The following is a 72,089-nucleotide window of genomic DNA, read 5'->3' as shown; positions in this document are numbered from 1 at the left end:
AGACCAGCTCGATGAAAAGTTTCTTGAAGAAAATTCTTGTATATCCCGGTTTCATACTATATATTGCAGCTTAAAATATAGTACAATAAAAAATAACTAATACATTTTGCTGTTTTTCATACCTATACCAAACTGGTACTCCATTTACCCAAGTAAAAGAATGCAGAACTAACAATTTCAAAGTGCAGCACGATCCTCAATGTATATGTAAGAGCTAGATCATTTAAATGTAAGAGACAAAGTTGTTCTCCATGTCAAAGAATGGAAAAAGTTTAGAAAATGTCGTAAGACACATCCCAGGAGTCATCGAGGAATAATATAGCAAAGCAGAAAAAATAAATAAATAAATAAAAACATGTATATGTAATCCACCACTCCGACTACCTTACAAACTCGAATTTACATGCAAACTTCCCACTGTGCGCCTAAATAGCTACAGTAAGATCCTGGTGCAAATTCAATGGCAGCTATTGTTAGACACCCAGCCTTCAACCCATCTATTAAATCATTAGGAGAGATTCACTACAGGGGAACATGGAAATTGTGGCATATAAACTTATTTAAATTGCAGATGCCACACTTAACATTCTCTCAACACTTGCAAAGGTGTCTCTGTAGGATAACTAATGTCAACTGGTCTCAAGAAAGCACTTGCACCATAGATTGAATCTCAGAAACAGAAATGGCTCGTTGCCGACCTTTATATGTAGAGGTTAGCTTCCCATGCTGCAAGGCTTCAACAAGCCATTTTTAATCTTTACTAAGCCATCTTAGACTCCTCTGTCTAGTAATGCTTCTAAGTAGCGCATTCTAGCACAATTTGAAAGGAATGAGCCACTTATAGTGTCAAGTTCACAGCCAAGTATGTGAACATGTGCTTTATTAGCGTAATCAGGTAACTAGCTAACTTCAGAGTCAACATCAACAGAGTTCCATCCAGACGCAAATGACATGAAACCTTTAGATAACATATTGCTCCTAATCTTTGGTTCTTCCTTGCTAAAGACTGTCTGAAAAGGAACTTTTATATCGAGTGGGGAACATTTTATAACCAAAAGGAATTCACCAAAAAATACTGACCGCTTCAAGAAGCAAGTAATATGAACTGATTTTTAGTTCTCCTCCAATCTCAAACATAAGTTTAACTGATTCTTACTTCTCCAATAGCAAACGTAAGTCTACTATCTATGTAAACTAACCATGGTCCATGATATCACAATTTTTCCATAGATTCAAAACAAAAATTTATATTTCGTGCAAAGTGCAAACTACTTTACAATCTATAATTTTTTTCATCCAACATTAAACCAGTTTGGCGCAAGGACCTTTATATGTAGTACCCGCTAATGAAAAAATTAAAACCCAAAAGCATAAATATTTATACCCAGGCTGAATAAAAAGGTATACAAACTGCTCATGATAAACTCACATGATACATGGTTTCCTGACACTCACTTGCATTACTGTAATAACCATAGGCAAGGGAATGGAGCTCATGTCTGAACAGGCTTGACCTTGAAGTGGAGACTGAATAGCGAAAACATAAAACACTTTAGATCCTGTGAAAAACACCAGAGGAAACATTAGCAATGTAGATCTAATATACAGTACGGTACAAAAATTAAGTCTCCAGTCTTTGCTCGTCTCATCGTCGACTCGGGATACAATCTTGGAGATGCTGAATGAGAAGTGCTTATTGCAGACAGACCAGATGGTCTGATCAAATGCAACCTTTGCAGGGACAACTCACCAATCCTTGAATGGGAAACGTGCCTGCTAATATAACAAAATTATGTACTCCATCAAGTCTCCCTTATATAGCATGTTAGCTCTACATAAAGATTGATGGCTGAAGGTGTCCAAATCTGTTTTTACAATTCAGCATAAAATAGTTGATGGTTGCTGTAATCAACAATTGGGCATAAAAATGAAACTAAACATCATAAATAGAAGAATAGTTGTTAGGAGTAAACAACCAACCAACTCTTAGGGAGACCAAGCATGGTGGAAACTGGAGTAGACAAGGAAAGCCGTGTAACCTAGGAGGGACCCTGCGATGACGCTCTACGCAAAATAGTAGGTGCTGTGAAACGAAATCACCAAATCTAGACACAAACCAGAGCCCTGAGCCCACGGAAGGCCTCTCCTCCCCTAACACCAGGCAGAAAGAATCGGGAATTCGAAGTGCACCCTCCAATGGCGGCTCTTCTGCGCTATCTAATCCTCCAGCGACCGGACCAACTCCTCTTGCTCGGCAAAACGCGTCATCTCAACAACAATTTATTCGATTTCATGGCATCAACAACGTCTAAAACCCCAAGGGCGGGAGAATAGGGAAGTGAGCGCATGAAATTGCATCGTACCTTGGGTGTCCATGGGGACGATGTCGTCGAGGTCATCATCGCCACCGTCGTCGCCATCCTTGCTTTCGAATTTGCCTCATGAGGCCTCGATCTCGAACGACACTGGGCTCTCCTCCTCCAATCTGTTGGATTAAGCCACTTCCCTGGCTTGACAGCCTCTTCAAAATATGTACCATTGCTTAGTAAATCTATCTCCTTGGACAATTCACCTAGAAGTTGCAAAGTTGGTGTCGACCAAGTTAGGGGAGGGCAGGAGCCGGCGACCGGCAGGCCGTGCGGTCGGCGGGGAAATGGGGCGATGGTTGGAGGGCATGGTCGAGGGCGAGGCGAGCCAGTGGAGCAGGCCCATGGGCGACGATGGGGACATGAACTTGAAGGCGAGGTCAGGAAGAGAAGGGGGTTGACAGGACTAGCGTAGAGGGCAGTGACCGGATAGAAGCCACCACGCGGGGGTCAGCAGCGAAGAGGGGCTGGTAGTCAGTGGCCGTGGCCCAGGGTGATGACTGTGTGCTGGTGGAACGGGCCACGAGCGACAGCGGGAACAGGGACCCGACAGCGAGGTCGAGGGGGACAGGGGTGGGAGTGGTGGGGTCGAGGGGCATCGTGAGCGGGTCGAGGATCGGGAGGACGGTGGCAACCGTGGAGGATCCTAGAAACGATGCCTTCCATCGATGGAGCGCGGGCGCAGGGGCGATGATAGCGGGGGTGAGGATGGAGGGGCCCTAGAATGGCGCAATGGACAGCGGTGCGCGGGAGGATGTCGGGGGCGGGGGCAGGCGGAGGCGTGGGGGTGTGGACGCCCTCCTTAGTGTCTTAATAGTAGTAGTACAGATTTACAAATTTTGGAGAGGCAATGAGGTTTAAGGCCACTAGTTTCTCTGTTTGGTGCTTAATGCCAAAGGGTAAGAAAGTAAGGCTAAAGCAACTCGATCAACCACCAATTGTGTTTTTCAAAAAGTATTATGTTTTGAACTTGTCTTTTTATCAAAACCCTCTTAACAACAAGTGGAGCCCTCTGATTGCAAAACTACTCTCTTGTGGGGGAGAAATCTTTATTATGGAAAAATGGGGACCTTTTGGCTTCTTGATCAAAATTGTCTTGAAAAATGGTTTAATTTGCAAAACTAAAGTGTTTTGACTTAGAAGTAAGAAAATGAATTTGTTTTACGAAAATAAACCAAGTGGTGGCAAAATGATACAAATATGCCAAATTCTATACTTATTCTAGCGGTGTTTGACTTGACTTCAATTTGCAAAGTTGGCTCATATGTGGTTATGTTAGTACTTTTTAAGTTGCTTTTCGTGTGTTGGCACGAATCACCAAAAAGGGGGAGATCGAAAGGGAAATATGCCCTTGGGCTATTTCTAGGTGTTTTGGTGATTAAATGCTCAACACATTATTAGGAACTAGCACTCCTCTTATGAGCATGAGCACGAGTGTTTAGAAAGCAAATTGAAGTAATCAAGTCCAAAAGATTGAGGAAAATAAGAAAAACACTTTTGGGCTTGAAATTGGGCATATTGCAAACCTCTATGAATCAAAAAGATAAAGGTATGTGTCACACCCGAGTTTAAGGGCACCAAGACCCGGGCGTGAATATAATCACAAGGTGTGCTGGGACAAAGTCTCACACATATGATGAATCATGGCATAGGATTGAATGTCACATCTTTACTATATAATAGGAGTTCTGTACAAAATAAATAAATTATTACATTATAAGGAGACAACAGTCCAGCAACCCAAAGTTGACTGGGAGACGACGGCCTAGACCTCTCACGAACTCGTCACAGCATCCTCCAAGCGCCTCATCATGCGGTACATGTTCTTGACCTGTGGGGGTGTGAGACAGCAAGAGTGAGCTCACATACGTTCATAGCTCAACAAGAATAATGTGCATGAACTGGCCAAAAGTGGGAGCTCATGTGAAGTGTAAGGCTTACCAAAGAGGATGGTTAGAGCTGAGCATTGCTTTTAAAGTTGGTCAAAATTTTATTAGCAGTTACTAAGTATAAGTAAATACCTACCCAATTAAGTAGTAGAACAAAAGTAACAACATCACCTGCGATGCAATGCATATGAAAAATTGAATTTAGTTCCATAAATTAATCATGTGAGTGTCCGAGCTGCTCATGACCGTGAGCACGGCTAGTATACCAGTTTTACACTCTGCAGAGGTTGCGCATCTTTACCCACAAGTCATGTTACCCATTTTCCAAGAGACGGCCAATCCCATACACCTCTACCGAGGAGGCGAGGCAGGGTAACACTACGAGGCCTTTACAAAGTTCCACAAGCTTCAGAAAACCCGCTACAGTTTATAGGAAGCTCCAATGCAGGAATCCCTCGCCTGACCGCCATCGCAGCAAAATCAACCTGAGCACCTCCCTACACTGACCACTCCCCTACTGCCCTTGCCCCTTTCGGGTAAGATAGTCCTCCACTAGCTTTCCTAGTTAGTCAGCCAAGGGCGTCCCATTCCACCCTTGTGGTAGCACTATTTTCCTGGGTGGTTCTCCATATTCCAATTAACATAATGATCTTATCATGAATAGTAAATAACAACTGGTAATAAAGATATAATCATGAATATTGTGTATCTCCATACCCAGAATCACATAGAGCAATAGCAGGTACTACCCAAAAATTCAGTGGTAAAACAAGGTATAAAGATAGTCAAACTAGGGTAACCTATTGGGTCCCATCAAAATTAACCTATGCAGATCATTATGATTAATCAGAACATGAATGGGTAAAAGAAGTGATCAAGGGCACAACTTGCCTGGGACTTGAGACTCCAGGTACCAGGATGATCTTCAGATGACTCGTAACCTCGCGCTAGTCGTAGCAATACAAACAAACATGGTATGGGCAAAATTAACATCACAACAAACATAAGAATAAACTGCGTAATAATATTCTACATTGCGTAACGAGATCGTAGGAACAAGAATCACTAAATTTGGTTTTACGGTTATTAAATTATGAATTTCCGAAGTTATTGAGTACCTACAATAGCATAACTCATGTGAATAATTTTAGTTCATGTTTCATGGCCAAACAAATTTACTAAGTGATAAACAATATTAAAACAAAATTAATGTCTCCGGAATGACTCAATTTGGAATTAACATGGATTTAATATGACTTATACAAGTTTCTGAAATTGTTTTGTATTAAAAATCGATTTCTATAATTATTTTTCTAATTCTTTCTTATCTCTAGATTGGGCGCTAAATTTTGAAAAACCCAGGGTCTGATCTACAAATATTCCCTAGACTCAGTGATCATCGCCCACGGACGGCGGGTTATTTGTAAACAAAGTTGGGGTCTCTTCTGCAATGTCTCACGGCTGAAGGGGGTACGAGACCATCTGAGCCGTTGCATCTCATTCCAACCGCCCAGATTAGAAGAAACATTATAACCTGATATGTGATACTGACCGTTGGATCATGGATCTATGGGGGAGATTCAAGGCGCAAGTGACAACCTGCTCATTAATCCAAGGGCACACATCAACCAATCAATGGCCCGGAGTCACTGGCCGAGCCGGTATGCACAGGGCGATCACAGTCGTTTACTGATCCAGCGACCGCAACCGATTCTTCCACCCGCGCCCAGACCAAATCAAGTGGCGGCGCGGCCGGAATTTGCCCCCCGCCGGAGTGCACTGGGGCGACACTGCCCTACATCCGGTGACCAGAGCTCATCGGAGAATGGACCAAAACGTTGCAGGGAGATTAATAAAGCTAACGATGGAGCCCATACCGGACAGGGCAGTAGCAGTGGTCCCGCCAACGAGTTCATGCAGCGCGGCGGTGGATCCCCGACACCAGCGGGGAGCTAGGGACATCGCGATTGATCTCCGACCCCTCAACACCGCGCCCTGGTGAAGCTCCCTTGGCGACCGAAGTGACCCGCGCACCTCAGCAGATGGAGAACCCCAGCAGCGGCACCGACGGCTACCAATCTGGTGAAGTGCGCGCGCAGAGACCGGAACTCCCAATGCCTATGGGTGCGGTTGGATGAGGGTATGGTTATATACAGCTTGGAGTCGGACTCCGAAGACTTGATCCCGCCACGAAGCTCGGAATCTGTTGCGTTGTCCACGCGAGAACGACGGAATCCAGTTGAGATGAGTCCAAGCAAGGAGATGGCTATGACAGGTAGGGCCCACCGTGAAGCGTCTGCGCACGCACCCGGCCAAATCGATGTGAGACGGATGGAGTACACGGAGGGTGCTGCGTGGGAGATGGGCTGGCACGGGTGGGCTAGCTGGTCGACCCATCACGTGAACTTCCCTCCCCTTTTCTTTTATTCCCCATTTCTTTCCTTTCTTATTATTTTTTTATTTGCTATCCAATTTCAAAATTGAGTTCAAATCTACAGTTGAGATTTTAAATTTATGTTTTTAATGCATAAACAAAAACACTAGTATAAAATTTGCCAATTTATTTATCTAAGTATTGGTTCACATATGCAATACACAAATAATTTTGAATGTGTGATCAAAGTTAAAAAGTTTAATTTAGAAGAACAAAAATATTCATTATATATATATATCTTTTGTGAAAAGTAAGGTCCAATATAAAGAATTACCTTAGTTGGATATTTTTCTTTACAAGTATTTTATATATAGTTTATTCAAAAAGTACCTCTAGTCTTACGATGATTCTTTTCTCCCATCTTTTCTTAGATAACATTTTATTTAGTTCCTGAGATGATTTTTTCTAGATCCCAAAAATAGGGTTAGGGTGTTACAGTATGTTTCTAGCACTTAGTAATTTGTTTTAGGTGCTAACATTGTTCATCTATGTGCTAGATAACTTCTCAAGTTGAGCCAAAATGGAGTGAAGAAGTTCGGCTAAGTATGGCCAAACTTGGGCTAGTCTCGACCTCATCGGGTAGTCATCCAATACGCGCTTAGGTGAGTTGTAACTACGCTCGAGTGAGTCATGACTGCGCTCGGGTGAGTTTAGACTACACTCAGGTGAATCAGAATAGCGTCTCCCGCAAAGGTTGGCCTCAGGCGAATCGGAACAGTGTCTCCCGCAGAAGTTAGCCTCGGGCGAATTGGTACTGTGTCTCTCGCCGAGGTTGGCCTCGGGAGAATCAGAGCTGTGTCTCCTGTGGCAGAACCTCCCAAGTTATTAGGCCCACATGCACCTACCCTTGTCTCAAAGACCTCAGACGACTATGCATGTGCACCAGATAACTTAACAGGATCTGTCCAAGTGTCCCAAGGACCCCGAATAAACCACTTACAACTAGGATCGCAAGATCAAGTAAACACAAATCAAACACCAACATTTTACAACAGAATTTCTTTATTACAAAGGTTACAAGTTACAACAAATTTACATTATGTTTATCGGAGTGGTTACAAAGTGATTCAAAGAAATAAACTTTGAAATGTTATAAATTATTTGTAAGTTTTAAATATATGCTAGCTTAAGTGACCATCCTCAATAAGAAGTATAGAAGAGTTACTTAGACTTATAAGAAGGTCGTGCCCACCGACGCTTAGCACCATCCACAGCAGCACAAATCTAGTACCTGCAACAACATGGGTTCGAAAACCCTGAGTACGAAGTGTAATTTCGCAAGTCTTACCCGTCTAAGGAAAATGACTCTCAAGGTTGTGCTGGCTTTTGGGAGGTAAAGCTTATCAAGATTCAAAGACTCTTTTTGCAGAAAAGCTTACTATGAGTGGATCCTTAAGAATTCATTTTACTTGTCAGGTGAAGTAAAGTTATCTACATCTAGAGTTCTTTCTATCCTAGTTCAAGCACTTGGCCTATACTAGCCGTATTTTTATCAACCCTTCAGTTCACTGGATTGCTACGTGTAAGTCAGTGACCAAGTCTTCATGTCTGAGAAGTAATAGCGATCCGAATCGATTAATACCTAGCTGGGGATCTCCAACCACACGACATATGTAGCACTTAACCCTTGCATATGACAACTCGCCACCGAGTGGGAACAAACGCCATGTCGAGGAGATAAGGCCAATGGCCCATGTGGCGGTGAAAATATCAGAAGGGAGAAAGAGCGGTGGGATAAGCCTTAAAGATTTTTTTCCAGATTTTCTCCATTTTCTTATTATTTTTTTCTTTCTCTTTGGCTTTTCTTTTTATGCAAAAATCTATATACATCCGTTTTCTAAGATTTAGAGCAAAACGATATGCAAACGAACCGAACAAAATCCCATCAGCCTTGATATTTGAGACTGATTTTGCCGGTAGTGAAAGGGATATACGACAGTGTTCTGGAATTCCAGTTTAGAACAAGATACAAACAAAATGAACCAAAACGATATCGGTTATACTAGTATGAACTGGGTCTAACACAATTTAAAATCAGATACTTTCATCTACCACTCGAACACCCGATCGCTCTGCCATAGATGATTTATTGGAGAGTCAAATCTCAATTATAAATCCTCAGACGTGATGTCTCGATTGATGAGAGGGGACTAAATTATTTTACACCTAAAATTTTAGTCGTCGACTTCTCATAAATTTTTGTTTGGGATGAAATCGAAGGGCTGAACAAAATTTCCAAATTCGTATGTGTGCGATCAATGAATTTTAAATAATCACCAGACTCTTCCATTTCCATAACAAATATGTTCTGACTTTGCGAAGCTGTTAGAACAGGCCAGATAGACAAAGATGAAAAAGATAAATAAATTTTGATAGGTAAATATTAGAACATAGAGACCGTTATTATTGCCGATATTCCGTGCTTGAGTCCATAAGCACAGTTTAACAGGAGGTAAACACTAGGGGTGTTACAACCCTCCCCCCCTTAAAAGAATCTCGTCCCGAGATTTGTAGCGAAAGACTTTTAAGAGTAGAGAAGCATGTAACTCCTGTCCATATCAGCGATAATATAAGGCAGTTCCAAGCAAAGGCGAGTGTCTCAGGATGTTGTTTCTCTAGTTGTAACGCCTCAAAATCATGATTTTGGAATTTAGGAAAATGGTCTCCTCAAAATTTAGATTTAATATGACTTTTAATAAGAGTTTTCTTAACCTAAAGTTTTTTTCTTAAAATTAACAAGTTTTCTAATAAAGGACTTAATAGAATAGCTCTTATATGAACTAAGTTATCCCTTGATAAATTATATAAGTATCCATAAAAACATATGATAGAGCATTTTTACATCAAATATGGGGAAATTACACTTGTAAAAGACAATGGATTAAATAGAATGATAAATAAATAAAATAATATCAACGTTGCATAACATGCTGAGTATTTGTTGGTTGCATTTATATTGCTAAACCTAGATTTGAAAGTAGAGGTTCAAAATAGAATTCAAAAGGAGAATAGGAAATAAAAAAACAGAAAAGAGGGGGGGAACCATGCCTGGACCGAATCCTCTAACCCTTGGCCCAGTAAAGCTTTTTCCGCTCCCTTCCTCGTGGGCCGCTCGGCCAACCGACCCAACCAGCGGCCCATCCCTTTTCCCTTTGTCCTTCAGGTGCCGGCCCAGCTCCCACTCTTCTCCGTGCGCCAGCCCGGTTGGCCAGTCTCCCTCGGGTGCGCGCGTACCCTTAGGCGCTGTCTTGTGGGGCCTGGGTGGCGGTCTCGTTGCATGCGGGTCGTTTGGCTGTCACGCGGGCCCTAGTGGTCAGCTAGTTCTCCCTCAGGCTACCGGCGCGCGCGAGATTGCCGTTGCGCGTATCTCGGGTTGGGGTGGTTTGGCGCTACAAATCCGCCGTTGCTGGCACAATAGGGTGGCGACGACGGCGGAGTATGCGGGTTGTTTCGGCTGAGGCGCCCCGCGCGGACCCCGCCTAGCCCTTATAAAGCCAGGGGTCGCCATGGCCGCCACACCAGAAGCTCAACCGCGTGTGCGTATCCAGCTTGGGATTTGGATCTGGAGCTTCGCCATATATCAAGGAGTACGAGTGTGGCAACATCGTCTGATAACTTGGCTTATACGGATCGGAATTTCTCAACGGAGCTGTTCGGCCGCCACAGATCCGCCCTGCCCGTGGGCCGGGACCTCCGTTGCTCCTCCATCGGTAAGAAGTCCTCTGCAAGGTTCGCCATGCGTTTAGTAACATGTAGCGCTGCTCGAAATATCGTTTGGGGCCCTCAGCGAGGTTTGGGCGCTCTCCGGTGTTGTCCGCCGCCGCGGCATGCGCTCTGGCGCCGCTGCTGGTGAAGACAGTGGTATGCGAAGCACTGGGACCGTTGGATTGTTGGCATGCGACGGAGATTAGTGGATCACCTACCCCTTCGTAGCTTACGATCTGGGCCATCTGATCTCGATCCAACGACCGTGAGTGCGTACCCCATTAGATTTATGATGATATAATCATGGCCGTCGGTTCGGATCTAGCGGCTGAGACTCCAAGATACCCCTTCAGCCTCAACAATTTGCTAAAGAGACCCTGTGTTTTACTAAAATAAACCCGCCGTCCACCGCGGGTTGAATCTGAGTCTAGGATATTTTTATACATTAGTCCATGTGTTTCTCTGTTATTGGCGCCCAGTCCTGAGATCAGTAAAACAGGAAAAATAGATTAGAAAATAGATTTTTAATATAAAAATAAATACAGAAACTTGTTTAATCCATAAGAAATTCATATTAAGTCCAAATTAGTTCATTCTGATTTCTATAATTCTATAATATTATTATTTATCACATAGTACATCTGTTTTGACATGAAAGTCACATTAAAATTTATATTCTATTTAATCTTGTACAAAACACATAAAATCATTAGAAATTCATAACTTTCTCATTTTAACTTCAAACTGAGTCATTCCAGTTGCAATAATTTTATTTTAATATTGTCTACCAACCAGTAACACTGTTTAGCCATGAAACTTGAATTAAAATTGTCCATTCGAATTAATCTATTCTAGGTACTCAATAACTCCATAAAATCATAACTTTCTAACTGTAACTCTGAATTTAGTAATTCTTGTTCCCACGATCTCGTAGCGACGCGTAGATTATTATTACACAATTTGTACTTATGTTTGGTGTAATGTTAATTTTGCCTATACAATGTTTATTTGTATTGCTACGACTAGCGTGAGGTCATGAGAATCTGAAGATCATCCCGGTACCTGGAATCTCATGTCCCAGGCAAGTTGTGCCCTTGATCACTTCTTTTTACCCAGCCATGTTCTGATTAATCATAATGATCTGCATAGGTTAATTTTGAAGGGACCCAATAGGTTACCCTAGTTTGATTATCTTTATACCTTGTTACCACTGAACTTTTTGGGTAGTACTTGCTAGTGCTTTATGTGGTTTTGGGTATGAAGATACATTACTCATGATTATACTTTTGTTATCCGTTGTTATTTATCGTTCATGATAAGATCATTATGTTAATTGGAACATGGAGCGACCACCCGGGAAAACAGTGCTACCACAAGGGTATAATGGGACACCCTTGGCTGATTAATTAGGAAAGCTAGTGGAGGACTACCTTACCCGAAAGGGGCAAGGGTAGTAGGGGAGTGGTCAGTGTAGGGAGGCCTCGGGAGGATTTTGCTGTGATGGCGGTCCTACAAGGGATTCCTGCATTGGAGCTTCCTATAAACTGTAGCGGGTTTTCTGAAGCTAGTGGAACTTTGTAAAGGCCTCGTAGTGTTACCCTGCCTTGCCTCCTCGGTAGAGGTGTATGGGAAGTCGCGATCCCTTGGCAGATGGGTAACATGACTTGTGGGTAAGATGCGCAACCTCTGCAGAGTGTAAAACTGGTATACTAGCCGTGCTCACGGTCATGAGCAGCTCGGACCCTCACATGATTAACTTATGGAACTTAAATTCAATTTGTCATATGCATTGCATCGCAGGTGATGTTGTTACTTCTGTTCTACTATTTAATTGGGTTGGTATTTACTTATACTTAGTAATTGCTAATAAAATTTTGACCAACTTTAAAAGCAATGCTCAGCTCTAACCATTCTCTTTTGGTAAGCCTTACACTTCACATGAACTCACACCTTTGGCGAGTTCATTCACATTATTCCCCACAACTTGTTGAGCGATGAACGTATGTGAGCTCACTCTTGCTGTCTCACCCCCCCCATAGGTCAAGAGCAGGTACCACAGGATGAGGCACGTGGAGGATGCTGTGATGAGTTCGTGAGTGGTCTAGGCCGTCGTCTCCCAGTCAACTTTGGGTTGCTGGATCGTTTCCTCATATGATGTAAATTATTTAATTATTTTGTATAGAACTCCTGTTATATAGTAAAGATGTGACATTCGATCCTGTGCCACTATGCATCATATGTGTGAGACTTGGTCCCAGCACACCTGGTGTTTATGTTCGCGCCCGGGCTTTGGACCCCTAAAACCCGGGTGTGACAGAAGTGGTATCAGAGGCATGTTGACTGTAGGACGAAACCTAGATAGAACTGGACAACCAATATTTACTTACCTTTGCTACTCTGATTCTTATCTAAACTTTTCTTAATCTTTTCTCATCTATTTCCGCTTTACTCTGATTATTCTTACCTTTTCTTTCTAAATACAAATGTGGATTTCACACTTTGAAATCCTGTACCTAAAGTGACCTTTAGGAATAGGAGACCTACTCTTAGAAAAAAATCAAAACTATTTTTATAAATATTTATATACTTGAGTGTTTGTTCTTATGATACTTGTATGATTTGGATCTTTGATTGAGTGTGATGGGTTATGGAGTAATGTCCATAATTACATCTGCATATACATATAAACATAAATAGAATTCATAAAATAACTAAACAACTTAGATTATCTATTTCATATAGATCCCTCTTATCTTAAAAGATTCTCTCTTATTTTAACAGATCCATCTTATTCTGAAAAGATCCTATCATATCCTAATAGATCTCACTAACCTCAAAAGATTCCATCTTATCTTTATGGATCCATCTTATCGTAATAAGCAAACTTATCCACCCTAGTTTAACAATCATGATCTAATGCAAATTAATTAGATCTTATCTAGTCAAACTAATCATACCAAACTAATCTAGATCATATCTAACCTAATATGATCTAATCTAAAGTGAGTTACTTAATGGACCAGTTAATACTTGTGAAATAGATTAGACCCTACTAGCCAGGTGTTAACTTAACTCAGTACCTTAGACCAACTCAGTCAAATGCATGAGATCTGACCCAACCCATAGAATCTTGATGGATTGCATGATCTGTCTATCCCCACCTAACAAACTTTGACCTACATCATGTAGCCTATCTCATCCATATCTATCTTCACCATGTTCCCCAACTCCGATAAAATACACTAACCTCGAATTAATGAGACCAAGACTGGAAAAGGAAAAGATCAACCTCGTCAAGGCAGGAGAGAAGTCAAACTCAATCTTTAGATGCATTACCACTCAACACGGAAGTCTTTCCCATCATAAACCTTCTTATCCTAGGCTATTCTTACCCTAACCTACCCATCTTTTATCCTACATAATATGTGGTTGTACCTACGTATACCCATGCTCTCCTAATCACCCACCAATGATTATGAAAGAAAAGACCCTTCATTCTTGAACTAAAAAAATTAAAAGCTAAAATCACAAACCAATTCTTTTGTATCCCTTCTTCTAACAAATCTCGAGGACGAGATTCTTTTTAAGGGGGGTAGGATTTGTAACGCCTCAAAATCATGATTTTGGAATTTAGGAAAATGGTCTCCTCAAAATTTAGATTTAATATGACTTTTAATAAGAGTTTTCTTAACCTAAAGTTTTTTTCTTAAAATTAACAAGTTTTCTAATAAAGGACTTAATAGAATAGCTCTTATATGAACTAAGTTATCCCTTGATAAATTATATAAGTATCCATAAAAACATATGATAGAGCATTTTTACATCAAATATGGGGAAATTACACCTGTAAAATACAATGGATTAAATAGAATGATAAATAAATAAAATAATATCAACGTTGCATAACATGCTGAGTATTTGTTGGTTGCATTTATATTGCTAAACCTAGATTTGAAAGTAGAGGTTCAAAATAGAATTCAAAAGGAGAATAGGAAATAAAAAAACAGAAAAGAGGGGGGGAACCATGCCTGGACCGAATCCTCTAACCCTTGGCCCAGTAAAGCTTTTTCCGCTCCCTTCCTCGTGGGCCGCTCGGCCAACCGACCCAACCAGCGGCCCATCCCTTTTCCCTTTGTCCTTCAGGTGCCGGCCCAGCTCCCACTTTTCTCCGTGCGCCAGCCCGGTTGGCCAGTCTCCCTCGGGTGCGCGCGTACCCTTAGGCGCTGTCTTGTGGGGCCTGGGTGGCGGTCTCGTTGCATGCGGGTCATCTGGCTGTCACGCGGGCCCTAGTGGTCAGCTAGTTCTCCCTCAGGCTACCGGCGCGCGCGAGATTGCCGTTGCGCGTATCTCGGGTTGGGGTGGTTTGGCGCTACAAATCCGCCGTTGCTGGCACAATAGGGTGGCGACGACGGCGGAGTATGCGGGTTGTTTCGGTTGAGGCGCCCCGCGCGGACCCCGCCTAGCCCTTATAAAGCCGGGGTCGCCATGGCCGCCACACCAGAAGCTCAACTGCGTGTGCGTATCCAGCTTGGGATTTGGATCTGGAGCTTCGCCATATATCAAGGAGTACGAGTGTGGCAACATCGTCCGATAACTTGGCTTATACGGATCGGAATTTCTCAACGGAGCTGTTCGGCCGCCACAGATCCGCCCCGCCCGTGGGCCGGGACCTCCGTTGCTCCTCCATCGGTAAGAAGTCCTCTGCAAGGTTCGGCATGCGTTTAGTAACATGTAGCGCTGCTCGAAATATCGTTTGGGGCCCTCAGCGAGGTTTGGGCGCTCTCCGGTGTTGTCCGCCGCCGCGGCATGCGCTCTGGCGCCGCTGCCGGTGAAGACAGTGGTATGCGAAGCACTGGGACCGTTGGATTGTTGGCATGCGGCGGAGATTAGTGGATCACCTACCCCTTCGTAGCTTACGATCTGGGCCATCCGATCTCGATCCAACGACCGTGAGTGCGTACCCCTTTAGATTTATGATGATATAATCATGGCCGTCGGTTCGGATCTAGCGGCTGAGACTCCAAGATACCCCTTCGGCCTCAACAATTTGCTAAAGAGACCCTGTGTTTTACTAAAATAAACCCGCCGTCCACCGCGGGTTGAATCTGAGTCTAGGATATTTTTATACATTAGTCCATGTGTTTCTCTGTTATTGGCGCCCAGTCCTGAGATCAGTAAAACAGGAAAAATAGATTAGAAAATAGATTTTTAATATAAAAATAAATACAGAAACTTGTTTAATCCATAAGAAATTCATATTAAGTCCAAATTAGTTCATTCTGATTTCTATAATTCTATAATATTATTATTTATCACATAGTACATCTGTTTTGACATGAAAGTCACATTAAAATTTATATTCTATTTAATCTTGTACAAAACACATAAAATCATTAGAAATTCATAACTTTCTCATTTTAACTTCAAATTGAGTCATTCCAGTTGCAATAATTTTATTTTAATATTGTCTACCAACCAGTAACACTGTTTAGCCATTAAACTTGAATTAAAATTGTCCATTCGAATTAATCTATTCTAGGTACTCAATAACTCCATAAAATCATAACTTTCTAACTGTAACTCCGAATTTAGTAATTCTTGTTCCCACGATCTCGTAGCGACGCGTAGATTATTATTACACAATTTGTACTTATGTTTGGTGTAATGTTAATTTTGCCTATACAATGTTTATTTGTATTGCTACGACTAGCGTGAGGTCATGAGAATCTAAAGATCATCCCGGTACCTGGAATCTCAAGTCCCAGGCAAGTTGTGCCTTTGATCACTTCTTTTTACCCAGCCATGTTCTGATTAATCATAATGATCTGCATAGGTTAATTTTGATGGGACCCAATAGGTTACCCTAGTTTGATTATCTTTATACCTTGTTACCACTGAACTTTTTGGGTAGTACTTGCTAGTGCTTTATGTGGTTTTGGGTATGAAGATACATTACTCATGATTATACTTTTGTTATCCGTTGTTATTTATCGTTCATGATAAGATCATTATGTTAATTGGAACATGGAGCGACCACCCGGGAAAACAGTGCTACCACAAGGGTATAATGGGACGCCCTTGGCTGATTAATTAGGAAAGCTAGTGGAGGACTACCTTACCCGAAAGGGGCAAGGGCAGTAGGGGAGTGGTCAGTGTAGGGAGGCCCTCGGGAGGATTTTGCTGTGATGGCGGTCCTGCAAGGGATTCCTGCATTGGAGCTTCCTATAAATTGTAGCGGGTTTTCTAAAGCTAGTGGAACTTTGTAAAGGCCTCGTAGTGTTACCCTGCCTCGCCTCCTCGGTAGAGGTGTATGGGAAGTCGCGATCCCTTGGCAGATGGGTAACATGACTTGTGGGTAAAGATGTGCAACCTCTGCAGAGTGTAAAACTGGTATACTAGCCGTGCTCACGGTCATGAGCAGCTCGGACCCTCACATGATTAACTTATGGAACTTAAATTCAATTTATCATATGCATTGCATCGCAGGTGATGTTGTTACTTCTGTTCTACTATTTAATTGGGTTGGTATTTGCTTATACTTAGTAATTGCTAATAAAATTTTGACCAACTTTAAAAGCAATGCTCAGCTCTAACCATTCTCTTTTGGTAAGCCTTACACTTCACATGAACTCACACCTTTGGCGAGTTCATTCACATTATTCCCCACAACTTGTTGAGCGATGAACGTATGTGAGCTCACTCTTGCTGTCTCACCCCCCCCCCCCACAGGTCAAGAGCAGGTACCACAGGATGAGGCGCGTGGAGGATGCTGTGATGAGTTCGTGAGTGGTCTAGGCCATCGTCTCCCAGTCAACTTTGGGTTGCTGGATCATTTCCTCATATGATGTAATTATTTAATTATTTTGTATAGAACTCCTGTTATATAGTAAAGATGTGACATTTGATCCTGTGCCACTATGCATCATTATGTGTGAGACTTGGTCCCAGCACACCTGGTGTTTATGTTCGCGCCCGGGCTTTGGACCCCTAAAACCCGGGTGTGACACTAGTGGACATAACATGTATCGCCTTAAGCTAACTTAGAGACGTCCATCGATAGAGACGATGTCTGCCAGAAGAACACATAAAGTTCTATGTGCGCAATTTGCTTTTTCTAATAACATTGTACTATCTGAGTCGGTTGAGCAGGTGGTAGATATGCGAATTTATCCAAACAGAACTAGATGCAACCTCTTGGGTAAAACACACAGAAAGAGGTTTACCAACAAGTGATCATTGGAAATTCATAGCACGTAAGACGAGTGGGGATGTCGAACAACATCACAGTTGACCGGTGGCTAGCCAGAAAATCCAAGTCCAATGAAAAATAATAGAGACTCGAAAAATCACCAGCGAAGGGATCTGTAGATGTTGACTTCGCGATCAATCCACTTTTTCAAGCACTAAATATGGATCGACTTAATCACACATGCTGAAAAAGCACATGTGAGGCGATCGAGGCATGACTAGAGCGATGATTAGGTGGTTACCAGTAGACTTAATTTGATTCTTACAAGTACTTCCTTAGGATGGGTTGAACCAAAGTGAGTTTAAACAACTCAATAAAACGATCTCTAAACTCAACCTTTGATCACAATGCAGTTACAAGTTAGTAAAACCAACTTGTTGAACTACTTTTGACATTGAGTAGGTCCTCTTAGTATCCATTGGCAATCCAATGGTCAAGAGTTCACATTTGTTAACAAGAGATTATGCATTTGGGTAGAAATCCATTTGGTCAGGTTGTTCATCCGTTTCTGCATGCGAGATGAACTGACTTGGTCCGGGAATACATGGATTAAATAAGGGAGCGAATGAACAAACTCCTGCATCTCAGCAGCAGGGGAATCAATTTTTATTCGAAGGACTAATCAGTTGTCTCTCAACACTAAAAAGCTTCAAGGCTTCACTTTTTGCAACAAATGATGCGAAGAGAACTTGTATGTGTGCAGTCACCACTAACATCAAGAGAAAAGAAACCGCACATGGGAAGATATATTTTTATCACATGATTTTCACATAGATGGGTTCTGATTTTTTTGAACTAGACTTTTGAATTGGTAGTGAATTTAGTAAAGAACACATCAAAATCGTATGCTCTTTTGATCCAACAGTCATGATAGATGTTGATTGGTCACTTCGACAAACAACACCGAAATCATTTCAAAGAAGAGATCTACGAAAGATAACATATTAGTGTAGTCTCGTAATGGATCATGACTAGAGACCTCGATACTAGCATGCGCCAAGCACCATAACCTTGCGTCTACATTCACAAGGGGCTCTCAATTTCGCGGCGGCACCATAAGTCATTAATTGTGACACCATTACCGAACTGGTACCAATAATGAATCTCACGGGGTAAGAACAATTTGTGCAGAGATAACATATTGATATAGTCTCATAATGGATTATGACTACTAACTGTGATACCAACGCGTGCCGAGCAGCGCATCCTGGTGTATGCATCCACAGGAGGCTCTCGGTTTCGTCGCGGCAACATCGGTTTTAGTCATAACACCATTGTCAGACGTAATCAATAAGACATCTCACATGGCACAAATAGACTGGGCAAGAATGACAATATACAAACAGATACTCCACCAATAAGAATGGTTACAAGTAGAGAGCCAAATAGATCATGGTCGGATGAAATGAACAAGGCATGGCCATAACCTAAATTGGTTGATGAGGGAGTATGATGGGAGACTGTTAATTCAGCCCCATGCATATTTCTATGCCCATCATAGATATTACAAAGTCAAGGATTAGTATCTGATTAGATACGGAGGGAAAATAATCATAAGATTAAGTTGGTATGACTTCGATAGATATGGGGAAACCAAAGGCATCAAACTCAAGAAAATGATCGGACATGTCTTTTCTAGGTTAGGTTGATAAAATAACAACATGATCCTCAAGAAGAGGCAAAATAGAATAAGGATATCAACTTGCACCAACCGAACAAGGGAATGGTTTTGGAAGGAGACATGACTCGAGATTCTCGTTTTAAGCCCGGGTACACTTTATGTCCAACAAAGAAATTATCTGAGCACTCATTCGCATGAGTTTGGTCATAGAGTGATAATGGAAAATTCAAATTTTGGGTCCTGGTTCACTAAATAAGAACATGGCCTAGTTTTGGGTTTAAGCAAACAAGTCACAAACATTCTATCGGCACATCAATACAAGAGCAAACACCAGTTGCACTAATGATCAAATTAACAAAAGCTGGAAGCCATCTAAATATGTATCTCAAAGACTCCACCTTATTTACAATCACCAAGTATTGGAATAAAGGTGAGAGAAGCATCTTTGTGCACAAGTGACAAACACGATGTAACAATCAGAATGCATGCTCGTCCTATTCGTCCTTACAATTTTTTGCCAATCTAATGTGGCAATAGCGTTCTATATCGGTGGCATACTTAAGTATCTCTCAGTATTTTGCTAGTCGTCAGCTACACATACGTTTTCGAGGTTAGTGTACCTGCACAAAAATCCATCACAGCCCAGTTTTTCCCATGATGCAATTCAAACATGACAGTTTATCACATTTTATACTCCATATATTGCTATATGGAGGCCAGCTCTTCATTAAGCGCCGAGCCACGCATAAACGCCGCTGCCACACTTTAACCATAGGGCAGCCCATTATGGTAACTCACCTTTTTACCTGAGCGTAGGTGCGTCATTACAAGTACATTACATTTCTCAGTATTCCCATGCATGTATACCCATACACACACATGGGGTACCGAATTCCCAGAAAAGTAAATACTCCATATCGCAGCCTTCATATATACATATATATAACATGTATATAATCAAGCGCTTTTTATGCTCTTGCCTAGACCGACATTTGTTCGGTCATGCTCTCACAACTCACCTTACCTGGGCGTCGATCCATTCAAAGCTGAATGGCCTCAAAAATAACATTACACATGTATGCAATATTCACCCGGTTGTGGGTTAGTGTTTTGATCTAAGCCACCTGATAGTCCTTAGTTTTAGGGCTTAACAGAGGATGTCGCTAGCATTATAGTTTTTCAAATCTATTTTCCAAAACCAAACAATGTGTTTAGTTGAAAATAGGTTTTCCAAAACCAAAACTTTGTTTTTAAAATACGTATGTGACCGTATATACTTAATCTTGCTCTGATACCAGCTGTGGAAGAACCTCCCAAGTTATTGGGCCCACATGCACCTGCCCTTGTCTCAAAGACCTCAAACGGCTATGCATGTGCACTAGATAACTTAATAGGATCCGTTAGAGTGTCCCAAGGACCCCAGATAAACCACTTACAACCAGGATCGCAAGATCAAGTAAACACAAATCACACACCAACATTTTGCAGCAGAATTTCTTTATTACAAAAGGTTACAAGTTACAACAAATTTACATTATGTTTATCGGAGTGGTAACAAAGTGATTCAAAGAAATAAACTTTGAAATGTTATAAATTATTTATAAGTTTGAAATATATGCTAGCTTAAGTGACCATCCTCAATAAGAAGTATAGAAGAGTTACTTAGACTTATAAGAAGGTCGTGCCCACCGGCGCTTAGCACCATCCACAGCAGCACAAATCTAGTACCTGCAACAACATGTGTTCGAAAACCCTGAGTACGAAGTGTACTTTCGCAAGTCTTACTCGTCTAAGGAAAAAGACTCTCAAGGATATGCTGGCATTTGGGAATCAAGGTAAAGCTTATCAAGATTCAAAGACTCTTTTTGCAGAAAAGCTTACTATGAGTGTATCCTTAAGAATTCATTTTACTTGTCAGGTGAAGTAAAGTTACCTACATCTAGAGTTCTTTCTATCCTAGTTCAAGCACTTGGCCTATACTAGTCGTCTTTTTATCAACCCTTCAGTTCACTGGATTGCTACGTGTAAGTCAGTGACCAAATCTTCATGTCCGAGAAGTAACGGCAATCCGAATCAATTAATACCCAGCTGGGGATCTCCAACCACACGACATATGTAGCACTTAACCCTTGCATATGTCAACTCGCCACCGGGTTTCTCAAGCCAACCGAGAGCACACATACACCACCATCCAGCCTCTTGCCACGGAGGGTACACGCTACTCTCGCCATCTCTCCACTCCCATTGCGTGGTGGCCTTTCTGGTATTGGTCCGACTGAGGCAAAGCTTACCCATGACGAGGCATGTGGCCAGTTAAAGGGTCCTCGGTCAGCAGGCCCACATCGACACGGTCCTTAATTGACTCAGACGGAGACACTACACCGAGACTTCCTTCTCATGCAAGTCACCCGCCCGGTCTCATCTTTATCATTTAAAACCCAAAGTTTGGTACCTAGCAGAGGTACATCTTTTCAGATGTTGAACCCATCACGGCCGTGATGGATTCACCATCATAAGTCTTTTGTTTGTAAAAATCCCTGTCCACTGTGAAGCATCACCTTTTGTTTTAAAACAAAACATTTTGTTTTTCTAAAGCAAGGCTAAGCATCATAAAAATCCTTTTTATAAAAGGGAGTCAAGGAATGGTGATCAATTTTCCAAGGAAGGAAATGCATCAATTGTTTAGCACACAACTCCTATCACCTAATGCATCATATAAGGTGATAAAGATTTTAAAACACAAGGAAAGGGATAATGCACCGGGGCTTGCATGGATAATACTAGGTTAGTGTTTGTTAGACGAGACTTGTTTGTCGATCATCTCTCAACCGAGCACTTGCTTGATTTATCCATCTTCAGGTTCATCATCCGCATCACCTTGAGATTAATCCAGCTCTTGTCCTTCACATCACGTGATCAACTAGCGTACCTCATGAGATGCACGATGCACATGTATGAACACGAATATAAATAACATAAAATAGATAATCTACATTGAAGAGGATGAAACACTTATGGTCAGGCATCACAAACTAGAATGCATAAACACTAGATACCTATAACTCATTAAGTGCAATGATCACACTCCACCTAGCTTAACCGGATCAACCCCAAACATCATGGAACATCAAACCATACACAAACTCTCTCTCTCTATATATATATATATATATATATATATATATATATATACCAAATTACAACTTTAGAACTAAAAGACCTAAAGTGTTTATACGCATCATTTATCAGGCAGATCCTAGATTCTAGTTGAAACAAACACATCGATGTTACTTTATCCCAAATATTCGAAGTAGCAATCAACATCCATTCAAATCATGAAAGCGACCAACACACATAGAATATCATGCCTTGTTTAGAGAGCACACTAAACGACTTACAACTTTAGCTTCACAATTCTTGGACACCTAACACTTATAAAACTTGATAGAAGAACTTTCATTAACTTTCTAAACTAATTTCCCGGGTAACCTCTGTATCACACATATTAATAAAACATCACATTTTTTACCTAGTCAGCATAGTATGACCACTATCATAGAATTTCCACAAGATCACAACTTTAACACCTACAGTCCCATAAACACTGAGACCTATTGAGACCTCTTTCACCACACGACATCGACCAAATCACCGTAAACAACTCAGGCATTCTAATAAATATTATACCTACCACCACGACACACATATACTCAAGGCAATAGGACCGATATAATTAGTATATCTAACAAATCCCTTCATCGAACTAATAACAAAAATAGCAATCCGACTCACCACAAAATCATCACAGTTAATATACCTAGTCAGACCATTCATCAATCCACTAACACGAATAACAAATTGGCTTACCTTGACCAATCCGATGCGATAGTCGGAAGAATGACGATGGTTTTCACTTGACGCCTTTGACCGCACACACCTGGTGAGCGATGCACACAATCTCATTTCTTGACCAGATACTCCGGGGATCCATTTTGGTCGAGCAGGTGGCACATGGCCAGCATAAGAGCATCTTCACAGCTTGCTATCGACACAAATGGAAGCAGGGTGATTTAGCATGACGAGAGAAATCACACGTGACTCACAGAAGTCCCCACAACAACGTCATGGAAGCGGCTATAGGGTGTGGTAACGAGCTACACAGAGTTGGCATAGATGAGGATGGCGATCGACAACATCGGCGTGTCAACACGACGATTTCCATTCAACAAAGACGATGGCATGACAATTCGTTTGGACTTTTTGTCGAGCACTAGTGCAGGGTGCCGGGATGGAGCAGACGCTCGACCATAGACGAAAGACGACGCGCTAGCTGTGAAGGCTGAGCAGGGAACCCAAGTTCGATGACGAGTAGGGAGATATGCCAAAATCCCGGACGCGATGGCGGCAACCAGAAGGGTGAAGACGAGGTCGAGCAGGGGAGGATGGGGTTTGACGGGCTCGACGCGACGGCGAGGACATAGGACATGGGGACACGACATGGACAAAGGACGAGTGTCGGGGCTGTCAAATCGTCGCGCGATCGGGTGACGACGACGAACAGCCGAGCATGGTAAGGAGCTAGAGAACGACGACGGTCCAAGCAGAGATGCTCGCGCTCGCGCACAGGGAAGAACTCACGGCCACCTGCAAGCAAATCAACGCCAGCGAGGGAGCTGGGAGCAGGGACAGGGGCGCGGCGAATAGAGCTAGGCGAGCGCGACCTGAGATGGAGCAGCGACGGCCAGACGCATGGCAGAGGGCAGGACCGAGCTCGGCGTTGGGGGCTAGGGCGCCATGGGAACAAGCTTGAGGAGGAGAGGGTGTGGGCAGCGGCCGACGGCGCAGCAGGGGCAAGGTCCAACGAGTGGCAGCGGAGGACCGCCAGAGCTCGACACCGGTCAAGCTCGCTAGAGAGAGGGGCTGGGCGAGCGTAGCAGCAAGGCGAGGTCGCGGCCGGGCGAGCTGGAGCGTCGCGATGGGGAGGAAGAGGAGCTCGACCGCTGCTTGAGGAAGAGAGGGAGCAGAGCTGATGCCATGGATGGGAGGAGCAGAGGCACGGTCCGGTGGAGGCCGAGTGCGGCCCGGCGAGGGAACTTCGATGGCGCGGTGGCCATGGCCGTCCAAGCAAAGGCGCGGCAGTGCAGAGGGCCGGACGGAGGTCAAATCAGAGGTCAGAGGGGAGGACGAGCATGAGGCAGAGAGAGCACGCCAAAAATAGAACCTTGGCAATCAAATGCTCGAAAGAAAACCCATCAATGGCATCTCAAATCCCGCGTCGCCCAACCATGCCCGCGACTAGAACCCATCGTGAACCCCATGCCCCCCAGTCCCCAACCCCAGCCCACACCGCCGCCACACCATCGCCCACAATCCGACATGGCGCGACGGGGAGAGGGGTGGCCCCGGCGAGGCGCGAATGCGAGGACGGCCGCCGCTCGGGATCCGTTCCGTCGCCCTGATGCCGTCTTTGCTCACGAGGGCGGTGGGTTTCAGTGGTCACTGGCCGCCGCGAGTGGGAATAAACGCCATGTCGAGGAGATAAGGCCAATGGCCCATGCGGCGGTGAAAATATCAGAAGGGAGAAAAAGCGGTTGGATAAGCGTTGAAGATTTTTTTCCACTTTCTTATTATTATTTTTATTTCTCTTTGGTTTTTCTTTTATGCAAAAATCTGCATACATCCGTGTTCTAAACGAGATGCAAACGAACCGAACAAAATCTCATCATCCTTGATATTTGAGACTGATTTTGCCGGTAGTCAAAGGGATATACGATAGTTTTCTGGAATTCGAGTTTAGAACAAGATACAAACAAGATGAACCAAAACGATATCGGTTATACTAGTATAAATCGAGTCTGACACAATTTAAAATCAGATACTTTCATCTACCACTCGAACACCTGATCGCTCTGCCATAGATGATTTATTGGAGAATCAAATCTCAATTAAAAATCCTTGGACGTGATGTCTCAATTGACGAGAGGGGACTAAATTATTTTACACCTAAAATTTTAGTCGTCGACTTCTCATAATTTTTTGTTTGGGATGAAATCGAAGGGCTGAACTAAATTTTCAAATTCGTATGTGCGCGATCAATGAATTTTAAATAATCACCAGACTCTTCCATTTCCATAACAAATACGTTCTGACTTTGCGAAGCAGTTAGAACAGGCCGGATAGATAGAGATGAAAAAGATAAATAAATTTTGATAGGTGAATATTAGAACATAGAGGCCGTTATTATTGCCGATATTCTGTGCTTGAGTCTATAAGCACAGTTTAACATAGAGACCGTTATTATTGGCCTGCATGGGCCTGCGTGGGCTCTCCATTAAGTTCAACGGTACCCACGAACTTAAACTTAAGTACGTGGGTACCCATGAACTTAATCGTTTTCCAGGAAAAAAATAAAATTTATAGAAATGAATAGCTAGGCAAACAGAATATCACATGCAACACAGAATATCACAAACAATACAGATTTCAAACACATGGATATAAGTTCATATCACAAATTCACATAAGTTCACATAAGTCCAAATACAAACTACTCCACATCCATAGTGCACATTATTAGTTCACAAGTTCAAACACACAAGTTGAAACATTAGCTTCATTGCTCTCGATCAAGACATCGGATTGTTGTTCCTAGCTCCACCACTAGAATTGAGACATCTGTCTGCAAAGTCATCATGAGGGGGAGGAGTCACTTGATGAGAGCTGGAACCTTACAAAATAAAATAAAATTCTCATAAATATACAACTGGCATTAAATCACATGTACACCAAGATATAGAAAAGCATGATAAACACAAAATGTGGCTTCCAAGAAGAACACAAAATGACGGCCTAACAACATTCCTAGCCTCAAGTCTACCATCACAAGAAACAAGCAGCAGTGGAGCAGTCGCAATAGTTGCACAAAAAAGAAACTCCAAAAAAAGAAGGATAATTTGTTGCAGCGTGAACAAGTAGCAAGGAGCATGAATCAGGAACGTATCGCTGGTGATGGAAGTGGCTATGTTGGCCATGGGGGCGTCCCCAAGGCCCCATTGGATGTGTAGGATATCCCCATGGTGGTGGTGGCCAATATCCCATACCTGGTTGTGGAGGAGGAAGATTCTTTCCTCTAGGGGGCATCGACAATGCATGTCCATCTGTGGGTTTCCTTGTTCGGTCTCAGAACCCTATAACCAAATAAACTGATGCATGGTTATAATTGTAAATTAAAGTAAATATACTACAAAACTAAACCTGTGTTTCGTTGGTGTATGGGGCCTGTCCAAATTGTGACGGACGGGTGAACTTGGGTTCCATTTGTTATCCCATCTGAGCACTATACATCTGCAAATACAATAAGTTTGAGTTTTTGCAATGCAACCATATATGAAAATCAAATGAATGATGGATTATTAGAATTATTACCTGCATCAGCATTCATGGGTGATAGTGAGAGACAGGTGAGAGTGAGACACGTGGGGCAGGTTAGGGGTTTAGGTTTTTTTGGGTAAGTTCGACGGTTTCTCGCTGGCCCACGAACTTAAGTTGAGAACGTGGGTACCCACGTTCCTAATACGTTAAGTTCAACGGTTTTAGCCAGGCACACAAACTTAAACTAAGAACGTGGGCACCTACATTCTTCGTCAAACCCATGAACCTAACTCAAATAAGAACGTCGGTACCCACGTTCTTAGTTTGCCCCACGAATATTTATCAGTTTCTTCTAGTGAAGGACACCTAGGCGCATGGAGCAAATACACTGAAAAACATTCACAAGAGCATACAACCAACTCCGAGACTCCAATCACGCTTTGGCTCATTCTAGAGAGATTTGAGCGTGTTTTGAGTTGATCCTCTTTCGATTTTCATTCGTGTGCTCTTTTCTTCACTTGTGTGCGTGGTATTGTTGCATTTGTACTCTTGTTCTTGATTGTGATCATATTGTGTAAGGTGTGAGAGACTCCAACTTGTGGAGATTCCTCACAAACAGGAATATACTATAAGGAAGACAACTGTGGTACTCAAGTTTGATCTCTGGATCACTTGAGAGGGGTTGAGTGCAACCCTCGTCCATTGGGATGCCACAACGTGGAGGTAGGCCCTCGGCTAAAGCATGGGATAAATCTCCATGTCTAATTCTACTTACTTTCATTGCGATTTTGTTTTTCCGAGCTCTCCACTTCACTTTCATTACTGCTCTAGTTTCAATACACCTCTTGTGAGAGCAATTAAGTGAAGAAATCCTCCTTCTATTCTCAATTGAACCTAGTTTTAGATTTCACTAACCCCATTTATAGACCAAGTTTGTTATTTTTAGTTAAGTTTTTGCAAGATCACATATTCACCCCCTCTTGGTGCTCTCAAGCCCTTTATGACACACGAGATCACCATAGCATCTCTATGTAGGTAATCTTTGAGACGAAGATCCTCTTGGGAGAATATGATGGAAATATGAGACCACTTTGTTTTGATATAGGGTCCTTGGATACCCACATGTTGTACCCTTATTTGGGCTTCTTTCCTTCACTTTTTTGCTGGGTTCGAAGCTCGAGCCCCAGTGATAGGGGCACAAGCCTCTTCGAGTTTGATGACAAAGCTTGTGTCACACCCCGGTTTTAGGGGTCCAAAACCCGGGCACAAAATATCCACCAAGTGTGCTAGGATCAAGTCTCACACATATGATGACACATGGTACAAAAACGAATGTCACATCATTAATATATAACGGAGTTCTGTACAAAATAATTAAATAATTACATCATACGAAGACAACGATCCAGCCACCCAAAGTTGACTGGGAGACGATGGCCTAGACCACTCATGAAACTCATCACATCATCCTTCATGTGCCTCGTCCTGCGGTACCTATTCTTGACCTAGGGGGATGTGAGTACAACAAGGGTGAGCTCACATACTGAAAGGGAAATGTGCCCTTGGGCCATTTCTAAGTATTTTGGTGATTGAGTGCCAACACAAGTGCTTAAATGTGAATTTATGCTCATGGATGAACAAAGTGCAAATCAAGAGTAAAGGTATGTTTCTAAGCCTTAGTATATTGGTTTTGTGTACTAATACACTTGTCTAAGTGTTAGAAACAGAAAGAAGAAGAAATGAAAATAGGTGAAAAAGGCTTGGCTGTGTACAGCCAAGACTCAGCTCAGTCTGGCACACCGGACTGTCCGGTGCGCCAGGCTGACTCGGCGTAAGATGGCCGCTCTCGGGAATTCGCCGACGGCGTACGGCTATAATTCACCGGACTGTCCGATGTGCACTGGACTGTCCAGTGAGCCAACGGTCGGCCGAGCCAACGGTCGGCCGCGAAATCTGCGCGCGACACGTGGCCGAGCCAACGGCTAGAAGGGGGCACCGGACTGTCCGGTGTGCACCGGACATGTCCGGTGCGCCAACGGCTCTCTGGCGACCAACGGTCGGCTGCGCTGTTTAAGGAAGGGAATCGGGCACCGGACAGTGTCCGGTGTGCACCGGACTGTCCGGTGCACCAGTCGACAGAAGGCAAGATCAGCCTTCCAGATTTACTCTCAACGGCTCCTAGCTGCCTTGGGGCTATAAAAGGGACCCCTAGGCGCATGGAGGAGTACACCAAGCAACCTTAGAGTATTCTTGATCATCCACACTCAGTCTCTGCGCATTCGTTTGTCATTCTCAGTGATTCGAGCTCCGTTCTAGTGAGAACTTTGAGATAGTCTTTTGAGCTCGATTCTTGGCCGTGTGTGCGCGCAGTTTGCTGTGGATTTGTGTGTGTTGCTTCCCTCCCTTACTCCGTACTTCTTTGTGAAATTCAATTGTAAGGGCGAGAGACTCCAAGTTGTGGAGATTCCTCGCAAACGGGAAAAGATCAAAGTAAAGAAGAACACCGTGGTATTCAAGTTGATCATTGGATCACTTGAGAGGAGTTGAGTGCAACTCTCGTCCATTGGGACGCCACAACGTGGAGTAGGCAAGTATTGTACTTGGCCGAACCACGGGATAAACACCGTGCCATCTCTGTGTTTGATTTCTTGTGGTTATTGTGTTTTGGACTCCTCTCTAGCCACTTGGCAATTATTGTGCTAACACTTAACAAGTTTTTGTGGCTATAAGTTTAAGTTTCCCAGGATCACCTATTCACCCCCCCTCTAGGTGCTCTCAATTGGTATCGGAGCAGGTTCTCTTCAAGAAGGGACTAATCGCCCGAAGAGATGGATCCTAAGGGGAAGGGAATCGTGATCAACGACAAGGAGAAGGAATCCTTCGTCAACGAGCCGAAGGATGACAAGCCTACTGACTCGGGCTCGGGCCACAAGCGCAAAGATGGGAAGAAGAAGAAGACAAGGCGCATCAAGGAGATCGTCTACTACGACAGCGACGAATCCTCTTCTTCCCAAAGGGACGACGACAACGACTACAGGAAGACGGTCAATTCGAACTTTTCATTTGATTATTCTTGTATTCCACATAGCTCGAATTCGCATTTGCTTTCCATTCCTCTTGGCAAACCTCCACACTTTGATGGGGAGGACTACAGATTTTGGAGTCACAAAATGCGTAGTCATTTATTCTCTCTCCATCCAAGCATATGGGAGATTGTAGAGAATGGAATGAAATTTGATAGCTCGGATAGCCCTATGTTTATTAATGAACAGATTCATAAAAATGCACAAGCTACTACTGTGTTGCTAGCCTCTTTGTGCAGGGACGAGTACAACAAGGTGAGCGGCTTGGACAACGCCAAGCAGATCTGGGACACCCTCAAGATTTCTCATGAGGGAAATGACGTTACCTTGCTTACCAAAACGGAGTTGGTGGAGGGCGAGCTTGGACGATTCGCGATGATAAGGGGCGAGGAGCCAACTCAAACATATAACCGGCTCAAGACCCTTATTAACAAAATAAGGAGCTACGGAAGCACGCGATGGACGGACCACGATGTCGTCCGACTAATGCTAAGGTCCTTTATCGTTCTTGATCCTCATTTGGTGAATAATATTCGTGAGAATCCCAGGTACACCAAAATGTCGCCCGAAGAAGTCCTAGGAAAATTCGTCAGCGGGCGAATGATGATCAAGGAGGCGAGGTACGTGGACGACGCCTTGAATGGACCAATCAACGAGCCGCAACCTCTTGCTCTCAAAGCCACAAGAAGCAAGGAGGCGCTACCTAGCAAGGTGGCACAAATTGAAGCGGCCGGACTTAATGATGAAGAGATGGCCCTCATCATCAAAAGATTCAAGACGGCGCTTAAGGGTCGCAAGGGACAGTCAAGCAAGACCAAAGCCAAGGGGAAGCGCTCATGCTTCAAATGCGGTAAGCTTGGTCATTTTATTGCTAACTGTCCCGACAATGATAGTGATCAGGACCAAGGGAATAAAAGGGAGAAGAAGAAGCATTACAAGAAGGGCAAGGGCGAGGCACATATCGGAAAGGAGTGGGATTCGGATTGCTCCTCCTCCGACTCCGACAATGAAGGACTCGCCGCCACCGCCTTCAACAAGTCATCTCTCTTCCCCAACGAGCGTCACACATGCCTGATGGCAAGGGAGAAGAAAGTGAGTACTCAAGACTCCACTTATGCTTCCTCTAGTGATAATGAGTCTAGTGATGATGATGACATAGACTATTCATGCTTATTCAAGGGCTTAGATAGATCTAAGATAAATAAGATAAATGAACTCATTGATGCCTTGAATGATAAGAATAGGCTATTAGAAAAACAAGAGGACCTGTTATATGAAGAACATGATAAGGTTGTAGAAGCACAAAAATCACTTGCTTTAGAGATTAAGAGAAATGAAATGCTTTCTTGTGAGCTGTCTACATGTCATGAAACCATTTCTACTTTAAAAAGTGTTAACAATGATTTAAATGCTAAATTAGAAGTAGCAAATAAATCTAATTCTTGTGTAGAACATGTTGTAATTTGTACTAGGTGTAAAGATTTTGACATTGATGCTTGTAGTGAACACCTAGTTTCAATTTCCAAGCTTAATGATGAATTGGCTAGTCGTAATGCTCAACTTAAGACTAGCAAGAATGATTTCGATAAGCTAAAATTTGCAAGGGATGCCTACACGATTGGTAGACACCCCTCAATTAAGGATGGACTTGGCTTCAAGAGGGAAGCCAAGAACTTAACAAGCCATAAGGCTCCCATCTCCGCCAAGGAGAAAGGGAAGGCCCCTATGGCAAGTAGTACTAAAAGGAATCATGCTTTTATGTATCATGATAGGAGACAAACTAGAAATGCTTATAGGAAGTATAATGCTTTTGACTCTCATGCCATGTTTGCTTCTAGTTCTTCCTATATGCATGGTAGAAATATGTCTAGGAGAAATGCTATTCATCACGTGCCTAGAAAGAACATTATTCATGCTCCTAGGAAAGTAGTGAATGAACCTTCTACAATTTATTGTGCTTTAAATGCTTCCTTTGCTATTTGTAGAAAGGATAAGAAAATAGTTGCTAGGAAGTTAGGGGCAAAATGCAAGGGAGACAAAACTTGCATTTGGGTCCCTAAGGATATTTGCACTAACCTTGTAGGACCCAACATGAGTTGGGTACCTAAGACCCAAGCCTAAATTGCCTTGCAGATTTATGCATCCGGGGGTTCAAGCTGGATTATCGACAGCGGATGCACAAACCATATGACGGGGGAGAAGAAAATGTTCACCTCCTACGTCAAGAATAAGGATTCCCAAGATTCAATTATATTCGGTGATGGGAATCAAGGCAAGGTAAAAGGGTTAGGTAAAATTGCAATTTCAAATGAGCACTCTATCTCTAATGTGTTTTTAGTAGAGTCTCTTGGATATAATTTGCTATCGGTTAGTCAATTATGCAATATGGGATATAACTGTCTATTTACAAATGTAGATGTGTCTGTCTTTAGAAGAAGTGATGGTTCACTAGCATTTAAGGGTGTACTAGACGTCAAACTTTATTTAGTTGATTTTGCAAAAGAAAAAGCCGGTCTAGATGCATGCTTAATAGCTAAGACTAGCATGGGCTGGCTGTGACATCGCCGCTTAGCACATGTGGGGATGAAGAATCTTCACAAGCTTCTAAAGGGAGAACACGTGATAGGTTTGACTAACGTGCAATTCGAAAAGGATAGACCTTGTGCAGCTTGTCAAGCAGGTAAACAAGTGGGAGGAGCGCATCACAGCAAGAATGTGATGACCACTTCAAGACCCCTGGAGCTGCTACATATGGATCTCTTCGGACCCGTCGGCTATCTGAGCATAGGAGGAAGTAAGTATGGTCTAGTTATTGTTGATGACTTTTCCCGCTTCACTTGGGTGTTCTTTTTGCAGGATAAGTCTGAAGCCCAAGGGACCCTCAAGCGCTTCCTCAGGAGAGCTCAAAACGAGTTTGAGCTCAAAGTGAAGAAGATAAGGAGCGACAACGGGTCCGAGTTCAAGAACCTTCAAGTGGAGGAGTTCCTTGAAGAGGAAGGAATCAAGCACGAGTTCTCCGCTCCCTACACACCACAGCAAAATGGTGTGGTAGAGAGGAAGAACAAGACGCTCATCGATATGGCGAGGACGATGCTAGGAGAGTTCAAGACCCCCGAGTGCTTTTGGACGGAAGCCGTGAACACGGCTTGCCACGCCATCAATAGGGTCTATCTTCATCGCCTCCTCAAGAAGACGTCGTACGAGCTACTAACCGGTAACAAACCCAATGTATCTTACTTTCGTGTATTTGGGAGCAAGTGCTACATTCTAGTGAAGAAGGGTAGAAATTCTAAGTTTGCTCCCAAAGCTGTAGAAGGGTTTTTGTTAGGTTATGACTCAAATACAAAGGCGTATAGAGTCTTCAACAAATCATCGGGTTTGGTTGAAGTCTCTAGCGACGTTGTATTTGATGAGACTAATGGCTCTCCAAGAGAGCAAGTTGTTGATTGTGATGATGTAGATGAAGAAGATGTTCCGACGGCCGCTATACGAACCATGGCGATTGGAGAAGTGCGGCCACAGGAACAAGATGAACGAGATCAACCTTCTTCCTCAACAATGGTGCATTCCCCAACTCAAGACGATGAACAGGTTCATCAACAGGAGGCGTGTGATCAAGGGGGAGCACAAGATAATCATGTGATGGAGGAAGAAGCGGAACCGGCACCTCCAACCCAAGTTCGAGCGATGATTCAAAGGGATCATCCCGTCGACCAAATTCTGGGTGACATTAGCAAGGGAGTAACTACTCGGTCTCGATTAGTTAATTTTTGTGAACATTACTCCTTTGTCTCTTCCATTGAGCCTTTCAGGGTAGAAGAGGCCTTGCTAGATTCGGACTGGGTGTTGGCCATGCAAGAGGAGCTCAACAACTTCAAGAGGAATGAAGTTTGGACGCTGGTGCCTCGTCCCAAGCAAAATGTTGTGGGAACCAAGTGGGTGTTCCGCAACAAACAAGACGAGCACGGAGTGGTGACGAGGAACAAGGCTCGACTTGTGGCAAAAGGTTATGCCCAAGTCGCAGGTTTGGACTTTGAGGAGACTTTTGCTCCTGTGGCTAGGCTAGAGTCCATTCGTATCTTGCTAGCATATGCCGCTCACCATTCTTTCAGGTTGTTCCAAATGGATGTGAAGAGCGCTTTCCTCAACGGGCCAATAAAGGAGGAGGTGTACGTGGAGCAACCCCCTGGCTTCGAGGATGAACGGTACCCCGACCACGTGTGTAAGCTCTCTAAGGCGCTCTATGGACTTAAGCAAGCCCCAAGAGCATGGTATGAATGCCTTAGAGACTTCTTAATTGCTAATGCTTTCAAGGTTGGGAAAGCCGATCCAACTCTTTTTACAAAGACATGTGATGGTGATTTGTTTGTGTGCCAAATTTATGTCGATGACATAATATTTGGTTCTACTAACCAAAAGTCTTGTGAAGAGTTTAGCAGGGTAATGACGCAGAAATTCGAGATGTCGATGATGGGCGAGTTGAACTACTTCCTTGGGTTCCAAGTGAAGCAACTCAAGGACGGCACCTTCATCTCCCAAACGAAGTACACGCAAGACCTGCTGAAGCGGTTTGGGATGAAGGACGCCAAGCCCGCAAAGACTCCGATGGGGACCGACGGACACACCGACCTCAACAAAGGAGGTAAGTCCATTGATCAAAAAGCATACCGGTCAATGATAGGGTCTTTACTTTATTTATGTGCTAGTAGACCGGATATTATGCTTAGCGTATGCATGTGTGCTAGATTTCAATCTGATCCTAAGGAATGTCACTTAGTGGCAGTGAAGCGAATTCTTAGATATTTAGTAGCTACGCCTTGCTTCGGGATCTGGTATCCAAAGGGGTCTACCTTTGACTTAATCGGATACTCAGATTCCGACTATGCTGGATGTAAGGTCGATAGGAAGAGTACATCGGGGACGTGCCAATTCTTAGGAAGGTCCCTGGTGTCATGGAATTCTAAGAAACAAACCTCCGTTGCCCTATCCACCGCTGAGGCTGAGTATGTTGCCGCAGGACAGTGTTGCGCGCAACTACTTTGGATGAGGCAAACCCTCAGGGACTTTGGCTACAATCTGAGCAAAGTCCCACTCCTATGTGATAATGAGAGTGCTATCCGCATGGCGGAAAATCCTGTTGAACACAGCCGCACAAAGCACATAGACATCCGACATCACTTTTTGAGAGACCACCAGAAAAAGGGAGATATCGAAGTGTTTCATGTTAGCACCGAGAACCAGCTAGCCGATATCTTTACCAAACCTCTAGATGAGAAGACCTTTTGCAGGTTGCGTAGTGAGCTAAATGTCTTAGATTCGCGGAACTTGGATTGAACTGTAGCATACATATGTTTATGCCTTTGATCATGTTCATTCTGCATTTTGTTGCTTATTGTGGTGCTCAAGTTGTACAAACATTCCCTGGACCTCACAAGTCCTTGTGTAAATGATGCACATATTTTGGGGGAGTTGTGTTACAACTTGACCCTTTGAGACTAACCATATGCTTGAGTTTGCTTGATTTAGTCTCGAAGGAGAATTGAAAGGGAAAAGGTGGACTTGGACCATGAAAGACTTCCACTGCACTCCGATGAGAGGGTAACTTATTCCAAGTTCATCTCATGACCTCTTATTGCCATTTTCTCTTAATTAAAGATTTTGGTGAGGCAATGGGGTTAAAAGGGCCTAGATTGATCCCGTTTTGGTGCTTGATGCCAAAGGGGGAGAAAATAAAGGGCCAAAGTGATAAATGGATCAGCTACCACTTGAGAGATTTGAAAATAGTAGAGTAGAGCTTTTGGTTTGTCAAAAACTCCTTTATTGTCTCTTTTGTCAAAAGTTGGCCTCTTGTGGGGAGAAGTGTTGATTATGGGAAAAAGGGGGAGTTTTTGAAATCTTTGATCAATCTCTTTTGGAATGACTCTCTTTATGCTTCAACATGTGTGTTTGACTTAAAGATAGAGATTTGAGTTTGATTTGCAAAAACAAACCAAGTGGTGGCAAAGAATGATCCATATATGCCAAAATTGAATCAAAATAAATTTGAGTTTTATTTGAAGTGATTTTGCACTTGTTCTAGTTGCTTTATGTTGTGTTGGCATAAATCACCAAAAAGGGGGAGATTGAAAGGGAAATGTGCCCTTGGGCCATTTCTAAGTATTTTGGTGATTGAGTGCCAACACAAGTGCTTAAATGTGAATTTATGCTCATGGATGAACAAAGTGCAAATCAAGAGTAAAGGTATGTTTCTAAGCCTTAGTATATTGGTTTTGTGTACTAATACACTTGTCTAAGTGTTAGAAACAGAAAGAAGAAGAAATGAAAATAGGTGAAAAAGGCTTGGCTGTGTACAGCCAAGACTCAGCTCAGTCTGGCACACCGGACTGTCCGGTGGTGCACCGGACAGTGTCCGGTGCGCCAGGCTGACTCGGCGTAAGATGGCCGCTCTCGGGAATTCGCCGACGGCGTACGGCTATAATTCACCGGACTGTCCGATGTGCACCGGACTGTCCGGTGAGCCAACGGTCGGCCGGGCCAACGGTCGACCGCGAAATCTGCGCGCGACACGTGGCCGAGCCAACGGCTAGAAGGGGGCACCGGACTGTCCGGTGTGCACCGGACATGTCCGGTGCGCCAACGGCTCTCTGGCGACCAACGGTCGGCTGCGCTGTTTAAGGAAGGGAATCGGGCACCGGACAGTGTCCGGTGTGCACCGGACTGTCCGGTGCACCAGTCGACAGAAGGCAAGATCAGCCTTCCAGATTTACTCTCAACGGCTCCTAGCTGCCTTGGGGCTATAAAAGGGACCCCTAGGCGCATGGAGGAGTACACCAAGCAACCTTAGAGTATTCTTGATCATCCACACTCAGTCTCTGCGCATTCGTTTGTCATTCTCAGTGATTCGAGCTCCGTTCTAGTGAGAACTTTGAGATAGTCTTTTGAGCTCGATTCTTGGCCGTGTGTGTGCGCAGTTTGCTGTGGATTTGTGTGTGTTGCTTCCCTCCCTTACTCCATACTTCTTTGTGAAATTCAATTGTAAGGGCGAGAGACTCCAAGTTGTGGAGATTCCTCGCAAATGGGAAAAGATCAAAGTAAAGAAGAACACCGTGGTATTCAAGTTGATCATTGGATCACTTGAGAGGAGTTGAGTGCAACTCTCGTCCATTGGGACGCCACAACGTGGAGTAGGCAAGTATTGTACTTGGCCGAACCACGGGATAAACACCGTGCAATCTCTGTGTTTGATTTCTTGTGGTTATTGTGTTTTGGACTCCTCTCTAGCCACTTGGCAATTATTGTGCTAACACTTAACAAGTTTTTGTGGCTATAAGTTTAAGTTTCCCAGGATCACCTATTCACCCCCCCCCCTCTAGGTGCTCTCACATACGTTCATCGCTCAACAAGTTGTGAGGAATAATGTGCATGAACTCACCAAAGGTGGGAGCTTATGTGAAGTGTAAGGCTTACCAAAGGAGATGGTTAAAGGTGAGAATTGCTTTTAGAGTTGGTCAAAATTTTATTAGCAGTTACTAAGTATAAGTAGATACCAACCCAAATAAGTAAGAGATCAAATTAATATCAACACCCATAATGCAATGCATATGACAAATTAAGTTTAGTTCTATAAATTACTCATGTGAGGGTCCGAGCTGCTCATGACTGTGAGCACGACTGATATACCAGTTTTACACTCTACAGAGGTTGCACATCTTTACCCACAAGTTGTGTTACCCATTTGCCAAGGGATCGTGATTTCCCATTCATCTCTACCGAGGAGACGAGGCAGGGTACCACTATGAGGCATTTACAAAGTTCCACTAGCTTCCGAAAACTCGCTACGGTTTCTAAGAAGGGCAATATAGGAATCCCTCGCTGGAAAAGCCATCGCAGCATGATCGACTCGAGAACCTCCCTATATGCAGCTCCCCTACCGTCCTTGCCCCTTTCGGGTAAGGTAGTCTTCCACTAGCTTTCCTAATTAGTCAGCCAAGGGTGTCCCTTACCACCCTTGTGGTAGCACTGTTTTCCCGGGTGGTCGCTCCATGTTCCAATTAACACAATGATCATGTCATTAACAATAATTAAAACAACAGTATAACTGGAAAATGATCATAATATAACATTAATTTCCCAAAACCAGGTAGAGCAATAGTAAACTACCCAATAATTCTTTAGTTTGCAAGGTAGGAGATAAACAATGCTAGGGAAACCTATTGGGTCCCATCAAATTAACCTGAGCATGTCACAGGAATTAACAGGAACATTATTAGGTAAAGAAAAGTGATCAAGGGCACAACTTGCCTTAGACCCGAGAATCCTAGGTACCAACTTGATCTTCAAGTGACTCGTGACCTCGCTGCTAGTCGTAGCAACACAAACAAATATGGTATAGGCAAAATTAACATCACACCAACATAAGAACAAATTGTATAATAATATTCTACGCATTGTAACTAGATCCTAGGTTTGAGAACCACTAAAGTCGGAGTTACGATTAAAGAGTTATGATTTTCCGAAGGTTTAAGTGTCTACTATAAACCAAATGAGATACAAGATTTTAATCATAGGTTTCAGGGTAATACAAGGTTTTCAGAAGATAAACAATATTAATATGAGATTAATGCAACTGGAATGGATTAAAAAGGAGTTACAATGAATTCCTTATGAATTAAACATGTTTCTGGAATTATTTTTATGCTAAAAATCATTTTCTTTATTAATTTTACCCATTTTTAACCTTTGGGCTGTAGCCATAATTTTCCAGAAGCGCAGGGGGTCGCATGCAAATTCCAGGACCTAGTTGCTATGTTTCTTTGAATATGATGGACGACAGGTTGATTCCCGCAATCCCCAAGGTCTCTTTAGAAATTTTGCCATGGCGAAGAGTTATCACACAATCCCAGACGTCCGATCTACTTAGAACGCACCAGATTAGATTGCCAAAACCCCGAAGCGGTATGCACTGAAGGCCGCAGGATCAAAAATCAATGGCTCAGTTTTCAATTAGGCAGCATCGCATCGGAACCGTCTGGATTACCCTCAATGGCCCAGATTCAAAATAGGCGAAGGGGTGGGCTTCGCCTAATCCTGACCGTTGATGGTCCGATGAACCGATGCCATCAACCCAGCCCTCCACAGTGAACGACGGCGGCGGCGCAACAAAATTTCACGGCGGAGCTCCGCCGGAGCGCACCGCGCGCGCGCAACCGGGCCCCATGGCCAGATTCCTCGATGCTGTGTCTAGAGAATCGTAAAGCGAACACGATGAATGAGTACTTACCCTGGTTCAAATAATGGAAGATCCGGCCCTGGGAGATTGGCGGATGCGCGACGGATGTTTCACGTCGGCGAAGAATTCGCCACGGCACTGTCAACAACACACTGCCCGAAACGATCCCTGCAGATCCCACTGGCTTCCGCACAGTGCCCAAACCCACACCGAAAGCACAACATCGTCAACACGAAGCTTTCCCCTCCACGATGGTTCACACGCGCGACGACGAACTCTGGGTGTAGCCCGAGAGCACGGCGACTTGAGTTAGGGAAGGTGAGGGACCGTGGGGTGGGGTTGTATAATTATCCTCCCCGGTCAGGAGCTCGGCTGATGGCCTTGGAACCCGAAATCCCATCTTCCCCGGCGAACTCGGTGATGCTGTTGCGATAGCGCAAGGGAAGGACACTGACGGGTGGGCCCTTGACGTCAGCGACATCGACCACGCGCGGGCAGTAGAGCGGACTTCGTGAACAGCTCCTTTCCAAATTCAAGTATTCAAACCAAATTATATTTTCTGTTTTGAATTTCATATTTCACATCTCAAATATAATCCAAATGTAAATGTGAATCCTATTTTTTCAATGTTATCATTTATTCTCCTTCTCATTATTTAATTCTAGAAATAATAAATGATTATTACAATTTCCTTTCTCATTCTCTATTTTATGTTTTTCATTTATAATTTGAGATCAAATTTAAGTTATGCTTTCAATAAAATGCATCACTCAAAGTTATTAGCAAGAGATGCACCTTTCTTTATTTATCTATTAGTTGCTTAACTAATTTAATATCATTAATTGATTATGAAAAGGAAGGGTCCTAATAAATTTCCAAAGGTTTCAACATTTCTCAAAACACTATCATAAATATATTTGTTTATTTATTTTATTATTATTATTTTACCAATTTTGGGCTTTATAGCTTGAGGGCTTACCATGCTCTTCGTCGTGGTCATGAAGTCATATTTGGTGGGCACCAATGTTGGTTACTCGTTTTTTATTCCTAAATGATATAAAAAAACAAGGCAAAACAGGTAATTAGATTGGAGGCTTCTCCCTTCAATTAACTCTTCTTCGAAGGTTAATTCAAGAGAGAATATGGATGGTATGACAGTAAGACGATAAACACAGTATGTAAATCAAGAAGAGTAAGAGATATCACTCATCTGGATGTGCATACTCTTATTTATTTCATTCCTTTCGCGAGATATCAAATAATTATATGTGTACCTTTGGCTTCACAAAAGTGAGAGCTCAAAGGTATCTTCGAAGGCTGAGCGGATGAGTATTCTAGACTCGAAAGCGTGTGTTATATATGCATGGCATTATTCCTATATTTATAGTCAAGGGTACAACTTCATACGAAATTACAAACATGTCGCCAAATCCTATACATAGTCACTACAACCATTATGAGGGCATATTGTACTTTTCCATCTATATATCTTGTAGATCAAGTCTTCCACAACATTTATCTTCGTCTCTGTATCGTAAGCCACAGCTAACCACTCGAAGCTACCTCCATTGGCACCAACTGGCTTAGCACTCTCGTTGACTTGAATCTTCTTAGCTTGGTCCCTATTGTCAGCTTTGACTAGGTGACCAAGGTTAATACTTTTATCTGAAACACACTTTTCATGAAGAAGTTAGTATCTTATAGACCTTTGGCGACGAAGGCTCTCCCCCAACACTCTACATATGATATCATGCCATCTCAACAAGTTTCATGTTTTTGTGACTTTGGTTGCTTTTTATACAATTTGAAAACAATTGGATGACAAGTTTGTGGTTATGTTTCGTGAACATGATGTTCGAAATTTCTAATCTATTTCCATATAAGGCCTCAACTTGTGCTCAAGATCATGAAAATCATTTTTCATTCATTGTTTTCCATTATTCGAATGACTTGTAGTTCAAATATAATTTGAATTATCCAAAAAAATTCAATCAATTTAAATAAAATAACTAGATATATCAAAAGCATAGAAATGTGCTAAAATTCCATATGTAGTTCTAGGTACTATAGAAACACAATAGAAAAATTTTGTGGGCAAAATAAAAAATGAAATAAACACTCGCAAATGGCCTCTTTGTTGACTGCATATGTAGGTGGCACTAGGCAAAGACTAAGCAACAGTAAAAAGTGTTTAAAAATTATACTAAATTATAAACCAGTACTGTTAGTATATAAATTATAATCGGAGAGCTAAATTACTAAAGATATATAGTGTGCTAGAGATATGATATACTACAAACACAGGGTTTAATTACTACGGGGTGATCTTGTTATCTTTCGAGTGTCGTCGTACCTGTCACCATCTGTGCATGGGGTCACGGCGGTGCTAGAGAGAATGGTCAAATGCAGAGTCATGAGCATGCAACCATGCATGAGAGTATATATTGTATGCATGTTTTTTCATGTCTTTCAAGGGAAACAAATCGATCCAAAGCATAAAAACAAGAAAAGGTTTATATGTTCAAGTGTGCCCCAATAAGACCACTCTTCCTTTCAGCGGCGGGTACTATATATGGAGGTGTTTAGTTTAAAGAACCACTCCATCCAAGATAAGGTGGTGTATCATGAGTTCATTTTTAAATATGGTGAGATAATATCATTCTCCCGTTAGTACTAACTAATCTCTACTACTCTTAAGAAGATACCGTAGACGTCCACAGTGGGCGTGGCGCACGGTTCTGTCTGCCCCTGCCTCCGACATCATCGCGCAATTCCAGGAACCCTCCATCGCCGCCCCACCATCATCGCACTATCCATCGCCGCCCGCCATCATCGGCCCGCGCAACCACCCCGTGCGTCGATGCCTGCCCCCGCCCCGTCCCCGTCCCTGTGATGCCTGCGGCCAGGGGAGTCCACAGCCTTCACCGTGCCGCCGCCGAACCACACCTTCGCTCGCGGTGCCTCTGCCCCCGCTCTCGTCCGCCGCCACGGGCGCCGCATCATCCCCGCCCCTCCCTCGCCCATCCCCTCCGGTCATCCTGCCCCCCCCCCCCGCGTCGCACACACCCTGCATCCGCTCTCGCCTCTGCCAAGCCCAGAACCGTCGCCCCCAGTACCTGTACTCCCCCCCGCAAGCTAATCTCCTTACCCTGTCGCCTCCGCCGCGCCGCGCCAACCGGCGGGTGACTGGCCTGACCGATCTGCGTCGCTCGTGCAGCGGTGGCAAGGAGGAGGAGCGTGTGCATGGATCCCCAGCCCACGCCCCCACCCGGCTCCCTAGACGCACGCACGCAGGCGGCGTTGGTGCCCATGGCTTCGTGGCTGTTGCTCCCCTTCTCCTCCTTCCCGTGGCCTGCCCCGCCCCCACCCGGCTACTCCTCTTGCTGCGGCAGCGGCAGCGATGGTGGCGGAGACAGCGGCTATTGGAGGAGAAACACCAGGGCAATCTCTGAATGGTACTGTGAAAAGTACAACGAGAGCAGGGACATTTGTGACGTTGCCTGATGGGAGTGAAGGATTCCTTCCCAGAGAAGAGGAAGCATTAGCATTATTTACCCTTATCGGACAATCTGCAATGGAAATTGGTAAACAGATAAGGGTTAAAGTACTGAATGTGGCACATGTTCAGGCCACTTTGATAATGAAAGGGGTGGAAGATGATGAAGACGATCTGAAGACGCTAAATATGGAGCTTAAGCGGGACTGGTCCAGAGGGACTAATGCGTTCGAGTTGGCTTCCGTAGGAACAAAGAGATCTTTGCATTCTTGTATCAGAGGGAAAGGACCAAAGTGCCGGCTGATACTTCAGTTTCTGCTCCGGAAGCTGAAAGCTATCAGGAGGAAGCTGCTCCAAAAGATGAGGAAAGTAGTGAAGAATTGAGCTCTGTGTCAGAAGTAGCAACTGATGTTTCTCCTCCTTTATCTGATGCCTCCTCTTAGGTGGGAATTCAGGATTCTACTTCTGTGGCAAATGTTGTTGAGGACCAAACTGTAGGATCTGAAAGTTCACCTACAATTAGTGTTGAATTGTCCTCCAACGGGACCCCAGATAGATCTATTGTGTCTCCAGTTTCAGAAACTGCAGATAAACCTACTGAACCTAAAGAATCTTCAGCGGTAGAAGAGGTTCTTGTAACTGCAAGCAGCGAGGCAGGGAAAGAACCAGCTGCTGACACTGAGGCTGTACCAGCCTTGAGTGAGAAAACTGGTGCCGAGGTTGTTGCTACTGCTGGAGTTGCACAAGCAAGCACCACGACATGTCTGTAGTAATTTTATCAGTGAGTCAGCGATGGTGTCCCCTCAAAGCTTTCACATGCAATAATCTGATAAGCCATGACTTATCTGCAAAAGCCTCTTGAAGAAGCAACTCTACCTAATTAGAATAGAATAGGGGGTGCTATAAATAGATTGCAAGAAACCTGTTACAAGCTACTGTTTTTTCCCAGTTATTTTTATTCGAATTTTTTGTTACATGGATGATAGATGTTTCACACATTGGTACCAATCATTGAGTTCTGCCCGTGGTAGCCAAAAGGGTGGATCCTGCATAGATCATGAAACTCACCTTCTAATGTATTATTTTGATCAATCATTTATCCACATTTGCAAATATTTTTTCTTTGATTTATGTTTCTTGTGACATGCCAGCTGCATAGTTTTGCTCAAACTATTTTTATATGACAAAAAACATGTTACTTGTGTGCTGGCACTTCGAATGGATGAGACAAGACTGACTTCCTGATAATATACAAAGTCCGATAGCCTGGTTCAAAATTTTATTCCTGTCTTTTTTTTGTTAATTGGACAATGTAACCCTGAAACATAATTCTGTAACTTGCCTATTGAATTTGTGCCGATTCAGAGTAATAATGAAGTCTTGCATCTTCATTTTTTAATTACCTTATTTGCCTTTGTGGACCTGCTATACGCTGCATTTTCCTTAGCAAAAGTTCACCGCATATTGCAATTTGTTGACAATGACAAACTATTGCTAAGACAACACAAGGATAAAATGACCATCTTTTCTGCACTTGAACAACCACTATTTCTCCTACCCTTGTCAAGCAATTGCGTGAGGCAACTGGAGCAGGCATGATGGACTGCAAAAAGGCTCTTGCTAAAACAGGGGGTGACATTGATAAAGCTCAAGAATTCCTACGGAAGAAAGGGCTGGCGGCTGCTGACAAGAGGGCTGGCAGAGCAACAGCTGAGGGAAGAGTTGGCTCTTACATACATGACAGCAGAATCGGGGTCCTTATTGAAGTGAATTGTGAGACTGACTTTGTGTCTCGAGGTGACATTTTCAAAGAGTTAGTTGACGATCTTGCCATGCAAATTGTTGCTTGCCCCCCAAGTGCAGTACATCTCTATTGATGACGCCCCTAAGGAGGTTGTGAAGAAGGAGACCGAGCTGGAGATGCAGAGGGAGGACCTTTTGACGAAGCCTGAGCAGATTCGGGCTAAGATTGTCGAAGGGCATGTAAAGAAGAGGCTTGGAGAATTCACGTTGTTCGAACAGACATTCATCAAGAATGACAAGGTCACAATAAGTGAGTGGCTGAAGCAAACTATAACTACAACTGGAGAGAATATGAAGGTCAGGAGATTTGCCCGATACAACCAAGGTGAAGGGCTAGAGAAGAAAAGCCAGGATTTTGCTCCTGAAGTTGCGCACAGACAGCAGCGAAGCCGACACCATCTGCTCCTCCCAAGGATGACAAGCCTGCTGAAACAACAGAATCCACGGAGAAGTAATCTCCCTCCTCATGCTTTGTTTACGTGTTTAAGCATTTCTAATAACCGAACAATACTGTTACATTCCTCTTAGTGACAACACCACTCACATTTGGCACACATGTTTCCAGGAAGCCGGCTATTGCAGTTTCAACCTCGTTTGCGAAGCAACTCCGAGACGAAACCGGCGTTGGCATGATGGGCTGCAAGAAAGCTCTGGCCGAGTCTGACGGCGACCTTCAGAAGGCTCAGGAGTTCCTGAGGAAGAAGGGCCTCTCATCCGCAGACAAGAAATCCTCTCGGCTAGCCGCCGAAGGACTGATCGGCTCCTACATCCACGATAGCCGCATCGACTGCATGATCGAGGTCAACTCCGAGACCGACTTCGTGGCCCGCAATGACAAGTTCATGGAGCTGGTGAACGACCTCGTGATGCAGATTCTTTGGAGTACAATTTCCAACGCCTGGGGTTGATCAAGCATTCAAGCTGCCTGGCCGGCAGTCCCCATGCCAGGCATCAACCAGGCACCATGCACATTTTTGCCAATAGTGTCTAGAGTTCCATTTTTTTACTGTTATTAGCTGCTATTTTGACTATCTTCTGTAGGCACTTTTCCCATTTCCCCTAATGTCGACTGCCACTAGAGTGCTGAATATGTTGTCGATGATCCTTGTGTTTAATAGGATCTTCTTTAAGCTTCTCCATAAAGCAGCACCTCTGAAAAAACTGAACTAATAAATTAAGTTTTGTCGTATGATCCGATATAGTGCCTTTATTTATATTATATTACTATTTATTTGTGCAGGAAACCCCAGGCGTTCAAAGTTAAGAGTTTCACAGCTTGCAGCGAATTTGGGTTCTTTTAATTTGTTGCTTTAGTATTGAATTAACGTATGATCATTGTGGTTTATGGTTCACATTGGAATTTATGTGTTGATCGTGCTTGATGAATTTTCTCCAAAAGAACAAGGGAGACAATGAGAGGTGTGTAATATGAACTCTACCTAATGCCTTGTTGCTCTACAAAATGTCCCATATGTATTCTTCTATACTCTAATCTTGTTTGTTGTTGTTGGTCATCCTTATACTTTCCCCCACTATTGCAAGGCAATGTTGAAGCTATCGATCCTGGGAATAAAGCTGCTGCGGAACCGGTGGGAGATGTAGCTGCGCCATCGTCAAGGCTGGCTAGGAGGCTACTACATGGATCATGGTGCCCTCCTCGGTGTTAGGGGATATGCTTGGATCAGAGTAGGGGTAGGTGAGGGTGATGATTGTCCAGTTATCGCCTTCAATTTCTTCAATACCATTGATATTTAAGTCGTCTCATCGAGCTTCTTTATATATTATTCCACAACTTAATCTATTTTCTTGTCCCAAAAATCATCACCACATATAGTTACCTTATGTTGTTTTGATTTGTTGGTCGCTGCTCCCTGGAGAACGTTCATGCTATGGACACAAACTCAAGTGGACGTGGTGTTCGACAATTCAAAACATACCTATTGCATATATTGGAAATGGTATTCTTAATGGTTGGATCTAGATTGGAGGCTCTTAATAGTTTGGTTGCACGCTTGCACCAAATAAGTGATTTTACAGGATATGTTTGGCAATCAATGTTCATTGTCCATTACTAAAGACTTAACCGCATCGTTATGTCAATTGTCAAATACTCTTTCTGCCATCCAACCAAAAATAAACTATAGTTGGTTTGCTGATGTTTGCCCTCTTTTGTCTGGTAGGATGAACAAGAGACAAAGAGCAAGCTTGCTAGAACTAATGCAATGGAGATACAAAATTTCTATTACCAATACTGTAGAAAATATCTACACAAAGATGATGAAAAAGGAAACTGTAAGAATGGTTATTGTTTAGCTGGTTATTGTTTAGCTGTATTAGCAATCTTACAAATTATCATACTATACTACATTGACTTACTTTTTGTTTATAAGTTGATTGTATCATATCGGAATCCGATGGATTTGATCTTATTTTAGGTTTGACGTTTGCCATTAGTATTGAACATAGTTCTACTGTGCAAGTACTTCACCTGCATTGCACTCCTTTATGCCCATTTTCGGGAACATAAGGTAACTGGACGTGCACTTTGGATTCTGTTGGTATGATCTCTAAATATCTGATTTCTGATTCAATTAATTCAATGCACTTAGTCATACAAGTTTGTTTAAAGTGGTGTGCTTTGTTGCTGATTCAGTGTGGAGCTGCCTGTATATAAACACACAGACTGGATGTATCATATCAGAAATAGAGGTTTAAAGAGATATGCAAGTTATGAAGAGTTTCAAATGTATCTCTAAACACTGATGACTGCAAGGTCAGCAGCTTAGTGCCTGCTTTACCTTTGAGATTGATTTGTGTATCGACTGAAATTGATTTGTTTGTATCACCATTCTTGGAAGGAAGAGTTCGCAACATCTTGATTTGATTGTCTCTATAGGGGTCTTCTCCTTAATGGTTCTGAAGCATTGTTGCTTTTAGTGAAATACTAATTTGCTTTCTGTTTCAGGGAACCTAGAGGATTTGGGTTCATCCAATACTTTGGTCCTGAGGATGCTTCTGATGCAAAGTACCATATGGATGGGAAGATGCTGCTTGGAAGGGAAATTGTTGTTGTTTTTGCAGAGGAAAACAGGAAGAAGCCTGCTGACATGAGGGCCAGGGAAAAAAAATAAGGTAACAATTGTTTTCCCTTTGTGATACCCATTCTATAACCGTGTACACTATCATTCTGCCATAGCATTTTAAGAGGCAAAAGCTAATTTACTCGTGCATTTTTTTACTTATGTAGTGGCAGAGGTCGTTCTTATGATGGGAGGTTGCGCTCAAGGTCACCTAGGTTGAACGATTCTCCTGGGGTAGATCACGATCCCAAAGCCGAAACTACTCGCCAACACTTAAGCGAAAGCACTATTCAAGGTACGAGTTGCTGCCATCCTCTTATATGCTGATGAAAACTCCATGCGCTCGCAGTGTCCCAATCCAATTGATTGGCTCACATACCATCTTGACAGGTCCCTAGCTCCTCGACCTCGGGAGAGATCTTTGTCGCGTTCCCCAGCTGTCAACAGATCAAGGAGTGCAAGCCCCATTGTTAGCAGGTCTCCTCGTAGGCAGGGGTCTCTCTCTGTTAGCGAGTGAGGTATCTCAGGGCTCTGTGTGACTATCTTGTCGTTGTTATGTTGAACCATATATGTTTCAGATTATTTTTGTTAGCACCCTCGTGTGTACTCTAGGATATCTGAACGTGTACTACGTATTGGGTATTCCAAAATATCTCATGAGTGAAGTGGGTTGTGAACCAATGAACCTTGATGTTGGATGTGCTGACCAGTGCGCAGGTGCCTATGTGGTGTGATAGTTGTTTCGTTCGGTTAGCAGAAACTGATAGGAGTTATAGCTGAGTTGGTTGTAGAAGTCTGGTAGCCTTGCTATTATCAAGATGATATCATATAATTGTCCATGTTTTACACAATGTTTAGAAGAACCCATAATAATGAGCAGATGACAGTTTCCTTATCCTTGATGTTTTGACTATAGGAACATATAGAGCAGATGACAGTTTCGTGAGAACGTGTGTCATACTAAGCCAGCTACGAGCTCGAGTGAGAATACATGCATTGCTTAGGACCACTACGCTGAATTTATATAGTCAAAACATATACATGCATTCTATGTTAACAAAAATATAGAATAAAAAATAGTGTTTTGCATATTAATGCATTTTTATCATATTGATTCCGTAGCAACGTACGGACATATATCTAGTTAACTATTAAGAATGAGCTGATAATGAATCTACCCATTCCATTCTAAAATCTAAACAAAAAAAGTGAGTAGTAATAAGGTGATAGACTAACTTATTCATGAAACCAAACATCCTAATTATTCTTTTAGTTGCTAGTACTATTCGTTTCAGTTTTATATAAGGTCCTTCTCAAACAACGAAAGATATATGCACCGAGCAAGGAGACATATGAAACATCTAAATAAACTCAGCTTTCGCACCTATGAGACAAAGCGGTCCAGACACTAAATTTTCTTGCTTTAGTATAAGTGCAAGTCAGAAAATCGGCAAAGATAATTTCACTGTAGGAAGAACATAAAATAAATTGATGTACTTTACACGGGAGCAAGCAGCTAGTTTAGTTTCAATGGTCGTCCTCGCAAACACCAATGAGTGCTAAAACGTTGTGCCGTCCATAGTCTATAGAGATAAGACTTAACTTGGCAGATCATCTAGAGAGAGCGTAACAAGTACTGCTGCTAAGACGATTCGTAAAATGCATGTTCCCACATGGCTATTTGGATGTATTTAATGGTCAAGTCAAGATGCTCCTCCATTGATTGTAGTAGTGGACTGGACGCATCCACTTGGTCTCCATTGGCGTGCAAGCTACGAAGGTAAAGAACCACGGCATGGCATCAAGCACTATAAATTAGGCATGCGGCATTCGGTGGAACTCATCTCAACTCAAACACTCTACTTGTATCTCACAATGGCTGGCACAAAGTTAGTATCACTTGGTCTCCTTGTTCTTATGGGCATAGGATTAGCCAATGCAGCTAGGGTGGCGAGATACTCTAGTGCTGATGGGACTGGCAACGGAGAGGGACAGGGTGGCGGATATGTGAATGGCGGGGGATCAGGGTCTGGGTCCGGTACCGGATCCGGTGATAGTAGTCCTTATGGTACCTATGCAAGTGCTGGAGGGGGTGGTGCAGGTGGTGGAGCTAGCCAATACGGTGGGTCTGGATATGGTTCAGGGTCAGGGTCTGGTTCAGGGTCTAGTACATATAGTCAAGGAGGGTATTATTCGGGTTATGGAGAATCTTCTAATGCTGGTGGTTCTGGTGGAGGTGGGGGTGGAGGGCAAGCTGGAGGTTATGGGAATTCCAATGCTCAAGGATCTGGTAGTGGCACCGGTTCTGGCTCTAGCTATGCTAACAGGTATTGGGATGGATCAAGTGAAGGAGGTGCAAATGCTAATGGCAATGGTGGTGGCACCGGAAATAGTCAAAATGGTGGCGGTGGCGGTGGTTCAGGTGAGGGGACTGGATATGGCAATGCCTACCCATGAACTTGACATCAGTCGATCTAACGTTGGAGCCCATCAACATTTCTTGTTTGAAGTTGTAGGATTATTATTTTCCTTGCCTCTTTGTTATGCTTGTCGTTGAACCAAATTAATAAAGGGTCCAACTATCTTGTAAGGTCCAACTTATAAGATGATGTTGTAACAATGTCTGTTTATGAAAACTATATATCAAGAAATTTCTTATGTTTATTTATATGGAGTTACTAAGTTTATAGACCTACACCATGGTATTTCACATGGTTGTGTTCTCCTCCCTCTGTTCCAATTTGTAACTCATAACATTTCTAGGTACATATATATCTTTTGCTACACATCTCAATATGCATTACACATGATATGTATTTAAAGCTATGTTCCTAAATGGTGGTGGCATAGGAAATAGTCAAAATGGTGGGGGCAGTGGTGGTTCAGGTGATGGGTCTGGATATGGCAATGCCTACCCATGAACTCGATATCAGACAATCAAATGTTGGAGCCCATCACCGTTCTTTGTTTGAAATTGTAGAATTATTATTTTCCTTTCCTCTTTGGTATGCTTTTGGTAGAACCAAAATAATAAAGGGTCCAACTATCTTGTAAGGTCCAACTTATAAGATGATGTTGTAACAGTGTATGTTTACAAAAACTATGTGTCAAGAAATTTATTATGTTTATTTCGTGAGAGTTTCTAAGTTTAGAGGCATACACCATGGTATTTCACATGTTTGTGTTCTTCTCTCTATGTTCCAAATTTTAAGTCATTCTAGCTTTTCTAGGCACATATCTAGCTTTTTGTTAAGCATCTCAATATGCATTATGCCTGATACGTAGTTAAAGCTTACACATTAATAATGGAGAGAGTAGGTACTGAAAGTTGCCTAGAGGGGAAGTGAATAGGCTAAACCTAAAAATTATAAACTCTGAACATGATCTTCACCCGAGGTTAGGATTAGAAATAAGTAATAACAAGATCGGAGTTCAGAAGAGAGTTCTTTCTATGAGTTGCTCAATCAATGCGGATGACTTTGGGAGCTAACTCAAAAGATTGTAAGCAAGAGAATTGTCACACCCGGCTTTAAGGAACAAAGCCAGGTGCATCTCATACATGCGCCAAAGAAGACAACATATATAATAACAGAGTGTATAGAGATAAATGTCACAATATAATCAGAGTACTTATTACATAGCAGAAGTCTTACAAAATAAATGATAAATATAACACGACTAAGGATCATCCTTGGCGCAAAAGTCAACTGGGGAAACGCCACCTAGATCGAATCGAACTCCTCGATACGTGGCTCCACTTGAACCTCCTTTTCTTCTCCTGTGGGGGGGGGGGTGAGACAGCAAGGGTGAGCTCACACATGTTCATCGCTCAACAAGTTGTGGGGAATAATGTGGAATGAACTCACTAAAGGTGGGAGTTCATGTGATGTGTAAGGCTGATCAACAATAGAGTTAAAGTTGAGCATTGCTTTTAATAAGTTGGTCAAAATTTTATTAGCAGTTACTAATTGTAAGTAAATACCGAACCATAATAAATAACAATAAAACAAAATTAATAAATAATCCCATGCATATGCAGATGACAAAATTGAATTTAAGTTCTATACATTAATCATTAGAGAGTCCTGAGCTGCTCGTGACCACGGGCACGGCTAGTATACCAGTTTTACACTCTGCAGAGGTTGTACCCTGTACCCACAAGTCGTGTATCCCATATCGCCAGGGTTAGCTAGACCCTTAGACACTACCGAGGTGAATGGCTAGGGATCCACTACAAGGCCTTTACAAAGTTCCACTAGCTTCCGAAAACCCGCTACAGTTTATGGGAAGAGCACTTGCAAGAATCCCCCATCTGACCGCCATCGCAGCAAAATCAACCCGAGAACCTCCTTGCATGCAATCCCCTACTGCCCTTGCCCCTTTCGGGTAAGGTAGTCTTCCACTAGCTTTCCTAGTTAGTTGGCCAAAGGAGTCCCATTAAACCCTTGTGGTGGCACGTGTTTCTCAAGTTAAGCTCCATGTTCCAATTAACATTTAATGATCTTGACATGAACATAAATAGAATAACAAAATAACTTGAACATGGATATAACAAAATATCACTACAAGAAACTTGTTAATCTATGACGCTCAATCCGTGACGATACCTTGAAAATCGTCACAGATAACCATTGAAAACGTCACAGATGAGCATCTGTGATGGTTATCTATGACGATTTGCAGGTATCGTCACGGATTGAGCGTCATAGATTAACAAGTTTCTTGTAGTGTATTATCCCGAAACCATGTAAAGCAATAGCAAAACTACCCATGTGATTCAGGGATAACAAGGTAAAGAGATGAACAATCTAGGGTGACCTATCGGGTCCCATCAAAATTAAGCCTATGCATGGTAAATGATTATAAAGAACATTATTGGGTAACAAAAGTGAATCAATGGCACAACTTGCCTGGCACTTGAGATTCCAGTTACCAGGGTGATACTTCAGATCCTCGTGGCCTTGGGCTAGTCGTAGCAATACAAACAAACATGATATATACAAAATTAACATCATACCAAACATAATAACAAACTGAATAATAATGATCTACGTGAAGCTACGAGATCGTGGGGTCGAGAACTACAAAGATCGGAGTCCTGGTTAAGAAGTTATGATTTTATAGAAGATCTATGTGATTAAAATATCAGTCTATATTATAAATTGGTTAATATAAATCATATGAAAGGTTAATCCATAAATACTTATCTCAACTTTAATCTAAGTTATAAATTGACCATATACTATATTCTAGTAGATTATAATGATAAGTAGTTTATCCAACATAAGTTAAATAAAGATCTAATTATAAAATAATGGGAACTGGTATAATAAATGTTGTTACTAAGTAGCAAATATTTATACGAGACTAACGCAACTTGAACGAATCAAATCGGAGTTAAAACGGAGAAATTATGAATTTCCGAAGTTATTAGGTACTTAGAATAGATTAATTCAAATGAACAATTTTAATTCAAGTTTCAGGGCTAAACAGTGTTACTAGTTGATAGACAATATTAAAACAAAATTATAGGAACTGGAATGGGTTAAAAAGGAGCTAGTATGAAATTTCTATGAATTATACAAGTTCCAACATTTATTTTTCCACTCTAAATCATTTTCTGTTATTAATTATCAACTTCTTCTGATCCCTGGACTGCGCGCATGAATTCTGGAAAAGACAGGGGCTGGGATATAAAAATTTCCTAGACTTAGAGCTACAGCCGCATGGACGGTGGGTTGGTTTCTTTATTCTACAGGGGCTCTTATGCAAGAATGGCTCGGCGAAGGGGTACGGGCTGACCCCAGCCGTTGGATCAAAATTTTATGGCTCAGATTTTATAAAACGAAGGGTAAGTTGATTCTAATCTTAGCCGCTCGTGAACTTCTCAATGGCCCAGATCAACACACTGAACCGGTATCATCTATTTAAATCCTGGTCATAAGATCGCCGATCCACGGCTCTCTCTGACCCAAGCCTATGTCTAATCTAAGACATTCATTTTCTGATGAGCGGTCACCATCTATCTCCTACCTCTACTCGAGATGGACGCCGGTGCCCAGCCCCTACTGCGGCGGCGAACCTCGCCGGTGATAGTAGACCCGACCCGCCAGAGCACAAATTTCCTAATCGAAAGGCGCTATATGATGTGGATACAACAACGAATTGATAGGTAGGGTTTTTACCAGTGCTTTTGGCCTAGGGACACCCGACCACGTGGTATGGCGGTTGTTGGGGGCCTTCGGCTTCCGAAGGTCCTCAAAAACATGATTTAACAATGTTTCTGGAGTATGATGCATGAACAGGTACCTTCGGGCTTAGGTTATAACCACAATATGAAGAAGCACAAAGAACACGAAGGATAAGGCGATCACGAAGCTATGCGCAAAAGAGCTTCGGCGTAACGGCGAAAAGGGAAACCGACTTAAAGATTAAAAGCCAGATTAGACCTCGAAGAGTTATTATAGAGTTATTGATAAATGTAAAGGGCATTAATGTAATTTTGCATGGGCTGCGACCCGTGCCTATAAATAGATGAACAGTACTCCCATACTATTCAGGTGGACTTGACATTCGCTTTTGACGTCACATTTGTATTCTCACTCCTTCAAGCCGAAGGTACATTTGTAATTTATATTGTCTGTATAAATAAGATAAACGGAAATGTATTAATAATAATGTTTGTGAAAGATCATATTACTTTTTGTACCTTGTATAAATGTTCTTTGCTTTTCATCATGGTCATGAAGTCATGTCTTTCATAACCTTCATCCTATATTCATTATATCCAAAGGGAAATAATGACCAGAAGGACGAAGGGCTTTAACATTTAACATTTTATGTTGCCTTGTTCTTGATTCATAGCATTTGAGAACAAGTCCCCAACATTGGCGCCCACCTCCGGTGAACTCACTTCCATTTCTTGAGCTTTGAATATCTTCGGCAAGCATTACCTTCGTCATGCCACCGAAAAAAGCTTCAGCGACAGGGGTCGGTACTTTACAGCCGCTGGATCCCAATCAGGATGTCCTTTCTCTTAGAGAGGCCCGAAGCTAGAAGAGGAAGGTTGTTAGTCCAACACCTCCGGAGGATGACCTGGATCAGGAGATCCAAAACCTGGAGATCCTTCAGCAATAGGTGCAACGCAAGAAGGAGAAGATGGCTCGTCTAGCTGATCTTCAGAGACAGATAGACGAAGCTTCCGAAGAGGTCCGTCATCTTGTTCAAGATGATCAAAGCCGAAGGCCTCCACGCAGAGAGCTTCATCAGGAAGGCTTCCACAATGAGGACGACTGGTATGAAGATCTCCATTATGGAAACTTTGCTTTTGATGATGCTTCTCCTCTCTCAACAGAATTGCAGGCTACACCATGGCCCCAGTCCTACAAGCCACCACAGCTCCCCATGTATGACGGTCATACAGACCCCAAGCAATTCCTGATGAGCTACGAAGCAACGATATCTTCGTATGGTGGCAATACGGCAGTCATGGCAAAATCTTTTGTCATGGCCGTCAGGAGTGTTGCTCAGACTTGGTACTCTTCTCTTCGGCCTGGGACAATCACTTCTTGGCAGAAATTGAAGGATATGCTGATAACTAGCTTTCAAGGGTTTCAGACGAAGCCAGTCACTGCTCAGGCTCTATTCCAGTGTACCCAGGACCATGAAGAGTACCTTCAGGCGTATGTCCGAAGGTTTCTGCGCCTGAGGGCACAAGCGCCGACAGTGCCCAATGAAATTGTCATTGAGGCCATGATTAAGGGGCTTCGGCCGGGACCATCAGCGCAGTATTTTGCCAGGAAGCCACCACAAACGTTGGAGAAGCTGCTCCAGAAGATGGACGAATACATTCGAGCTGACAATGACTTCCGCCAAAGAAGGGAGGAAGCATTCAGGTTCTCTGAAATGACCAGGGGCTTCGGATGAAGATTTCACCCGAGGCATGTTAGGTCAATCCATAACTCTACTCAAACTGATGATCGAGGGAGCCAGCAGCAAAGGCCACAACACTCTTCACAAGCTTCGGCCCAACAGCAGAGTTCCTTTCGGCCGCCAGCGCCAAGGGGCAGAGGCGCCAGGGGCTTCGGGGGAAGGTTTGGAGACCAGCCAAGAAAAATATATTGCCTATTCTGTGGTGAAGACAAGGGCCATACTACCAGGATGTGCCATGTTACCATCCAGAAGCAGAAGGAAATAGCGGAAGCAGCAGCGCAACAGAGTCAGCCGAAGCAGGTCATGCATACTGCTTCGTATCACTCACCTTATATTCCAGAATATGTAGGCAACCACCCTGCAGCTTCTGTTGCTTCGGCGAGTCAATCCCAAGCATCCTGGCAGCAACCTCCACCGCCACCGCCGATCCAGCGAGGACAACAGCCAGAAGGGAGTCAGCACAATCATCATCAGAGGGATTTCAGAGAGGAATCTGAAGCTCGCACAGTCAACAGCACTGTGCCAGAGTCGAAGCACATTTATTGACAAATATCCTACTTCAACAGCAGTTCTTTTGCATTCTCTACATTCACTATTCCCCTTTTGTCAATAAGAAACAATTATGAAGAGTTTTAATGTCTTTTGTTGAATTTCAATTCCTTGTAATACTTTCGTCTTTTACCATAATAAAGATATGTTTTTTTTTCATAGGCTTGAGTTGCCGAAGCATATGAACTTATACTGATTTGGAGGACCTTTGAATTATCAAAAATTTGATCTAACGGACACAGTACACATTGTTCGAAATAGTAAAAAGTCGTTCCTAAGGGAGCGCAGTGTAAGTTTTCTAAACCTACATCGAAAAATAAACGCTGATTCCGCTGAAAGTAAAAGGCGAAGAAGCTCCTAAGGGAGGCTTACAGCGAAAAATAAACGCTGATTCCGCTGAAAGTAAAAGGCGAAGAAGCTCCTAAGGGAGGCTTACAGCGAAAAATAAACACTGATTCCGCTGAAAGTAAAAGGCGAAGAAGCTCCTAAGGGAGGCTTACAGCGAAAAGTCAGCGCTGATATATAAAGTGTGTGTGCTTTATTACAGGGATATTTATCTGCGACATAAAAATCATTTTGCATAACATAACATCATCACATCATTTTTGCATAACATAAGCATCATACAGCATACTGCATCTGGAACAAGAAGGGGATACAATTGGAACATATTTTGGAAAAGAGAAAATCGTGCTAAGGCACAAGACGAATCGAAGTGAAGAGAAGCTTCGGAGGATAGTTCACGAAGCTTGGATGTTTTTATCAGAAAAGTAAACAAATTCTTGTGATATAGAAAAGATTTTCTTCACGAAGCATGAAAAGAAGGGAAGGTGTTTTTTCGCCGAAGGCTCAAAAAATGGTATGTACGCAAAGTTTCATGCATCGTAAAGAATTAAATTATAAATAGACTATATGTTACATTCAAAGTTACAATATATTACACATCTTATGTTCCAAATGTTTCTACAATAACGATTTAATTCTCCTTGAGAACTATCTCTGCAGCTTCGTTCAAAAGTTGGTTGACAACCTTATCCATAATGTCTTCAGCCATTTTTCTAATTTCATCGTCCCCCTTCGGGTGGGGGCCCGGAGATGCCTCAGCAGGTTCTGAGGGAAGAAAAGATACGGCTATATTACTATTACAAACCGAGAGCAGAGTTTGGAATTAAAAATTACAGCATGATAAAAACCACTAATTAATACCTATGTGCCCTTCGGGCTCTGAACTTTTCTCGGCAGCTTCCGCTACTTTCCTAGCATCATGAATGCCTTTTCACTCTTTTGAATAATTTCTTGCGCCATTTCTCGGCCGCCATTGTCCCAGATATCAGTAAAGAATTTACCGCCAACCATGCTTGCTTCGGCCGAGGGGTCTTTGATGTCTTCGGAGGACAAGGCAGCTTCGGACTGAGCTAAGGATTTTACATGCTCACAACCCATTCTCTCCAAAACAGTAGCAACTCCTCTAGCACCCGAAAAAGCGCAGATGTCCCCGTGGCTGTTCAGAATTTCTTCGAAGGCCTCTGCTTCGTGACTGACCCATTCCATTGGACCTTCAGGATTGCCTCTTGAAAAATTCTCTTCACTAGAGAATGCGCTAACGCTGGCGAAGCTAGATTTTATCTTTTTGACGCACTTTATGGATTTAACATAACATTTCCTCTGGGACTCACGAAGCTCTTTAACACTCATCTCTAAATGATTGGCCAGTTGATCACTAAGCTCGCGTTTTGTTTCTTCAAGTATACGCTCTTCCTTAGCTCTAGCTAGCTGTTTCTGAAGATCTTTAATTTCACGTCTTTGGGCTTCGGCCTGGGCCTTTGAAGCAGCTTCGTCCTTTTTTACCTTGTCTACCGATGTAAGCAGAATTTTATCCTTTTCCAAAGCTTCGTTTCTCAGTCTAATAACTTCTGATCGTAGATTGCTGAACGCAATTTCGTAGCTCTCGTCTTCGGCACTCTTTTGTGCTCTCAATTCGTTGCTTAGAATTAAACCCTATATGAAAAAGAGTTCATATAAGAATAAAAGAATGAGTTACGAATTATAAAATTTTCAAATTCCCATACCTTCAGGCTATTATACGCAAGACTATCCGCGAGATCTTCTTTCGTCATAGCACTTAAGCCAGCTTCGAGCTTCGGAAACCCCATACTTCTAGCCATCTCCCGACAGACGGACAATTCTTTGTTGTCCAGGAGGCAGTATAGGAAATCTTCTTCGTTTGTCCCATTGAACACTAGTGCCCCCTTTGGATATTTCAATTCTTTGGCATAGTGATTAGCTTCAAAAACTTCTTCTTCCGATAATTTCTTCCCCGAAGCATGTCGCACGATATAATCGTATATTTTGGAAGATGCTTCGGGGGCAGCGGTATCAATTTCTTCGACGAAAGTTGGCTCTGACATTTTCACTTCTTTGGTGGCCTTTGCAATTTTTGCTTCTTCTGCTTCCGAAGGTGTTACCTTGGTCGGTTCTGAAGGCCCGGTTTCAATTCCACTCTATTGCTTCGGAGCTTTAGCAATGGATACTTCAACAAGCGCCTCAGAAGTTTCAGCAGTCTTCTTTGGGGTTGTGCTTGGAAGTTTAATTGTTTCCAAAACATCCAATACGTTAACCATTCTCTTTCTTTTTGGGGTCACTGTTGGCCCCTTTTTAATTTTTGTTACTTCAATCTCTACTGAAGGACTTAAAGTTGATGCTTTTGCTTCTTCCATCTTTTCTGTTGATGGTGCTTCGGCCAACTCTTTGGTTTCTGGTAACAGAGTCTGTGGTTCCTCCAATTCTTTTGTTGTTGGCGCTTCGGCCAACTCTGTGGATCCTAGCAGTGGAGTTGATCCCTTAGCTTCGGGAGCCGTAGATGTTGCGCTGCCGAATTCAGGCACTGTGGCCAGTTCAATGTAGCGTGGCCGGTGTGTGAGAACTTTCACCCTTTTTCTCTTCGGTGCTGGCTCGCTAGGAGCAGCTGAAGCGGTTTCTTTTGCAGAAGTTGTACCTTTCCTTTTCTGCCCCCGCACTGGATAATGGTAGTCGGGGTACATGAACCCAATTGCATCAAATACTCGGTTCAGTCTTTTCTTTCTTCGGCCTCTGAAGGCTGCTGACAATGCAGTATCTTCAGCCTTCGAGTATATCCCAAGCAATTCATCGCTTACAGTCTCAATGCTCTTTAACCAATCATCATCTGGTTCAACGAACTTGTCCCCATACTTGAAAGTGTACTTCAGCCTGACTAGTCCACCTTCGTCAGCCTCTTTAATAGTCTCCTGCGGCATCTCCCATTTTTCCGCAAGTGGCCATACTCTGAAGGTAATATGTTCCTGGACCAAGTCCCTTGTCCCAATAAAAGAACAAACAACTCCGAAGGCTCTCTGGCATTCTTCGGCCAATTCATTCATTTCCACCTTCGGCCTCCGCAGGCCGAAGCGTTGCCAGATAGGACGCATAATAATTTTCTTTATATCTTCCCGTAATGTCAAGTCATTCTTCACGTAAAACCATTCCGTCATCCAGTCACCAGGCCACCACTTTCGAAAAGTCGGCACTGGGCAGCTTGATCCGGACCGGGAGCCGAAGCTGTAGCACCCAAAATTGTTATGATACTGTTCCTTACCCCAGGGTTTTGTCTCGTATATCAATTCGTGTATGTTGCAGAAACTTTTCGCATCAGGTTCCAGGCCTTGGCTTCTGACGGCCCACACGAAGATATTCATCCTTATGATTGCTTCGGGGGTAAGCTGGTGAAGGTAGATTTCAAATATCTTCAGCACCTCTACAACAAAGCTGCTCAGGGGAAATCGTAGTCCAGCTTTCAAGAAGCTTCGAAATATTACGACTTCATTTTCCTCAGGAGTTGGACAAGTTTTCTCTCCTTCGTCGGCCCTCACAGCGGACAAGTCTCGGAAATATCTTCCCCTCATGTTGATAAGATGATTTTCTTTAATACTTGATTTGCCGAAAACCGCATGGCTTGGTCGCCAGGGTCGATCTTCGGACTCTTCACCTCCACTATCCACATCATAGCTGTCGCTGTCGCCGGTATCTTCAGATAAACCCTCCAAGATTTCTTTAGTAATCTTCTCTGTATTAGTATTCGACATAGATTGAAGAAAACCCAGATGCATCTCCTCAGAAAGACTTAGCTTCGAATCACCCGAATCATCAACAACTTTTTTACCTTCAGACATCTTTCCAAACGCTGAAAAGCGCTCTCTAAACCGAAGCTTTAAAATCTAAAAGGCCAAGCAAGTGTTGTTGCGTGTAGGTCAAAGATTGGGTGAGTAAAAACAGTTGGCAAGAAAGCGTGCCAGATGCGCTCGCGGTGTGCTCTTATTTATACGCCTAGTGCGTTGCAAGTGGGAGGGCCCCGCTTGTCATTGTCTGTTGCTATTCTAGCAAAAGGAAGGTGTTTTTTCGGACCTTCGGCTTAAGGCCTTCGTCCATATCGCAATCTGAATTTATCATTCTAACAAATTAATATTGCGAGGGGCTACTGTTGGGGGCCTTCGGCTTCCGAAGGTCCTCAAAAACATGATTTAACAATGTTTCTGGAGTATGATGCATGAACAGGTACCTTCGGGCTTAGGTTATAACCACAATATGAAGAAGCACAAAGAACACGAAGGATAAGGCGATCACGAAGCTATGCGCAAAAGAGCTTCGGCGTAACGGCGAAAAGGGAAACCGACTTAAAGATGAAAAGCCAGATTAGACCTCGAAGAGTTACTATAGAGTTATTGATAAATGTAAAGGGCATTAATGTAATTTTGCATGGGCTGCGACCCGTGCCTATAAATAGATGAACAGTACTCCCATACTATTCATGTGGACTTGACATTCGCTTTTGACGTCACATTTGTATTCTCACTCCTTCAAGCTGAAGGTACATTTGTAATTTATATTGTCTGTATAAATAAGATAAACGGAAATGTATTAATAATAATGTTTGTGAAAGATCATATTACTTTTTGTACCTTGTATAAATGTTCTTTGCTTTTCATCATGGTCATGAAGTCATGTCTTTCATAACCTTCGTCCTATATTCATTATATCCAAAGGGAAATAATGACCAGAAGGACGAAGGGCTTTAACATTTAACATTTTATGTTGCCTTGTTCTTGATTCATAGCATTTGAGATCAAGTCCCCAACAGCGGTGCTGTGATTTCCTACGGTGGAGGCGCTAGGACTGCGACGCCCAGGTCCGCGACTTGACGGCGCCCGTGCAGTCTTCATGCCCGGCGAGGAATTACGGGTTCTCCAGGCACAATTTCCCCCGAGGCACAGATACGCGAACCACCCCAAGGGCTTGTTGAAGCTATGCGATGAGTCTTCTTGCTCCCAGCGTCTATGGAGGTCAAGATCCACGGCGGAGCTCCCGTGGCGGATCCCCTCCTGCTGGCTTCCCTGCGCTTACCCCTTCTCTCCTACCAGCCCACGGTTATGGCGAGTCCCTCGGCGCGGAGCAAAGCCACGGAAACTGCAAGGCGGCGCCCAATTAGGTTCTTGTACCCAGGACTGAGTCCGATTTTTTTTGGGGGAATCAGTCAACGGAGCGCGTCATACGCGAGCATCCAGCGGAGGAGATAAGTCCGCCGCATGCTCCAGCTCCGGCGGACCAGGGGACAGTTGGGAGGTGAGCGGCTAGGCGATGTACTCGGTCCAGTGGCCACGCGCGCCAATCGGAAGGGATAACCCTGACAGGCTGGAACCATGGATCGGTGACCAAGGAAACGGATGCGTGCGGGGCACAAGGGCTGGCATTCGGGGCCCAAATGTCGCTGCCTGGAATCCAGTAGGGCCGAGGGGAGGAAGGGAAGAAGTGGGCCAAAAGTGGTGCGACTAGCCCAATTAGGTTAGGTTTGCTTTCTTATTTTTTTTAATTTAATTTTATTTTTCCTATTCTATTTCCAATTGAATTCACTTTTGAATCTGAGTTTGAATTTTTCTATTCAAACCAAAATGCACAATCAAAATCCAGCATGATGAAATATTCATTATATATATATTCATAAATATATTATCCTACATAAACAATTGCTTTTGAATATGTAGCACACATGCAATTATTTTAAGATAAATAGTTTATATTGTATGATCTCTAAAAAAATTTTCTCACATTAATATTTATAAACTTCAATAAAGGCTAATTCATATAAGAATCTTTTTATTGATTTTTTTTGTTATAGAACTTTTATTTAAGGAGGTGTGACTTCAAATGTTATGGGAATTCCAAAGAAGAAAGAAAGAAAAGAAAAAAATCTAATTCAAGTTCTTTGAATTTTTTTACTATATTCTCAAAAATGAGATTTAAGGTGTTACAAGAACTTAGAGAGAGGATTGAGGAAGAATCAAATCGTAAGGTAATGATCAACACAAATGAACACAACAATTTGTTTCCTAAGGTTCGGTTCCAAAGAACCTACTCCCCGTTGGGAGGATACGTAGGCTGGGTCTCTTTCAACGCTTTTCCTCTCTCAAATGATCACTTAGACCGGTTGAGTGCTTCTTCTTAATCTCGAGAGTCACTTAGACCCCGCAAGGATCACCACACACTTAGGTGTCTCTTGCTAGCTTTACAAGTCACTTGAGAGTTTAGAAGGAGATGAATAAAGCACGATTAAGAAAACCAAGCAACAAGAGCAACAAATGAAACACAAATCACACTCTCTCAAGTCACTAATGACTAATGATCACTAGTCACCATTATGGCACTTGGAGAGGTTTGAAAGATTTGAATGTGTCTTGAGATGGAGTATTTGCTCTTGTATTGAATGTGAGTTAATGGGATGCTTGGATGAATTGAATGGATGTGGTTGGGGTTGTATTTATAGCCACCAACCACTTCCTAGTCGTTGCCTCCTTTCTACCAACCGCGGACGGTCCGCGCCCCTGGTCCGGACGTTCTGCCCCTACACATCAACGACTGAAATCGCAACGGTCAGCAGTAACGGCTATATCAACGGCTATAGTGCATTAAATGTGTTGTCGGTTGTCAGATAAAGTAGTCGCGGATGGTCCGGCAGTGCTCCCCGGACGATCAGCGAGGACGCTAAAAGTGCATTTTACCGAACCCGTCACTTTCGGGTTTTCAAGTATTTCAATGAGTGGACGGTCCACGCCTGATGCCAGACGGTCCAAGCTTGGTCCCAGACGGTGCACACTTCTCCGTAGGATAGTCTGTAGTGTAAATGCATGTTTTGCATTGTTCCTGTCCGAGGCACACCTTGGTGTCGCGGACGGTCCGCGCACAGGTGAACTTTCCAAAAAGCTTCTCTTGTCTAGAATAATCTATGGTATTCTGGACAGTCGACTTAGAATTTATATAGATGGACTTATGCACCTAAGAATTAATCAACTAGGCAAACTAGTTAGTCCATAAGATTTGTGATGGTCATGAAGCACCAAAATTGATTATAGAAAATGCTTAAGGCCATTTCCCTTTCAATCTCCCCCTTTTTTGGTGATTGATGCCAACACAAATCAAACCAAATATAAAGTGTAGAAATGTAGCTAATTTGCATTTTGACAGATGTGCATAAGTTACTTGAAATGAATGTGGTCCTAAGTATATATGAATGTTTTGATGTAGTTAAAATTTTGGACCACATTTGCACCACTTAGCTTGTTTTTGCAAATATTTTGGAAAAGTCTTTTAAAATTCTTTTGCAATTAGCCAACTGTATAAGAATATAATTTCCAAAGACATTTTCAAGTTTTGAAAGATTCTCTCCCTTTTTCAAATGCTTTTCCTTTGACTAAATAAAAGCTCCCCCTAAAAAAGTTCTCCCCTTAGCTGTCAAGAGGGTTTTTGTAAATGCAATAATTTGGAAAAATGTTTTCAGAAAACAGGGTGGTGGTGCAGTTCTTTTTACTTTGGCCTATTAATTTCTCTCCCATTGGCATTAAGCGCCAAAAACGAAGAAATCTAGAGGCCTTTAACAAGAAAGATATGAATGTAAATGCATGATTAGGGCAAAGAGTATACGATACTGACGAAAATGTAGTGGAAACCTTGCCTTTTCCTACAACTCCATTTCCCTTTCAACCTAAGACTAAGAATGAAAATACACTTGGAAGCACATTAGTCTTAGCTTTGGCACAAGAAGAATAAGAAATATGCATTTGTACCAAATGAAAGGGACATGCCATGATCAAAAGTATAAAATGAGCAATGTGTGCAAGATTTCAATCAAAGTTCCTAGAATCTAAGACATTTAGTTCATTCCTAAGCTTGCTAAAAGTCTTATCATCTAGAGGCTTGGTGAAGGTATCGGCTTACTTGTCGTGGGTGCTAACATATTCAATTGCGATATCTCCCCATTGTTGGTGATCTTTCAGGAAGTGATACCGTATGTCTACGTGATTTGTGCGGCTGTATTCAACAGGATTGTCTGCCATGCAGATTGCACTCTCATTGTCACATAGGAGAGGGACTTTGTTCAATTTGTAGCCATTATCCCTAAGAGTGTGCCTCATCCAGAGTAATTGTGCACAACAGTGTCCTGCAGCAATATACTCAGCTTCGACGGTGGATAGAGCTACTAAATTTTGTTTCTTTGAAGCCCAAGACATCAGGGATTTCCCCCAAAAATTGACAAGTCCCTGATGTACTCTTTCTATCAATCTTACATCCGGCGTAATCAACACTAGAATAACCAATTAGATCAAAGGTAGATCCCTTGGGGTACCATAGCCCAAACTTAGGAGTGTAAACTAAATATCTCATGATTTTTTTCACGGCCCTTAGGTGGATTTCCTTAGGGATTGGAATCGAGCACACATGTATACTGAAAGCATAATATTTGGTCGTGAAGCACATAAATAGAGTAAAGATCCTATCATCGACAGGTATTCCTTTTGATCTACAGATTTACCTCCTATATCGAGGTCGAGATGCCCATTTGTTCCCATAGGAGTCTTGATGGGCTTGTAATTCTTCATTCAAAACTTCTTGAGAATGTCTTGAGTGTACTTTGTTTGGCTCATGAAGGTTCCCTCTTGGAGTTGCTTGATTTGGAATCCAAGGAAATACTTCAACTCCCCCATCATGGACATCTCAAATTTATGTATCATAATTCTACTAAACTCTACACAGGACGGCTTCTTAGTAGACCCAAAGATAATATCATCAACATAAATTTGGCATATAAACAAGTGTTTGACAATTGTTTTAATAAGCAGAGTAGGGTCAGTTTTTTCGACTTTAAAAACCATTAGTAATAAGAAAGTCTCTCAGGCATTCATACCTTGCTCTTGGGGCTTGTTTGAGCCCATAAAGTGACTTTGAGAACTTTGAGACATGTGAAGGATTGTCACTATCTTCAAAGCCGGGAGGTTGCTCAACATACACCTCTTCCATGATAGGACCATTGAGGAAGGCACTTCGACTTGTAAATACCCTTTTGCAACAAGTCGGGCTTTGTTCCTAGTCACCACACCATGCTCATCTTGTTTGTTGTGGAATACCCACTAGGTACCTACAACATTTTGGTTAGGACTTGGAACTAAATGCCAGACCTCATTCCTCGTGAATTTGTTGAGCTCTTCTTGCATTGCCACCACCCAGTCTGGATCTCTAATTGCATCCTCTATCCTGTATGGCTCACTAGAAGACACTAAAGAGTAATGTTCACAAAAATGAGCAACTCGAGTGCGAGTGGTTACCCCTTTTGAATGTCACCAAATATGGAGTTGACGGGGTGATCTCGTTGAATTGCTTGGTGGACTCTTGGGTGAGGTGGTCTTTGATCTTGAACCTCTTGCTCATCCTCCTTTTCTTGATCAACTTCTTCTCCCCCATGATTGATGCCTTCTTCTTGAATTAGCTCATTGTCTTGAACTTGATCTTCTTCTTCTTGAGCTAGTTCCTCATATTGAGTTGGTGGAGATGCTTGTATGGAAGATGATGGTTGATCTTGTGCTTATGTGTAGGCCCTTCGGGTTCTCGTGGACACACATCTCCAATATACATGTTCCTTAGCGCGATGCACAGAGATTCTTCATCATCTAACTCATCAAGATCAACTTGCTCTACTTGAGAGCCATTAGTCTCATCAAACACAATGTCACTAGAAACTTCAACTGATCTAGTGGACTTGTTGAAGACTCTATATGCCCTTGTGTTTGAGTCATAACCAAGTAAAAAACCTTCTATTGCTTTAGGAGCAAATTTTGAATTTTTACCTCTTTTAACAAGAATAAAGCACTTGCTCCTAAAAACTCTAAAATAAGAAACATTAGGCTTTTACCGGTGAGGAGTTCATATGATGTTTTCTTGAGGATTCGGTGAAGGTAGAGTCGGTTGATCGAGTAGCAAGCGGTGTTAATTGCCTTCACCCAAAACTGATTCGATGTCTTGTATTCCTCAAGCATGGCCCTCGCCATATCCATAAGAGTTCTATTCTTTCTGTCCACAACACCATTTTGTTGAGGTGTGTAGGGAGAAGAGAACTCATGCTTGATGCCCTCCTCCTCAAGAAATCCTTCAATTTGAGAGTTCTTGAACTCCATTTCATTGTCGCTTCTAATCTTTTTGATTCTCAATCCAAACTCATTTTGAGCCCATCTCAAGAATTTCTTTAAGGTTTCTTGGGTTTGTGATTTTTCCTACAAAAAGAACGCCCAAGTGAAGCGAGAATAGTCATCCATAATTACAAGACAGTACTTACTCCCGCCGATGCTTATGTAAGAAATCGGACCGAATAGATCCATGTGGAGTAGCTCAAGTGGCCCCTCGGTTGTCATGATGTTCTTGTGTTGATGATGAACTCCAACCTACTTCCCTACTTGACATGCACTACAAATCTTGTCTTTCTCAAAATGAACACTATTGGTCCTAAAATGTGTTCTCCTTTTAGAAGCTTGTGAAGACTCTTCATCCCAACATGTGCAAGTCGGCGATGCCAGAGCCAGCCCATATTAGTCTTAGCAATAAGGCAACTGTCTAGTTCAGCATTATTATGGCTAGTGAATCATCATTTCTTCTAAAGATGGTAACATCAACATCAGTAAATAAACAATTGTAGCCCATTTTGCATAACTGAGAAACATAAAGCAAGTTGTAACCAAGAGAATTATTACACCGAAAATTCTATTTAGGGATCTATAAAAAAATTTCACCAAAAAAGTTTTGAATTAAGATATATTTTTAATAAGAATTCCCTTACCTTGGGGTTACGTCTCCCAAAAGAAAATATGTTACCTAATAAAGATTTAAAAGGGTCCATATGTGAAATTAATCATTCCCTTGTTAAATTATGTATTTAAAATTTCTGTCTAAAGGAATTCTATCCACTAGGAATTATTTCTTTAAAATGCCTATTTTTTATGTATGAGTGACATAATTAAAATCATTAGCTTAAATAGTATGATAAATAATAAATTAATAATTTTTATATCATGATGGGTAATTTTTGGATTGTTGCAAATTGATTGCAAATTTGAAATTGGAATTCTGAACTTGAAATTTGAAAATAAAAGAAAACAGGAAATAAAAAGGGAAAAATAAGAAAATTTACCTTCCTTCACTCGGGTCGAATCCTATTACTGTGGCCCAGTTAAGCTCCCTCCAATCCCTTACTCGGCTTGGATTAGCATCAGACGACTGCCGTGGTGTGTCACCGCCAGGCGGGACCCGCCCGTTAGACTACCCTCACGCACGCGTTCCCTGAGTCACTGACCGGTGGGACCTTCTCCCATGCCTCACCGACGAGTGGGACCTCTAAGTCAGGGTCATATTCTCCGTTGGCACATACGCAGCAGATCTGAGCCCGATTGAGCTCGGAGTTCGTTAAGATTTGGCTAGATTTATCACCATAACAACCCAACCATCTCTATATATATGCGGCCACCTGGGAGTCCTTGTTTTATCCAACAATAGCCGCAACACCGAAAGATTCGAATTGCAGTGGAGGCGAAGAGAGGGAAGTCGCGGCCTCCATCATCAATTCGCAGACAAGCCTGCACCGGAGCCTCGATTGGTTACCAGGGAAACTTCTTCGACATATGCTAAAGCGGATAATGTAGGTTGGCGGGTGCAGGACTGACCAGATGCGGGTGAATTCATCACCAGAGACAGGGTTCCACCATGGATCCGCCAAGCCGCGTGGGCAGCCATCCTCACAAGATTAATAGACAGTAAGGTTCCCCATAATGTGTTCGAATTAGCGTTCGCTGCACTTAGCACCAATCCTATTAGCATATAGGACGTTAGAACCTATTGGGGTCGGGTCGCCGGTGATCTACCGTCGCGGGTGGTGGGCGGCGCCACTGTGATTGCCAGCGAGTGAGGGAGATGAGCCGAGTGCCGTCCGATCATGGATGAGCGTGTGAGATTAGATCGCCTAGTAATGAACCCGAGCCGTTGGATTTAGATGGATGGTCCAGATTAGATGCAGCCATAGTCTTCGCCTCGTCGCTTCCTGACCATTGATCCTGGGGCAGGCGGTGGAGATCAGAGTGAGGATAACATTTCGGCTCGATTGTATTATGGCCGTTAGATCGACATTAGAGGGATGATAGCGCATACTGTTTCACATTTTAATCTGGGCTGCAGATCATGCAATCGGCGGTCTAGAGCAGTCCACGTATAGCAGCCGCAACAGATTTGCAAAACAACCCCTATGTTCCTTTGTTCAAACTAATTACAAGAAGGGCCCTATTACTTGCAGAATAACCCTTGGTCTTTGTAAAAATACTAACAGACATCCATTAAGTCCGGATTTAGTATAAAATTAAATCTAAAATGAAATTTTAGTATCAAAATAATTCCCGAATCTTAGAAACTCCATAACTTCTTCATTTTAACTCTATTTTGGTCCATTCCAGTTGCGTTAGCTTCGTAATAAAATTGTCTACACATTAAAAACATTATTAGTGTCATTCCACATACTTTTATATTTTGTTAACTCATGTTAATTGATTAATCATTTTAGCCAAAGTCAATCTGACTATAATTATAAACTGACTAAGATGATCTCTACTCAAGTTATAACTTAGATTAAAAGTGAATTAGTTATTTATTTATAACTTTCTTCTCACATGCTTATATTATTTAATAGAGGAGATACTTTTATTGTTAAGCCACCTAAATCTTCCGAAAACCGTATCTTTGCCACCGTAACTCCAATCTTATTAGTTCTCGAACCGACGATCTCGTAGCGGCGTGTAGAATATTCTTATGCTGTTTGTTCTCATGTTTGGTGTACTGTTAATTTTATGTGCTCCTTGTCTATTTGTATGTATTGCTACGAATAGTGGTGAGGTCACGAGAAAATCTGAAGACCAGCTTGGAGAAGTACTTGGGATCTCAAGTCTAAGGCAAGTTGTGCCTTTGATCACTATTCTTTACCTAATAATGTTCCTGTTAATCACGGTGAGATGCTTAGTTTAATTTGATGAGACCTAATAGGTTTCCCTAGCATTGTTTATCCCACACCTTGTAAACAAAATAACTATTGGGTAGATTTGCTATTGTTGTACCTGGTTTTGGGAAATTAATGTTATATTATGATCATGTTCCAATTTTGCTGTTGCTTTTATCAGTGTTCATGATAAGATTATTATGTTAATTGGAACATGGAGCGACCACTCGGGAAAATAGTGCTACCACAAGGGTGGTATGGGACGCCCTTGGCTGACTAATTAGGAAAGCTAGTGGAGGACTACCTTACCCGAAAGGGGCAAGGGCGGTAGAGGAGCTATGGTATAGGGAGGTTTTTGGGTCGATCATGCTGTGATGGCTTTCGGACGAGGGATTTTATATTGCCCTTCTCAGAAACCGTAGCGGGTTTTCTAAAGCTAGTGGAACTTTGTAAAGGCCTCGTAGTGCTACCCTACCTCGCCTCCTCGGTAGAGGTGTATGGGATTCATGACCCCATGGCAAATGGGTAACACGACTTGTGGGTAAAGATGTGCAACTTCTGCAGAGTGTAAAACTGGTATATCTGCCGTGCTCACGATCATGAGTGGCTCGGACCCGCACATGAGTAATTTATCGAACTAAACTTAATTTGTCATTTGCATTACATTGTGGGTGTCATTATTAATTGAGATCACTTATTTATTTGGGTTGGTATCTACTTACACTTAGTAACTGCTAATAAAATTTTGACCAATTTTAAAAGCAATGCTCAGCTTTAACCATCTTCTTTGGTAAGCCTTACACTTCACATGAGCCCCACTATAAGTGAGCTCATGCACATTATTCTCCACAACTTGTTGAGCGATGAACATATGTCAGCTCACCCTTGTTGCACTCACATCCCCCCTAGGTCAAGGACAGGTACCACAAGATGAGGAGCATGAGGATGTCGCGATGAGATTCGTGAGAGGTTTAGGCTGTCGTCTCCCAATCAACTATGGTTGCTGGATCGCTGTCTTCATATGGTGTAACTATTTAACTATTTTGTACAGAACTCCATTATATATTAAAGATGTGACATTTGTTTCTATGCCATGAGTCATCATATGTGTGAGACTTGATCCTAGCACACATTTGATTCGCGCCCGGGTTTGCCCCCTAAATCTGGGTGTGGCAAGATTCTACAAGAAATACATTGGAAATGGAATGGTTAGAAGATATAGCAATTTTACTCAATCATTTGACCAAACCTAGATTCCCATCCCCGAATGTGATTGCTCTTTGGGGATCATCATTTTTATCATATGAGAAGAACATTCTTTTCTCCCCTGTCATGTGGTTTGTGCACCCGCTGTCGATTATCCAACTTGTTCCACTGGATGCATAAACCTACAACACAGATTTAGGTCGTGTACTTAGGTACCCAAACGGTCTTGGGTCCTTTCACAATAGAAACAAGCACCTTGGGTACCCAAATACAAGTCTTTGGACTCTTGTGCTTGCCCCCAACATATTTGGCAACTACTTTGCCTGATTTGTTAGTAAGAACAAAGGACGCATCAAATGTCTTAAATGAAATGCTATGTTCATTTTAAGCATCAACAATCTTTTTCTCAGGCATCTTAACATGATTTGTATGCCTAGAACTAGAAGCCTCATTTCTGTAAATATAAGCATGATGAACAATAGAATGAGATTTCTTAGCATGAATTTTTCTAATCTTATGCTTAGGATAGTTCTCAGGATATAAAATGTAACCTTCTCTATCTTGTATCATGGGAGCCTTGCCCTTAACAAAGTTGGAAATATTTTTTCCATGGGCATTGAGTTTGATGTTGTTTTGGCTCCCAGGTTGGAAGCCAGTCCCATCCTTAATGCCAGGGCGTCTCCCATTTGTAAAGCATACTACGAGCAAATTTAAATTTTTCATTTTCAAGCTCATGCTCAGCAATTTTGGCATTCAACTTAGCTATGTGATCATTTTGTTCTTTAGTCATAGCAAGGTGATCATTCACAACATTAACATCAACATCTCTACATCTAGTGCAAATAGTAACATGCTCAACGGTACATGTAGGGACATGGCAAGCATTCAATTCCTCAATTTTGGCAATTAAACTAGCATTTTCAGTTTTGAGACAAGAATTTGAATCATTGCTCGTTTTTAGTTCTTTGGTCAAGTTTTTGCATTTTCAACTTCAATAGCAAAAGCAGCTTTTAGCTTAATAAACTTTTTGTTCCTTTTTATGTCACACCCGGTTTTAGGGGAAAAACGGAATGCATAGCATATGTGTGCTAGTATCCATTTTCCACACATATGTTGACGTCACAAGTGTAATATATCGAAAGAAAATGCAATAAAGGTGTAAAGAGAGTATAATATCTTTATTACATCATCCAGACATAAAAGTCTTAAATAATTTCATTATCAAAGTATAGCAAAAATATCATGGGCAATCTCCCACGGGAAGATGACCGGAGCATTGCTAGACTCAGTATTCATCAACATCTTCGTCAAAGTCTACCTCAACACCTTCTAATCAAAATATTAGCAAGGGGTGAGCTCACTTATGATGGGGGCTCGGCAAGTGGGAGGAGTAATGCAAGGTTAACAAGGTAGGCTATGGTTAAATGGTAAGCATTTTAGTTGGTTAATATTTTATTAACAACGCCTGACTTACTAATTGTAAGTGTAAGCCAAACCAATTAACCATAAATACATGACTACATCTCAAAAACATTTAAGGGAAACCACTTAAGGAAACCATTTATAAATCATCAAATCACGATTTATTTTCCATCTTTGAGTTTAATTATCATGTGAGGGTCCAGGTTGCTCTTAACCATGAGCACGACTGACATATCAGTTTTACACTCTGCAGAGGTGGTACAACTTTATCCACACACCATGTCTCCCATC

At 42.6% G+C, this 72,089-nt stretch overlaps 1 protein-coding gene and 3 pseudogenes across 2 annotated transcripts; all 4 read left to right on the top strand.

Annotated features, from left to right (window-relative positions):
* Positions 1 to 42,389: 42,389 nt before the first annotated feature.
* Positions 42,390 to 43,572, top strand: LOC109939317 (polyprotein of EF-Ts, chloroplastic-like; annotated as a pseudogene). Its single transcript, XR_002267628.2, has one exon. The product of XR_002267628.2 is annotated as a polyprotein of EF-Ts, chloroplastic-like (transcript).
* Positions 43,573 to 43,859: 287 nt separating this feature from the next.
* On the top strand, positions 43,860 to 45,154 carry LOC103648925 (polyprotein of EF-Ts, chloroplastic-like; annotated as a pseudogene).
* Positions 45,155 to 47,008: 1,854 nt separating this feature from the next.
* Positions 47,009 to 47,854, top strand: LOC103646974 (serine/arginine-rich SC35-like splicing factor SCL33; annotated as a pseudogene).
* A 1,310-nt stretch (positions 47,855 to 49,164) lies between these two features.
* On the top strand, positions 49,165 to 49,994 carry LOC103646973 (glycine-rich cell wall structural protein 2). Its single transcript, XM_008671567.3, has one exon. It carries the CDS (start codon positions 49,202 to 49,204, stop codon positions 49,781 to 49,783), a length of 582 nt encoding a protein of 193 aa, XP_008669789.1. The 5' UTR covers positions 49,165 to 49,201; the 3' UTR covers positions 49,784 to 49,994.
* Positions 49,995 to 72,089: the final 22,095 nt, after the last annotated feature.

Source organism: Zea mays, chromosome 2 (assembly GCF_902167145.1).
Source record: "Zea mays cultivar B73 chromosome 2, Zm-B73-REFERENCE-NAM-5.0, whole genome shotgun sequence".
NCBI classification, from domain to species: Eukaryota; Viridiplantae; Streptophyta; class Magnoliopsida; order Poales; family Poaceae; genus Zea; species Zea mays.
The sequence above is the reverse complement of the archived record's forward strand: the minus strand, read 5'-3'. Positions and strand labels throughout refer to the sequence as shown.

What these genes read in the sequence shown, in the direction of transcription:
- LOC103646973 (XM_008671567.3), top strand. Translation starts at nt 49,202, where the DNA reads ATGGCTGGCACAAAGTTAGTATCACTTGGTCTCCTTGTTCTTATGGGC.